The sequence below is a fragment of the Homalodisca vitripennis genome, chromosome 5, assembly GCF_021130785.1.
Source record: "Homalodisca vitripennis isolate AUS2020 chromosome 5, UT_GWSS_2.1, whole genome shotgun sequence".
Classification (NCBI taxonomy): Eukaryota; Metazoa; Arthropoda; class Insecta; order Hemiptera; family Cicadellidae; genus Homalodisca; species Homalodisca vitripennis.
In genome coordinates this window covers 169996625-170068713 of record NC_060211.1, presented here as the reverse complement: position 1 = coordinate 170068713, position 72089 = coordinate 169996625, and the positions used below count along the sequence as shown (strand labels likewise).

General features: G+C 35.4%; 4 protein-coding genes across 4 annotated transcripts; 2 read left to right on the top strand and 2 right to left on the bottom strand.

The window, feature by feature from the left end:
- The first annotated feature begins 2242 nt into the window (after positions 1-2242).
- On the top strand, positions 2243-5311 carry LOC124363709. Its single transcript, XM_046818971.1, has 3 exons — positions 2243-2348; positions 3030-3163; positions 5051-5311. Exons 1-3 carry the CDS (start codon positions 2243-2245, stop codon positions 5141-5143), a joined length of 333 nt encoding a protein of 110 aa, XP_046674927.1. The 3' UTR covers positions 5144-5311.
- Positions 5312-11547: 6236 nt separating this feature from the next.
- On the bottom strand, positions 11548-16569 carry LOC124363137 (phospholipid-transporting ATPase ABCA1-like). The gene is given in 3 exon segments (XM_046818276.1): positions 11548-14430; positions 14433-14943; positions 14945-16569. Coding segments are annotated over 3 exon segments (4590 nt in total). The 5' UTR covers positions 16301-16569; the 3' UTR covers positions 11548-11707.
- Positions 16570-21051: 4482 nt separating this feature from the next.
- On the top strand, positions 21052-22266 carry LOC124363138 (ras-related protein Rab-11A-like). The gene has a single exon (XM_046818278.1). The coding sequence runs from the start codon at positions 21259-21261 to the stop codon at positions 21895-21897; it is 639 nt and encodes a 212-aa protein (XP_046674234.1). The 5' UTR covers positions 21052-21258; the 3' UTR covers positions 21898-22266.
- A 24479-nt stretch (positions 22267-46745) lies between these two features.
- Positions 46746-71795, bottom strand: LOC124363136. The gene is made up of 3 exons (XM_046818275.1): positions 71357-71795; positions 60226-61143; positions 46746-46880 (listed from the first exon to the last, which is right to left on the bottom strand). Exons 1-2 carry the CDS (start codon positions 71523-71525, stop codon positions 60293-60295), a joined length of 1020 nt encoding a protein of 339 aa, XP_046674231.1. The 5' UTR covers positions 71526-71795; the 3' UTR covers positions 46746-46880; positions 60226-60292.
- Between the last annotated feature and the right edge of the window lie 294 nt (positions 71796-72089).

The following is a 72089-nucleotide window of genomic DNA, read 5'->3' as shown; positions in this document are numbered from 1 at the left end:
ATTTTTACCCAAAAAAAAAAAAATTTTTTTTAAAAAAAAAATTTTAAAAAAAAAATTTTTTTTTTTTTTTTCCCCCCCAAAAAAACCCCTTAAAAAAACAAAAAATTTTTTTAATTTAAACCCCAAACAAAAAAACATTTTAAAAAAAAAAAAACCCGGAAGGGGAAAGGGCTTTTTACTAAAAATTTTTTAACCCATTTTAAATTTTTTTTGCCCCTGGAACCCCAAACAAAGCCCAAAACGACCGAAAATTTAAATTTTGCCCACCAAAAATCCCAAAAACCCCTAAAAAAAAATTTCCCCAATAACTTTTTACTAAAAACTTTTCCCCAAAACCCCTTTTTAAAAAAACAAAAACCCCCCCCCCCCCCAAATTTAAATTTTTAAAACCCCCCCCCCTTTTAAAACCAAAAATTTTTAAAAATTTAAAAAACCCCCAATTTTAAAATTTTCAAGTCTTTAAAACCAAAAACAAATACCCCAAACCCCATTACCTAACCCCACCTAATCCTTTTTCCCCTTTCCCCCTTTTTTTAAAAATTTTCATAAAACCCTCAAAACAAAACCCCAAACATTTCCCCTTTTCCCCCCAAAAATAAACCCAAAAAAAATTTTTTCCCCCCCCCAAACTAAATTTCCCCAAAAAAAAACCTTTTTTAAAAACCCCCCTTTTTTAAATAAAAAAAACCCAACCCCATTAAAAATTAAAAAAACCCCCCCCTTTCCCCCAACCCAACCCCAAATTTTCCCAATACACTATCAAACCAAACTTCCCTTTAACCCCTTTACTCATTTTCCCCTTTTTAAATAGAACCCCCCCTTTTTTTAAAAAAAACTTTTAAAAAAAACACCATTTAAAACCCAAAAAAATTAAACAAACTTTAAACCCACCAATTCCCCCATTATTAAAAAAAAACCCCCCCCAAAAACCCAAATTAAAATCAAAAAAAAAACCCCCACCATAAAAACCCCCCCAAAAAAAATTAAAAAAATTTTTTAAAATTTTTATAAAAAACCCCTTCTTAAATTACAAAAACCCTTTTCCCAAATTTTAAAAATTCCCTTTTTCCCAATTTCCTTAAATTTTAAACCCCACAACCCCCCCATTCCCCCCTTAAAATTTTTTCCTTAAAAAAAACCCCAAAAAAACCTCCCCCCAATAAAAAAACCCCCCCCAAAAAAAATTTAATTCCAGATAATATTTTTTTTTCCCCAAAAAAATTTATTTTCTTTAAAAACCCCAAAAATAAAACCAAAAAAAAAAAATTTAACCCCCCTTTTTTTTTTTTTTTTTCCCCCCCAATTAAACCCCCCCCAAAAATTAACCAAAAAAAAAAAAAAAAAACCCCAATACAAAATTTTTTTTTTTTTTAAAAAATTTTTTAAAAAATAATTTTCCCCAAAAACCCCACCCCCCCCAAAACAACCATAAAAATTTTAAAAAACCCCCCAAAAACCCCCCCCCCAAAAACACCCCCCCCCAAAACCAACCTCCAAAAATAAAACCCTTTTTTTTCCCCCCCCCCTTAAAAACCCCCTTTTTCCCCCCAAAACCCCAAAAAAACCTAAAAACCCAAAATTTCCCAATTTTCCAAAAAAACCCAACCCCCCAAACCAAAAACCCCTTAAAAACAAAAAACCCCAAAACCCAAAAAAATTTTTTTTTCCACCAAAAAGGTAAAAACCCCTTTTCCCCCAAAAAAAAAACCCAAAAACCTTTCCCCTTTTTAAAGGGATTTGGCTTTGGGGTCAAAAGTTTCCCTGTAAAAAAGCCCTTACGATGGTTTGTTGGTAAGTGTTAAAAATAAGTTATCAGTTCTTTCCAGTTAAAAGAAATTCTTTCCAATTGCGTAGAAGGGGACGTTCTAGGAGCCATCTGGGTTAGGTTCCCCCCTTTTCTGAATTGCCCTTTGTTTTGTCTTGGCAGTTATGATTTTTACAACTTTCAGGACGGTAGTATGTTCAGGAATTTGTGGCGCCCGTATAAGTAGGTTACTTCTCAAATAGAGTCAATCTATAAGAGAGGTAAGTGAGTAATGGTTTGCTGCTCTTGTGTTGTGTGAATGTACATTCTCCTCTTCTTGGTATGTTTTTTGTTGACTGGGTATGGACAGTTACTACTTCTAATATGAATAGAGGGCACAACTGTTGTTAGAATATTTAAGTTTTTTAAAAGCTTCCCTTGCATGAATCTATTGGTCCTAATCCTGACATTATGCGGATTGCTTTCTTTTGCAGCACCATGGATCCTGTTAGTGTTAGTTTTCGAGGAGCTGCCCCAGATGGCTATACCATATCTCAGGTGGCTTTCAAAGACAGCGTAGTATTTGTAAAAAGGGATCCAATCTGTAACACGTCAGTCTCAAGACCATTAGGAGAATGGTTGATAACACTTAAACTGTAGTCAGCAAACAAGCATAAATCAGCACAAGTCACACTTCTAAAAACATCATTAAAATACAGCAAGAAGAGAATCGGTCCAAGTACCCATCCTTGGGGAACCCTAGAGCTTTCAACAATTTCCTGTGATTCCTGGCAAGAAATGCAGTTATCATTTCCTAATGTAGCTTCTGAATTAAATCAATAAAAACGATTCGATCATTCAAATCACAGATAAAGAGCCACTATAGCTTAAATGAAGCTCTACTGAAGATGGGCAGCAGAGCGCCAACCAGCTATCCTTTTAAGAAAAGGTTAATAATAATTATTGCATATGTGTTTTAGTTATAATATTCGCATAATTTAACTAATGTGATAATATATATTTTATATATATTTTGTTTACTTGGATGTAAAACTTTTACTGTTTTAATGTGTCAAATAACGACTGTTTATATTATCACAACACCGTACCTTATAAAAAGGTATTAAAAACGAAATAATTAATAAATAACTTTATTTCTAAATTGCACGGAATCAATTGGTTGCTTTCTATTCCCCGTGATGTATGAACTTACAACCACACAATTCAAGCCACCTTCCGGACTTTTGCGTTCGAGGCTGGAAGTCTGTAAATAATTTGTAATAAGCGTCGGATCACAAAGCCCAGAATCTGTTTCCGTTAAATTTGCAGGTGGTCCTGTTCGTGAAACAGTTACACCGAGATCCGCTTGCCGTGTCGGCTTGTGGCTTTTTTCCCATAGACCGTCAACTCATCATTTCGGTAAGTTTGTTTTGTATATTTACCTGCCTATCTAATGTGCACTGTATAATTTCAGTTCAAGGACCTTTCTAAAAATCACTACTAAAACCATTTTATCTTTTATTAAGTTCCAAAAATATTTCACTATATTTATTGGTATTCACTTAACTAATTCTTTATACATTTTTCAACATAGGAATTTTTCTAAATTTTTTTGTACATATTTTCTAACTTGGTAGTTTTCGAAGGAGCTAACTCCGAAGGTATATACCAACCTTCCACTTGAACTCACACTGGGTACAGCAATAACCGATGTGTCTCTTAAATCTGGGCAACCTTATGGATGTCCAGGAGCGGCACATCAATAACCGCAAATGTCGAGATATTGGGGTCAAGGGTAGATCGATAGGTCTAGTCTACTGCAGAAGATCACTGTTAGCGGTGACGTTGGTGTGGTCCCCTAAAGTGTTAAGGGCTGTTGCTTGCTTGGACATAAGTGTGTGGCACCCCCAACCTGCTTTGACTGTAGAGGCTGGTATATAGAGCTGGTTTAAATGTCACATGATTTTAATTCAGTTTTGTAATCTTTTTGATAATCGCATTGATATTACGGTTACCCATCAAATCAAGGTAAATATATTCGCTAACGCTCAGCCAAATCCCACTGAATGACATGAACCATCATCGAACTCGATGTCATCTTTATAACAATTATGCTTAATGCCAAATTTTTAATCTATAGGTCAGCTCGTTCACGATGTATGGTATAGAAAGACAGAGAAACGAAATTTGTCCAGTCCCTCGAGCGGTACGGTTCGCTAACGCTCAGCCAACAAATATGATATTGTGTTTTTTAAATCTGAAATAAATGAAATAATGAAATTTATTCCTTTAAAATTATGCATACAAAAACAACTTAATCGTAGGAATATAAGTTGACCACAGTATCCAGTAATTGTGGCCAACGATAATTAATTTTAGAAAATTACAATATAAACCATCAATTTGTGAGTCCAGCAACAAATTAAAAACTCGCACTCCGTGGCGCCTGTGTTAAATTGAGGAACTAAAGATTATAATATTACATTATATGACAAAAGAAAAATTACAAATTTCTTACTTTAATAACACTAATAGGTCTACATGCTTGTACCGTACATTATAAGACTCATTCCAAAGTAAATATAAAAACAACTTAAGTGAGCAGATAGTAGATTTAGAATATACATAGATGTAATTAATTTGTGACAGTTGAGTATTATTCTTATAATATGATTTTGGGATACTCTGAGTTTTTCCAAATAGTTTTTTAAAGGTTCCCCCCCAGCATTGCACACCATATTGTAACCTGGAATCAATTAGAGCAAAGTAAAGAATTCGTAATAGACTGGGTTCACAGAAATTCTTCAAATAATAAAAAGTTCTGATTGAATATTTGATTTTCTTATGTAATAATGAAATGTGATTTTGCCAATTTAAATTTTCGTCTAAGTTAATACCCAAGTACTTAAAACTAGTATTTTTTTCTATCACTTCACATTTGCAATCTTTCGACAAACAGTTCAAATTGTGCAGAGTTAACCCTGCAGGAAATTCAAAACTATTAACTAAACTAAAATTTACATATCTTGTTTTCTTAACATTAATTACCATTTTGTTCACACAACACCATGACCTTAATAGTTCTAAATCCTTATTTATATTCACCCAGATATCATAAATATTTTTCTCTGAAAAAAAAAAGCAATGTCATCTGCAAAAGCACTGTTTGACCTTGAAAGGGTAATTCAAGTAAATCGTTTATAAAAACTAAAAATAAGGTAGCCGATAGCACCGAACCTTGTGGTACACCAGCTTGGACAGTTAGTGGTGCGCTAAATTGATCTTCTATTTTTTGCATGTTTGCAGATGATAGTGTCAATGACGACCTACTACATGGTGATTATTCAACTTGGGCCAGAGCTTGGACGTCTCACTGCTAGCCTCTTCGGTCTAGAATAATCAATCGTTATCTTGCATCTGCATACAGTCTACGATAAACTGTACCAAAACCATATTCACGTAATTTTTAAAAATAATTAAAAAATTATACCAATTAAAAAGAATGGTGATGATAATAGTAATATATTGGATGTAAGTTAATGTTTGAAATCTGGACAACATTGGAGTTTAGGGTCATTTCACGTAAAATCAACATAATTTAACTAAGTATTTTACCTCACAAATTTAGATTTTTATAATGAATACTGAGACTAGAAGAAATGCCAGATTTTAAATTGTTACCTCAAACCGCATAGATCTATGTTGTGTTTTATATATAACAACAGCAACAGCAAAAAATTTAGAGAGCATAAAAATGCTGTAATGACACCTCTTCTTCCAGATCTCTTACGTCAATTAGGTGAGCTTCAAGAGTAATTACAAAAACTGTAACAACGTCTATAATGCTGAGGTAAATTGAATGAGTTGAATAAAATTGACATGGATCGACCCTTCTCTAGATGTTTAGCTTTAATATATACTCATAATACATGTTATCAAAAATAAACCAGTCTAATTAAATCAGTGTTTACATTATAATAGGATATCGTGCATTTTCTCTCTTTCTGGCCACCAAATGCTATTTCATAGGAATTAAATCACTTTGAATAAAGTATTCTTGTAATTGAGTTTGGTTACACTGATGCTAGTTAATGTTCCAAGTTATATTTGTGATGAAGCAATGAACAATGAGGAAGTTTTTAAACTGTGTAATTAGTTTTCATTTGGAATAATTTTGAACAAAAATTTTGGTGAGAGCTTTTTTAAGGTGTCATTTTTATTACAAGCAAATAAAAAAAGCAATTAGGAGTAGCATGAATTTCAATTTGTTAATACAATCCCCAATTAAAAATTATTATTGGATATAACCTTTTCATAATAAGTACATGGAGTGTGAATGGAAGAAGTGCCATGTATGTGTTCTTGTATGAAAAAACTAATTTCTATATAATTTTTATGTAATTATATTTAGAAAAAAAACAACAAACATGTCCCTCCCTGGTGTTATAACCCAGGTACATACTGTAAAGGTTTCAAATTATGTACAAATTATGTTATGAGAAAATAATGAATAATAATTATTTGTTTTAATTTTAATTTTCTAGTTAGCTAATATAGCCTGACCACTTGGTTCATTTCAGAGATCAAATCTACAATAGTAGATGACACTGAAATACATATTTTAACTTAAATTATAGCCTACAAAGTTTATAATAACATTTATAAATTGTTAGTATTATTCAATTATTAAGGAACAGCATAGTTTATTATAATTTTATTATACTTTTACCTATGAACGCCGAAGTTTTATAATATGTTTATAAACGTAAAACCAATTATTTAACCACATAGCAAATAAGTGTGATATTTATTTAATCCACTAAAGCACTTCTTATGAATTTTATTCTCAAGTTTATACTACGTAAAATGAAGCACACTTTGATTAATAATCATTTTTTTACTTATCGAAAATAAAATGTTTGGCCTGGCTTTTTGTTTCTTTCTCAATATGGGATAGGTTAGGTTGGAAGTTAAATAACAGTGATGTGTTGTATATTGAATGAATCGCTATCTTGGGAATGAAGGAGATCTAAACGATTTAAAGGGGACCCTACATGATTTTTAATATTTTTTAAACAGTACATACATTAGCGTTTGTAAGATTTTAATTACAAGAACTCTTTAAAATTCTTCCAACAGTACAGCAAATTTGATCTATAATTAACTTTACGCTATGTTGAATCCCTCAATACCCCTGTTGTATCGGTTTGTATTAATTTAAGTTTTCTGGAATACTCTCAAGTCCTTTAAAACTTAATATCCAAGTCCAAGTCGCTGTGACTGTGGGGGGGGTGGATCCCCCACATCTTTCAAGGCCTCTGCCGGTTAGGCTTTTGCCTTGTGTCTCGAGGGTCAAAGCTTTCGCTACCTGTCAGTGGGGTGAAGTGTCGTGGTGCAGTCGAAGTTGTAGTCGATGTCATCAGTCATCCATGGGAAGACGCAGTTGGGGGACCTCCTGGGCGCGAAGCTCACGGATGTGATCCCACGGTGAGGACTCTGCAGCTTCCTCAAGGCTCGATGTCAGGCCTTCTACGAAGCTCCTGATAGTAGGGACGTTGGACGAAGCCCTAACTAAGGTGTTCCTCACGAACCAGGGCGACCCAGTGGCCCGCCGGAGACACACGCTCTGGACAGCGAGCAACTGCCTCCTTGCGGTCTTGCAGGTGAGGTGGTACCATGCTGGGGCCGCATATGTGAGCACTGGTCGTATCAGAGCCGTGTAGAGCAGGACCTTCGTCCTGGTCGGTAGCTTCGTGGAGTTGAGCAGGGGGCCGATGCTGCCGAAGCCCTTCCTCGCTTGGCCACAGATCCTCTTGACGTGGGGTGTGAAGGTCAGCCTGGAGTCCAGGAGTACCCCCAGGTACTTGACTGAAGTCTTCCACGGTATGTCGTCGCCGTTGAGTGACAGGTGACGGCCGTCCACTTGTCTCCTTGTCCTCGTGAAGTTTATGGCTTCAAATGTGTCAACGTTGACCTTGATCCTCCACTTGGTCAACCAGGGCTCCAGTAGGTGCAGCTGCCGCTGGATGTAGAACCCAGCCATCCTCAGGTTGGCAGAAGTGGCCGTGAGAAGCGTATCGTCCGCGTACAGGGAGAGCTGCACTCTCGGAGCGACCGGAAAGTCGTTTGTGTACCACAGGTACAGGATCGGGCCGAGGACTGATCCCTGTGGCACACCAGATGTCACTGGGCGGGTCGTGGAGGTGGATCGGGCAACGCTGACGGAGAAGGTCCGGAGGTGGAGATAGCTGCGGAGCAGCCGGAAAATCCTGCCAGGCAATGGAGACGATGACAGCTTGAAGAGCAGTCCCTCGTGCCACACCTTGTCGAAGGCTTTGCTCACGTCTATCAGGACCGAAGTGGAGTGGTGCTTCCTTCCTACAGCTCCGGTGATGTTGTTCAGGACTCTGCGAAGCTGAAGGGTGGTGGAGTGGCCAGTGCGGAAGCCGAATTGATCTGTCCTGATAGACGTGAAGAACTCCTCAGGGAATCTCGCCAAGACGATCTTCTCCAGAATCTTGGAGAGCACAGGCAGGAGGGAGATCGGCCTGTGGTTCTCCGGGAAGAGAGGGTCCTTGCCGGGCTTGGGTATCATGATCACCTTGGCATCCTTCCAGGTCTTGGTCAACCATAAACATAGTTTTTTTTTAGCTTAAAATTGGATTATTTTCATCAACGAGTTACATGGGCATCTAGAAATACAGCGTGGAAGGCCTAGTAATGAACAATTAAATGTATTACCAATTTTGGTTTATTTATGCTTCTTCTTTAAGAGATAGACTACCTGTTTACAAGTACGAGTACATATCTAAGTATAATACTGTAATTTAACTAGGTGTACTCATTCATTAGGTGGACACTGAGTCGTACGTTATTAGGAAATCTGTAAGATAAAGTTGTCGACTTCTTCGCCAGGTAGCAGCACGAGTGTTATGATCTATTTTATCGACTGTTTACTTCAAGCTCGTGCCACCAGAGGCGCTGTTAAACTCGTTGCAGAGTTTTAGATTGTTTTTTTTTAAACTACTATGTTGACGCTTTTGGTAAATCGTTAGTTTTTGTTCTTTTACCATGCCAATGACAAACTAAATCTAGATTTGAAATTAAATTCTATCACTTTAATAGTCGTCGTACTTTAAGATAATATTAAATTAGAATAAGGTTTATTTTGAATATTCTCCAAGCTATGTTATTTTTGAACAAACTTTTCTTATCATTATCTTCATCTTATAACAACAATTCAGTATCGAGTATTAGAAGGATCAAAGAAGGACATTATCGTGCTTTACGAAATTGTTCTTTCACAGTAGCTCTCAAGTCTCACATACATCTTGTATTCGGACCCAGCGTTTTGACATCGCCGTTAGATCTGTTGTACTTTTGCTCTTTAGCTTAAACTTAAACTAAAACTTCAATTAATGTAAAAATTACATTGTATATTAGGTACTATACCGAAATCAACGAGTGAAATGAAAAGATTAAAACGCGTAAGAAAACGTGATCCAATAATATAATTGTTCTTTCTGTCTTAGAAGAAGAAGAAAAGCAGCGTGGTCCGACCACCATAATATGAGAGTTGAGGGAAGAAAGCTGCTGGAACGCTCTCCGTGCATTTCTTATTATGGGAATACATTTATGTGCATAAAAACGTTTTTTTTTTTTTAAACTACTATTATCTATAGTTTTGGAATTGTTACCATGCATTTTACAATATATTTTGAAGGTATTGTAGTACAATTATAAGTTTTAATATTATGTACATGTTAAAATATACTTTTACTTAAGACAATGTTTTTCAATCATTTTTTTTTTATTTAAAAATCTAGATTTTTATCAGGAATATATTTATGTATACTGCAAATAGTGGTCCTATTGATTCTGAACTACAGCTGCAGTACAATTTTCAGCCTCCAGTGACTACTTGGATCAAAAATAAGGGAGTATTTGTCATAAAAATGTGCTTCCCGGGAAAACACTATTAAAAGTTAAATCGTTGTAGAAAATATTGCTTTTGGAAGTGTCCTGGGCCATAGACATCATTGTTTCCTCCTTCTTTTTCATGCCTTCTTTTTCTGTTGCCTCCTTTTGATTCTTCTTTCCTGTCTGATACGAGTTCTTGCTTGCATGGTTAGACCTCGTTGATTATTTTTCAATATTGAGATTGCCGTGCCTAAAAACTGTTGCTATGCTCATTGATCCATCATCAAATTAAATTACTGAATCTTAGAGACCAAGAAATAACGTATTATAGCACAAACACTTGGTTTTAAGACCATATTACTTAACTTTCGACTTTTTTACTTTTTTGACTTTGATATTCAGACTTTCGTTCGGGTTTCTAGTATAGCCATGAAGTTACTTTTTAAGGCCACCTCTTTTCAACAGAAATACAAGGAGTTGTTTTACTACAGAGAGAAACCAAAGAAGAAATTATGAAAGAGAATAATATGAAATATTTTATGTGACAATACTACATTTCACGTAGCTGCATTGCATTCTAGCGTTTGGGTTGGCACTGAAATGCATCGTAGGCATACCTTTAAAAACTAAATCCCTAAAATAAATCGTTTAGCATTGTGTGTTATATACTGTATCATTGTTTTCAGGAAAGCGTAACAAGTTTTGCAAGTAAAAGATATTTAAAAACTTTACACTGAAGAAAACAGGATTTTCCGGACATTTGCCATTGTTAACTGATACAAAACAATCAGTAACACTAGGCATCTAATCTCTTCCTCGGGTAAACAACTAACCTAACATACAATTACAGTCTTGGTTAAAATAAACAAATCATACAAGAGCGAGTCAGGAACCTCCTGTCAGTTCTATGTGGTTGGCCGCTGAGTGCAGGCCTATTGTACCTGTATTGTATACCTGTATTCTAAAGTTCAGTTTTAATAATTAGTGTTTAGAATTGGTGTACATAGAGTAGACACACAACATGTCTATTTTGGTTCCTTACTTATGCGTGTCACAACGCTCTGGTATGTTTAGTTTATTTTAACCTAGATTGTAATTGTATGCTAGGTTAGTTATTCACCTGAGGAAGAGATCAGATTGCAGATATCGAAACGTAGTGTTACATAAACCGTGTTTCAGTGAAAATTCGATGTTAGCTTTCCGTGATTTGAATACTCCAATGTAAGCGTTCTAGGTGATGGGTCATCAACCAGTAACAATAATTTATTCAAATCAAATATGTTTATTGCATTAGGCAATGTTCACATTGTATAACAAGTTACTCAATATTATACTATCATTACTAGTTATTAGAGTCCTTACAAAGAGGACTGGCTGTACTGGTGGTGATCAGATTTACAGACCCTGAATGTAATAATATCCAAATTGACCCAAGTACGTACGTATGTTTCACTAGATACTCAAAAAATTAAAACAACCATGAATTATATTTTTTTCAAACTCTTAATTTCAAGTCGTTTAATTCTGTGAAGAGACCTTTTAATGAATGAGTAAGCATAAGCAGCGTAGAAAATCTACAAATCAAATGCCCTTACAAATAAAATTTAGTTAGCAGTATAACTTTTAATACAGTGTTATCGGTAATTAATTTAAATCCTAAATGTCAGAAACAATAAACTTTTATTGTTGCTTTCATGTTGTTAAATTCAATTTTACTTGTTAATTAGATTTTAAGTATAACTGAGGTCATTACTGAAAGGTTAACAGTATCTTAGTTAACATAATTTGAATTTTTGAGAAAATTATCTCTGTGCTCTTTTTTCTGTGTGGGTTTGTGATTACAATATGCCTAATAAATTGTGAATTTGTTTTAAATTATACAATTACAATAAAATAATAGATTTATTGGACATTCATATTTGCCGATTACAACATAACATCTATGAAAGCGTACAAATTGACAGTATCGTAACGTAGCATTACGAAAATGCATGTTGGACCGTAGCGTTCATTTTACGTGCACAGATTAAGTTTTGTTTGATTTCATCTTCGTTGGGGAGCAAAGGACATAAACAATTCCTGGAGGGATATGTTACGCACTGAGAAGTCTTCAATGATTTTGTGCTGAGACTTCAACTCTAGCAGTTTTGAAAATAGGAAAGACAGAGGAATGGAGTCGAGAATATGGTAGTTGATATACGTGGTGTGTATGTCTTTGATTATGGATTCAGGAAAGATCTTCCGGAAGTTTATCTTCAGCTGAGTCAGCAGTTCTTCATTGGGGTCGATCAGTTTGAGTAGGACCGTATAGCCTTTGCCGAACTTGTTCTTCAGATACTCCGAGGTGCCGATGCACTTCATCTCGCCGTCTCTGAGGATGGTCAAGCGCGTGCACAGCGCCTCGCACTCCTCCATGCTGTGTGACGTCATGACCAACGACTGGCCTGCTCTCTGGCGGGCTTGCACCAAGTCCCATAAGTTGCGCTTGGAAACAGGATCCACCCCTGTCGTCGGCTCGTCCAGGAATACCACCACCGGATCTCCTATCAGAGACATGGAGGTGCTCAACTTTCGCTTGGTCCCTCCGCTCAGTGCACCTGTCAGTTTCCTAGAGTGTTGTTCTATCCCCAAGACTTTCATCCACCTCTCGACTTCATCACTAACTTCGCCCCTGGGGATGCCCCGTAATTTGGCGATAAACGTTAAAGTTTCATGCACTGTCATGTCGTTCGTGAAAGCGTTTTCTTGAGGGCAATAGCCTACATTTTTCAAATACGTTTCTCTCTCTGACAACACACTGTATTCGTACATAAAAGCGTTGCCTCGATCGGGAAGAACGTCCCCGGTGAGGACTTTGAACGTTGTGGTTTTCCCTGAACCGTTCACCCCCAGAAGTCCAAAACACTCACCGGGCCTTACCAGAAAACTAACTCTGTTCACAGCCCTCGGACCACAAAGATACTTCTTTTCTATGTTTTCTACAATCAACGGTAAATCGAGTGGCCTTTCTTTGTTGTTAAGTAATTTGTTTATCGTTTCTCTTTCTGCAGAAACGTCTTCATCCTCTTCAGGTGTCGAAGATGACTTAGATTTCCTATGGAGCAATATCAAGAACATGGTTCGGAAACATCCCCAATCGATTATCAATATGATAGTTAAGTAACAAACCCAACTTAATGCTAAAATCAGAAAATGCTGCAACATCCCATCAGGCTTATCTTTGCTTGGAAAAATTAAAGCAGAACTTCTACGAGTTTCTTCGCAGTCTGTGTCGGACTCTTTGCAAGAATATTCCAAAACTAAGTCTTTAGCGATGGAATTGATGCATAACAATGCTGCAAAAGTCGGGTTAAAGCTGCATATCAACAACAAGGCGTCAGTAATGCTGGGTGAAATATTCAGGCCAGAAATCATTGGAATCACAATAATGGGAAATAACGCAAATACTAAATTAATTAAATAAAACATCAGACCACAAGTGACGGGATTCTTAAACAGAAATGAAAGGAAGTAAATAAAAAATAAACCACTGATTCCATATAGAATTAAAACAACAACGAGCAAAATTGTTAATGATGAGCTCAACAGTACATAATTATGACCGGAAAGGAGTAAAGTTAGCAAAAATACCGAAGCCCAACACAGGTAGATGAGGTAGTCAAAAACAAAATTACCAACCCAGTAGAGTAACATAGGTGTCCCTGCCATCACCATCTGATGTTTCAAACCGCTCGCCTTTTCTTCTGTTACATAACGAACGAAGAATGACATAAACATTACGAACAGTATAAAGAAAATGAAACCCCATAAAAATGGAACTATTGCAATAACATCCATCTTGTCTTCATCATCATATTTTAATTGAATTGGTTGGTTAGTTACTTCAATACTTCCCTTGCCGCCTGTGAAGTTCTGTAGTACGATGTTGCTCATCATATTAACAAGAATAGATTCCATATGAACTGATCTCTCAGGTTGGTAACGCATTGTAATATTATCCCCTATGAATGAACTGGAGAATAGTACGTGTCCAGAATACTTTCTTTCGTCTTCTTCGATCATTTTCATTAAATACTTTGTAAAGTCTGTCTCGTTCGGAAACAATTCAACTTCTCCACCTGATTGTTTTACGAAATCTGAAGCAATGTCAGCAATTCTTTCGTTGTTGCCATCATAAACAATAGGAGTAATCGTATCTTTGTACAGCTCCAAATTCAACTTCAAAGAACTTTCTGTCTCATCTGTCTCGTCCGACAGTAAATAGTGATTCATAATGTATAACAAAAGACTTGTAACTATTATTCGTATCAAAAGCGATAAAATGTTTCTACGAATAGTAACCATCCTCCTCCAAACCAACGCTTTAAACTGTTGGACATACAACTCCCAACTCTCAATAAAGACGTAGTTAGCATCCCTCGACATAATTTCTATGATCCGCAATTTTTCAGCGTTCTTACCGTCATCCTCTTCACAAGTGGATGCGACATTCAGGAACACGTCTTCCATGGTCGTGTGGGTGACAGATATTCCATTGATACCGAGGCTGGATCCGTTCCTTTCCAAGGCTTCAAACAGCCTTGGAAAATTCTCCATGTGGGATTCTGTCACAATAAAGTCAACCTGAGAAGACGAAACTACTTTTACTCTGGATAGCGTTATTTTAGATTTCACTGAGTCAATAATATAATTTGCTGGTGCTTTGGGATTTTTCAAAACATGTATGTTGTAACCTGTGCCGTATATCGTTTTTAAAAACATCGTAGTCCGTAACATACAACCCTTCCTTGATCCATAATCGCTATTCTGTCACCTAAAACGTCTGCCTCTTCCATATCGTGAGTCGTGATTATCACTGTACGCTGCCCACGGAAGCCCGCAACGACGTCCCAAATGAGAGTCCTCGTTTCCGTATCCAATCCTGAAGTTGGTTCGTCCAACACGAGGACTTTGGAGGACCCCACGAATGCAAAGGCGAGGCACAATCTTCTTTTCATCCCTCCAGATAGTTTTTTGGCAAACGAATTTTTTTTGTTCAGAATGCCAAGGTTCCCGAGTATCTCCTTGCCATTTCTTCTAGCCTCTTTTCGAGACATGCCTCTCAGGAGTCCGAAGAATACGAGATGTTCCAATACTGTTAGTTTAGGGAAGTAAATATTGTGCTGTGTGCAAAGGCTGAGGTCGTCTCTGTAACGCGATAGTTCTCTGCCGTCAAACAAGATCCTGCCGCTCGTTGGAGGAAACATGCCTGCAATGATAGACATCGTTGTCGTTTTTCCCGGCACCGTTAAACCCGAGTAGTGCCATGATTTCACCGCTGTAAATATCAAGATCCACATTGTCTACTGCGACCACTTTATTGAACCAACCGTACTCCTTTCTTAAGCCACGTATCTCAATAGCAACCTTCGCGTCTTTGGGCGGCACTTCAAAGGTTTTAGGAAAAGTTACTTTAGAACTTAACACGTTTTGAGTAGCATTTTTACTGAAATTGTTTTTCCACCACGTAACGCATGGTAAACGCAGTGTAGATGCCCCGTAAATCCCTGGCATTGCGTCATCTAAGACTGTGAGAATGAACAAGAAAAAGATAAACTCTAAAATAAATATAATGAGGGTGACACCAACTGATACACGGCTGGCGTAGTGGCCTGTACTGAACAGATCTCCCAGGGTCCAAACTTTGTCGTTATCGCTGAATGAGCCGATCGTTTGAAACGCCAAGCAAAGGTTGACCAGGGGAATCAAACAATGGAGTACTTGAACCGTACTCGAACTGGGCAAAACTTTCCAAAAAGAGACTTGACTTACGTGGACAACAAACCACAAAACCAAGCAGACAGTTAGACCTTTCAGGGGGTTCTTAAAAATACAAGTTGCTGTAAACAATATAGCCAAGGTTGTCAGTGTGTATAGAAAAAATAGACACCAAACTAACAGTGCGTTGGCTTGGACGACGACAGGTTTCAGAACAGCCAATATTACCGTCATGCCCACTGTCACAGGTATGTGCACCATCAGAGTGTATATGAACCAATTCCCCCATATCATCCATCTAGAAACTCCCATGACACGCAAGTAGTCCTTGATGCCGCTTGACTTTTCTTCAACAACGTTTGTTACAACAGACGATACAAGGAATACGTATGCAAACATCAACATGTAGTACAAAAATACGAAAGATGATTGGGACAATTTTTCAGGTTCAGGTAAAGGACCGAACTGTCTCTGTCCGCTCTGCTCTCTCAAGCCGGCACTGTGTAGCAGTTCTTTGTCGAGATAAATTTGCGTGTTCAGAAACGAAGATACAATGTACTGAGAAAACATTTCGAGAACGCTGAGGTACGGTTCGTCCCGAGTTGGCATTTCGTGATTCACCGTTCTCAGTTTGTACCTGTAGGTTTGTGTTGCTGTATTTATGTCCGTAAACACAATGCCTATTGCTGTCGGAGGCTTTTCATTCTGACCATTCGGGGAGCCACTCTTTTTCTCTGCAGTCAAGTCGGTCAGCCACAGTTCAAGATCTTCTTCACTTTCAGTAGCTTTAACGAATGTATCTGGTGAAGGGTAAATGCTATATAAAGAATTAAATGTTCTTACTTTAGATCTGTCAAGTGACTCTTTAAGTCTTGCCATTATTCTATTAGTCTCGATTATATCAGGGGTGTAAGCGATGTACTCTGCTCTGAATCTGGTTTTGAAAATGTCTGTAGTAGGTAGCAAATTCTCGACCTTATTGCGCTCTTCTCTTATAGTTTGGCCATGCAACAATGACAATATATAATATAACAGAAAGACAACACCTAGTGGACACAAGAGTTCGAAAACAGTTGAACAAAAGTTTCTCGTTCTCAACACCACGCATTTCCACACCAAAACGTTCACTTTTTGAAGAAGGGAAACCATTGTAAATAGTCACTCGAAAATATATTTGTAAACATTATGCTTAAAACTACGGTGTCGAAATAATAACAGCTGGAAAGGCATTGATGTAGTGTGTTAGTATTGGACGTAAACTAACGGTCACTTGCATTTACACCTATTATATAATAAAATGTATGATTTTATTTTCGGGAATTGTGTATTTCATTATTTTGCGCAACAAAAGATTCCACATAAAGTGCTTCGTAAGTGAGATGGGAATTAAGTTTTTGACGTGACAACGTCTTAAATTAGGTTGCGGCTCGGAGTCACTCATGAAAAAGTGTAACGCCCGGTAACGTTACGATGCCCGTCCAGTGGGTCCGCCGCACGGGATCCGCACGGGATAAAGCAGATAACTGTGGGTCCGCCGCACGGGATAAAGCAGATAACTATGTTTATTCGTGAAAATGTGGAGTGCTTAGATTCGTCATTTACAACAACTACAACAATAAAGGTAAATAATTGTACACTGATATTTCATTATCGTAAACTATGATTGATTGATTAATTGTTAGATTGACACAAAAGTTGAGAAACTGAGTTTATAGGTTATGTCATACTATTGACAAATGTTGATAGTGTTAAGTAAATTATTAGTTTAAATCACTCTGCAATCAATCAGTAATTCAGTCGATTGAGAAGAAACAGCGCGTATTGCTAGTCAAACATTTAAAATAACAAATTATAACCTCTAACCTGTCATAACAGTGCGACCAAACGAACTAAACCGACCATTCACCACGCCCGGAGAATTTAACTGTGTTTAGCAAGAATTTCAAATTCCAATTTTAGTAAATGTTTTATTCAACTTTACCATTTACAATAACAAATTTTAATTAATTTCAAATTATGTACAATGTTTTAGTAAACAAAATATATTTCTATAGATAAAATTTGTGCAATTCTTATTTTCATTCAATTCCTTGTTCCTATTGTGCAATTTAATAATATTCATATCAATAAATATTCTACCGAGAAAAAGACGTTGTCACGTAAAATCTTCGCCCGTAAAACCGACTTTACAGGCAACCATAATTTTTTTCACTTCAAGGTTTCCATCAGTAGTTAGGTTTTTTTGAGTTACCGAAAAACAGCATAACCTTTAAAGAACATCACCGCACCGCATACATGAGCCAAAGGATCTACACTCGCGGCCCGGCCACCCACCCTATCACAAATATAATAGATGCGTTATAAACTGTTGTCTGAAAGTGACTAATACTGCAACAATTCAAATCCTTTCTTCTCTTGGATGACATTAACCAATTACAAAATTCCTCTTTTCCCAAGTAACTGCATCATTGTCATTGCGACCGTTTCGCCAATACAACAAATGCGTTGTATATTTGTTGTCTGAAAGTGACTAATACTGCAACAATTCAAATCCTTTCTTCTCTTGGATGAGATTAACCATTTACAAAATTCCTCTTTTCCCAAGTAACTGCATCATTGTCATTGCGACCGTTTCGCCAATACAACAGATGCGTTGTATATCTGTTGTCTGAAAGTGACTAATACTGCAACAATTCAAATCCTTTCTTCTCTTGGATGACATTAACCATTTACAAAATTCCTCTTTTCCCAAGTAACTGCATCATTGTCATTGCGACCGTTTCGCCAATACAACAGATGCGTTGTAAATATGTTGGCTGAAAGTGACTAATACTGCAACAATTTGAATTCTTCTGTTTTATTATATTATCTATTTACAAGGAACTGCATCAACGTTTCTGTGATTTCTTAAGTAAATTAATATAGTTTAATATTATAATTTTGTTTTTATTTTCTATAGTTGTTGTTTTATTATTCTAACTTGTATGTCCGTGTTCTTTAAATAAGTGAAAACCGTTACCACAGTCCTATTACAGGTTCTAATTTACTGCGGATTTATGGAAAAACACCAAAAACTTAGATTTAATCTACGGTTTAATTGTGGCTCAACATAAGACTAATTTGAAAACCTCTCTGGGCAAAAAACGTTTTATATTTCGTTAAAAATTGGCTATACCACAAGGCAATAACACTGGTTCTACTACTATGCAAACCTATACAGTAATCGCCGTGATATAATACAAGTTTTTAATTAAAAACTGAGAAGGACTTTTGAGATAACAGTATATAAAACATTATTTCAAGGGGGGGTTTACTTACGGGGTGGTTTAGGAAGTATAACATACACTCCAAACATATAGGCTCAAGAATACTCCCAGTTGAACGTTTTGAGTTTTAATGCCTCATAAATGTGTACTCGAGCTTAAAACAAAGTACTGGATGCAATTTTATTGTGTCTTTAAAAAATTTTGGGGATGGGGGGCTTGAACCTCCTGGGCACCCTCTTTGTATACCCCCTTTCTACAAAGTTTGGAAAAGGACAGATATAATAAATATATTCCTAATTACAATAATGTCATTACCCCTTAACCCCTCCTAAATGTTGCCAGAGCATTCAAAGTTTATTGTAATGATCGGTTTCTTTTACATCTTCAGATGTCATTTCAGATCATTTAAGAAACCGAAGGTAGTAAAATCGATGTCCGAGGGCGCGTACCACATTTCACACGTCTACCGCTGTTAAGTTATTGACATTGTAACACATTCATAGTTGTAAAAACTGTCAATGGCGGTGTTGTTACAGAACTGTGTAAATCCCAAAACAATCCATATGAAGAAGGATGGCACATGCATTCATTCATTCATTCAGCACAGTGACAAATAAATATTATTCTAGGATTTGTTGAAATAGCTCTTTACTTAGCTGCCCGTTCTCGTCATTCATTGTATTGGAAATACTTCACAGGCTCCTTTCAGTTTACAGAAGATACACAGAGCGCAGCACCTGACGGACGAAAGTTAGTTCCAGTGTTTCCCACCAGGTTGCAGCACCTCACAGCTTGACGCTACTGAAATACCCTATTTTACTAACTTACTAAATTCGGAGGTAGGTAGGACCGTCCAGATTATCAATATTTTTGTATTAACATTATGAGCGCAGCTCTGGCAAGTAGTAAAAAGAATTTTTAGTAAAGGGGAATTTATTTGAAATAATCCAGTATATGATAAAAAAACATTCATATGTCTTCCTTAAATCAGAAAATATTCTATTCTAGTCTTAATTTACGTTGGACAACAAAATGTTTATAAAAATACATTTGTATGGATATAATTACACTTTCAGCTATCATATAACTGTATCTTATGAAATGTAATTTCTATTAACAATACTTTAAGTTGACATATATTTACTTTCTTGTGTGAGTGCGTTTAAAATATATGCTCAATATAGCCAACTGTTCGTATATACATTGGGATTATATATATTTTTTCATGCTTAAGTATGACATCCTGTCAACTCCGAGTTAAGTTTTGATAATGGATGTTTATTTCGTGAAAACGCATTTATGATTCCTACAACATCCTAACAGAACTTCTTTACAACGTTTTAGGTAAAATCCGAACTATCGAGGTTCGACACTTTACTGGGACACTCCCAAATATCTCAACTTATGTTGTGTTTTCCTATTATACCTCGATGAGGACATCAATAAAAATACATCACCACCCGTGAGTTTATTTAGGTTTAGTTATTTCCGTTTTTATTGAAAGAAAAAAATGTTAATTTTATTAATGATTTTAATGGAAGATTAACTTGGTAATATTATGGAGTGTAAAAATTTGTACTTAACGAAACTTTGTAGATCATTGCCACAATTAAGAAGCCATAACGGTGATGTAATTATAAAATTAATAGAATTAGTTAAATATTTGACTATTTAGAGTATAGATCTTGCATCAATATGGGGACTGTGTGACAGAAATGATTTTCAATGAAGCAACTCCTTTATTTTGTATTCCAACGACATCAGCTAATTAAATACAACAATAATATAATGTGAAATAATTTTAAAAAATGAACAAAATATGTCAAACAATATTAACAATACTCATGCAATATACAATGACAATACAACATACAAAGCAATCATTTAAACAGCAACAAAAAATAACAACTGATAAATATTAATAAATTTACAACAAATCACAATCTCTATTTGGTTTACACGTAGAGAGCGTTATTCTACTAAATATTGTTTATAGTTGTAACGCATTTAAATCTTCTATGTAATTACGCAATTTGTATTAATTTAATTACAATTTTGTGTGAATATTTATTATGTTTGAGTTAATTTAATGCAACTTGCTTATTACTTTTATACAATACATTTATAACCTCTGTTTCTTTCGTATGCCGCTAGAAAGCGCTTTACTGCAACGTTTAAAGTGGCAACAGATTTAAGATTATAAAACAATACATTCTCATATCATGGCCTGTCGTAAAAAACATATACAGTACCATGTAGTTATAATAGGAATACAACTAAAGTTTGTCACAACGCATTTTGTTTCTATTTCCAAATGATTCTCTGTGAAAGTATTGTTTGAATAACATCATGGTAACATCAACAGCTGATGATGATATTGACATGTTTTTAGCAATGTATTTGGTTCTGTTTTTCTCTCATTGTTTTGTTTATAAAAATTGTTATTACCTTTGATACACAAAAAGGACGTGAAGGTACATTAGTGATAGTGGAATTTACAAACACAACACTGTTAATTTACAGTTGATCAGGTTTTGTTCATCTTTGTGTTCTCCGCGAGAAGTTTGCAGTATGGCGACCCGTGACGAGGAGCACGATTACCTGTTCAAGATTGTGCTGATCGGGGACTCCGGAGTGGGCAAGAGCAACCTCCTGTCGAGGTTCACGAGGAACGAGTTCACCTTGGAGTCCAAGTCTACCATCGGGGTGGAGTTCGCGACCAGGAGTATCCAGGTGGACGGGAAGACGCTGAAGGCGCAGATCTGGGACACCGCGGGGCAGGAGAGGTACCGGGCCATCACCTCCGCGTACTACCGGGGGGCCGTGGGGGCGCTCCTGGTGTACGACATCGCCAAGCACCTGACCTACGACAACGTGGAGCGGTGGTTGCAGGAACTGCGGGACCACGCGGACCACAACATCGTCATCATGTTGGTGGGGAACAAGAGGGATCTGCGCCACCTTCGGGCAGTGCCGACAGAGGAGGCTCGGGGCTTCGCGGAGCGCAACGGTCTCTCCTTCGTGGAGACTTCGGCCTTGGACTCCACCAACGTGGAGTTGGCCTTCCACAACACCCTCTTGGCCATCTACCACATGGTGACCCAGAGGCAGGTCAGGGACTCGCCGCACGAGGAGAACATCACGTCCGCCAAACTACAAGCTATAAGAGTGGAACCCACGGCCGGCACGCGTAAGGCTTGCTGTCAGTAGACCACCCTGAGACACTGGCAGTCACAGTCAACAGACGCTTCACTTCCAGAACGTGCTGCTGCAAGTGATAGTCTTGTAAGTAGCTTACGCAATTTGTCGTTTGCGTCATCACAAGTTTATTGTGTTTTTAGTGGCATTTTGCGTGGTTATACAAAGAACTCCGCTTTAATAGCGAAGATTTACGCTTCGGACTGAAACTTCCTAAAGGACATACATGGAAAGGCATTCACTAGATGTGCAAATCCCAAAGTTGACAGGATAGTGAGTATTTCAAATTAAGTTTATTAGAATTTAAATTACTGCAATGTTTAGTATAAAATTAATGTATTAGTTTACCAAACTAATAAAGTAAGTTATTTAATTTAATTAAAAGTTCTCGAATGTTAATTATTTCTAATTCATTAACCTTTTTGAAATCCATTGAGACGATTTAAGACAACATAGAGTAAACTAGGGTTTACATATATAAAAATCCAATGGAATTCCGATACGTTATTGAATTATTTCCAATGATTAATTTTGTAAATGTTCGATTTAGGAGCACAACAATCGGATAAAGTAGGTAGATTCGACAAATGAAATATTAATTCTCATGTGATCTAACACGACTCAATATTCAAAAATGCCAATGAATTTTATATCAATAGTAAGCATTATAGAACACTTTTTCTCTAGCATAAAGTAGAGTTAGGAGTTTGAAAATCGACAAATAGAAACAAAATTTTATTCCACGAACTTAGTTGATTTTATAAAATAATATTTTGTACTGAATATCTTCGGTATTAATTGATACCATGATGACATTTCAAGATACAAGAACTTTGTTTATATCAAAAATATTGTAAGCATTATAGAACACTTTTTTTCTCTAGCTTCATAAATTACTGAGTTATAGAGTTTTGAAAAGTTTGAACGACAGACTTAGAAACAAGATGGTATTCCAACGAACGAACTTAGTTGAGATATTTATAAGAATAATTGTTGTTATGCTGAAATCTTCGGTATTAATTGATACCATGATGACATTTGCAAATAGGCTAATTTTGTATGCAACATCTACCTCAAAACAACTTATAAATCTAGTTTTAAGAGATATGTAGCAATAGATTAAATAACACCCCTTTATTGGCAATAGATAATAAGTTGCCTGCTTGAAATGAGACAGTTCAATGCGAATGTTGAGTTTAGCTCCAGTTTACCTTTCTCTTACGTGCAGCATCTAAATCTGATGTCGCAGACTTGACTCCTGAAATCTGGAGTTTTTTCGTAACTAATGAATAATAAGATAAGATGAACTGCATCGATTTGACATCAGATACACAAAATAGACTACAAAATATAGTGTAATATAGGTGAAAATGTATTTCTCATTGTCACATCAGGTGTACAGTTGAGTGCCATTGCCTAACTTACACGATCCCAAAGCACGGTGGAGCAACCGAGTCTTCCACCGTCAATCAATCCACCCTTGCCACTATAGCTACGTTATGTGTACACAGTTTAATAGTATTTTGTAGGATACTGGAGATTGTTAAAGATGTTTTATACATTAATACCATGGATAGGTAACTTGGAAAAACGTAATATAAGATAACTCTAAATCTTCACTCATTACTCCATCACAGGCTAATGAGACACACCAACTCTTGAAGTCCCCAGCACAATCGTAGGGTTTTAAGCACTGTTTGTGCTTATTATAAAATATGAAACCTAAAATGATACACAAGTGAGTCAGTGAAGATATTCGATCCACATTTAACGTCCCAGTTAAGTTTAAGTTGTTCAGTACATTTGCTACCACTTCATTATTGTTAAGGACCCTATAGCTCCTTCTTAAAGCTGTGTTGTTGTCTCTGCTGATAACCCTTGAATTTTCAAAGAAAAGAGACTTAAAACTTGGTGCATAGGTCCAAGGAAAAACTCTGTTGACTTTGGTTCGGAATGCCAAAAGCAAAGGTGCAAGTAACTTAGTGCAGTGAAGACTTAAAACTTAGTATTAAGTACATCTAGATTAAAGTCTAGGGCAGTGTTTCTCAAACCTTTTGGACTTTAGGATCCCTTTAGGTTGGTTCAAGGTTGTACCTCTCAGTTCACCTCCATAGAGTCGGTGAAGAATAAACAATAGAAATTTACTTATACATATTATTGTTAATTGGCCATCGTAAAATCTCAAGTAGAAACATATTTTTGATAAATATGAGAAATGACATAGCAATATCTTTTGGTTACGCTTTTAATAGAAAATGTACCGGTAATTAAATATAAATGTAGGTATATTAATGTTAATGGTAATTAAATAATTCGATGTGACACCATAAAGTAGTCCAGCGTGAATTCAATATTTTTTTAACATTTAATTTTTTTTTAATTTTCACACGATCACTGAGCTTAACCCCGGCGCCCAAGGCAGGATTTCGAGGCGTCCCAGGGCGACGCAGCGCTCATTTTGAGAACACTGGTCTGGGGACTGGTATCAAAAGGGTTAAGGTACAAGTTATTGTTTTTCTAAGATTAAAGTTTTCGTAGAAGAACACATTTTAAATCGAGCGCTAGAAACAAAATTAATAGTTTTATCACCATCAGACAGCTATATAGATACTGAACGCTGTAACTTTCCACCGAATCGTGAAATGGTGGAGTTAATTGGTGGAATGTCTGTTTATAGTTGGTTGACGGCTGTTTAACTTTTATTTACTTATCTAATGATTTGTGTTTTAAGTTGGAAATTTTTTAAATTTTATTATCAGGCCCAAATAAAAACAACTGGTGATAAAAAATATTAAAACGTTACATTATTTACAAGAGCTATATCTTCAGAGAATGACAGTTCTTCTTTATTTATCGCTTAAGAAAATAAAATTTTTTAATTAATCATTATTTGGCTTGTTATTAGATTTTTAATAAATTAAAAACATGTCACTCGCCTAAGCTGTAAGACATGTACGTACTTACTATATAAATTTGACATTTTTTCTTCAACAGTTTTTATTTGGTCCTGATTATGTATTGTCCAAATGTCCCTCTTTATATGCATATAATTTCACGTGGAAAAAATTAAAAATTCCACTCTTTCATATTTTTACTTGTTTGATGATTGTCTGAGGGTTTATTATTCAAAACAACATATCGTCCAATTACGAAACATTTTGACCGTTTAAGTATTACAAAAATGAGGCACCTTTTAATGGAAAACAAATTTGTCCAATTTTTGGATACAATAACCAATAAATTACACCAAGTGACGTAATTTTACAATTAAAATAATTTAATTCCTAATATAAAGTAAATATTTATTAAAGGCAATAAATTAGCTATTAAAAAAGTATAAACAATATTTAAAGCCTTTAAGCATGTTTGCGAAGCAACTACAATTTCCTTTAAAGAAGAAGTTAGCCTCCACACAAATTGTGCATTTTTTAGTCGGATTCTTTGGTTGTCTGTTAGTCTTATGGAACTCTTGGACAAACATTTCCTTGTTTTAACATTTCACCAATTTTTTTATATGTAGTGCCTTGTGATGTCTCTTTTTAAAAGTGTGTCATCGTTTTGATCACGTTAAAACACTAACTTTTGGGAGTGTTTACAAAATTTGGAAATAGGTTATCTAAATATTACCATTTTACATAAACTATTTATGTTGACATCCAAAAGCACAGTAAAGACACAACATAGAAGTCTCACTAGAATACTGCACACAGCGCTATCCAACGGCAACCCTACGAACTAACATTAGCAGGATGTGGCGATTCGCTAGCGAACTCTGTTGACTGGTTCTTGTTTTCAGTACGTCAGCTATTTGTATTTTCTTTGTCCAATAGATTAGATTAAATCTTAAATTATAATAAGTAATATAAAAGGTAGTAGTGCTACACATTACGTGTCTTCATTGGGTTGCGTGCAAAACGTATTAGCTCATTTTACTGTCGAAATGTACGTGCAGAAGTAAAGACATTTTTAAATCCGTCTGAATCAGAAAAATATTATTTACGGCCTACTGAGTGATAGGTTTCACTGACGCTCAGCCATGGACATTGCACCATCAAAGAACTCATTGTTGTTTATTTAGAAAAGAAGTTTTCGTATAATAAGAATTCAAATTGTACAATAAAGTCCTTTCTCACAATATTTTCCTACATGATAAATTCCGTTGAGCTAGTGCGGTATTACAACGCAAGAGTGCGTTGCAATTCAGGTAAATAAAACCTGCATGTGTTATTATTCCACATGCTAAAACTACTTATGTTCTTATGATACTGAAAACAATTTGATTTATACATTGATTTAACCTGCTATTTTCTCTATTTTTTATACAGACAGAAAGAAATTAAATTTCTCCATCCCCTGTGAGTTATAACCTTCGTAACGATCAGCCAATTAATACAAATTCTGAATCAAAGAGTGGACTGTACAATCATCTAATTTTAGTTTATACAAATGTTAGCATGGGCTGCTGGAGAGTCTTTTCTCCCCTCTCGTTCCTTAACTATGAATCGTTCATGAGTCGGTCTTCGACGGAGTCGTTCCTTTTAGAGCCCGACCACAATCGGGCGGTTGTTCTTCCCGTTCTTTAAAGCTTGTAGAATGTGAGTAATTATCCACAAGGTGTGGGGTCCCCTTTGACCCTCATCAAGTGTTTTTCGATTTTCCCCGTGCATTTTTTCATCCTCCGTGACAGTGCGCAGCGTTTCGGGAGGAGGTAATGACGTTCCTGAATTGTTCGTGCTGTGCGACAAACGAAGACAACTTACATTGAGTTTGGCATAATATTTCAACCCTCCCCCATATGCGTAACTCCCCCCCCACCTCTTGGCCACAAAATGTTTTTTAGTTTCAAAATCATTTAATAAAAATTTGGGTGTTCACTTCAAGTTCAGTCTTAAAATCATAAAATTACTGAAAATATTCATTGTTTCTTCACAATCCGGGTTAGTTAAATTTAGTTTTGCTATCTCCTACAAATTATTCTTTAATTTTTATCACTGTCCCTATGAGCCCTGTTTTAACATAACAGGCTCAGAGGACAATGACATAGGGTTCAGAGGGTTTGTCTGTGTGGCTTTTAACATAAGCTCTTATGATGATTAAACACAACATAATACTTTAAAAATACTGTTTTTAAAAAAAAAACTAATAAATTAAGTCTTATTAGTAAATGAAAATAAATCTATCACCTTAAAGTAAAATCAAATTGATATACTTTCCAGGCTACGTTGTTTCTCACAAAACGTCGTCGATACACAAAACGTCGAGCACTGATCTTACATCTTTATATCAATCATTATAAGAATATTATATAGATATATATATATAGTAATCGAATATATATATTATATATATATATATATGTCAGTTATGTAAACAAAACTATATATCCTTATTATTTTGAAAGACAGAACACTTACTTTCTTGGAATGGAAGAATAAATAATAAGATATGTGTAGATCCCGATTTTTTTAAATAATTTTTTAATCAAACTTCGCTTTCGTGCTATGTACATCACTTGACTCTATCAATGCCAACCTAACTTTTGAAAACCAAAACCGTACTTCTTTCTTTCAAATTTAATTATTACTGGTCGATATGAAATATTAACTGGTGTTACAAAATCAGAAATTAAAAGTGTCAGAAATTTCTTTCTCAGGTAAATGAATAATATAATTAATTCATAAAATAGGAAAATTGCTTGAAATTTTTTTATCATTAAAATCAAAAATATATTTATTTCCTCAGAAAAGGTACAACATAAATTACGTTAATGCAATAGTTAATGTAACATAACTATATATCTTTTGCGACATATATCCCAAAACTCTATGTATTTAAAACGCTAAGTATTGAGTTAGAGTAGGCTATTAGTCTATGACGTATTATTATAATGTTCATTATCGCTTTTATTCAGGAAAAATGAGGTGAAATAGTATATTTTTTAGTTTTTCCAGTTCATGTAACGATTCTTATAGTAATGATACATTATGTTATGCTCAAACTTTTCATCATGTCGTCCTTTCTTTTTTCATATTTTCTTAGAGGGAATATTTCCCGCCTTACTGAGAAATGGGAAGTAGATATTATTTCAATATAGATATCTCTTAGGAATATAACAAACTAAACTGTTTTCTTTTATAACTTATTCATGGTAAAACCTTGACGGGCTTGTCAACTTTAAACTCTCTAATTGTTTTCTAAACTATTTGCTTTCTTCCTTTTTAACCAAACTCTCTCTATACAGATCTCACCACAAAAAGTAGTAAGGTTAATCAGTGAATTTGAAAATGACAAGGATGAATCAAACACACATACATTTATTAAATCACCAACACTACCAATACATTGGGACATACACGGTCTTAAATTTATCATCCTTAAATAACTAAAATGTGATAAATAAATACAGTCTGGGACTTTCTAAACCTAAGTCGTTGTAAAAAATATTTAAAACTAAGCTAACACAGAAGGTCATGTATAGGCTAGTGTAGTCTACAAGGAAGGGTTGGCTATAATGTACATAAACTCCCCCGCTCGCCTCAGGACATATAAGGAACATTTCCACCTATATTCATTATCTCCACGGACTCCATTGTTCAGACGCCTTCTGTAAAAGAAAAATAAATTTCAGTTAGAATGGTGTAAACATATTTGTCGCATGCTTCTTAGAATAATCATTACAGACCAAAACATCACCCAACTTGTTAAGGATAAAAGTGGTTTTGAACACCAAATTGGTTGACCATATCCAAAGACGAGGTTCTAAATCCAACTCATATCTAAATATGAGGATTTTTACTAATTATTCAAGTTCAAGTTGCGAAAATATAAACACAACAATATCGTCGTTATTTTTATCAGATTGCGGTATTCAGCTAATCGGAGTTGTCACGTTTGTCTGACAAAAATATTATTGTTAGCTTTAATCTGTGTTAAGTGCATGTTCATTGTATTATATGTTGTATTTATTTAATTTCTACTGTTATTTGTTAAATGTTATATATTATATTTTAATTTATTAGCACAATTTATTTATGTTCGCTCTTATCAATCTTATAATTTCGTTAGCTAGTTGATTGCTTGTTCCTGTTGCACAAAGAGTTTTTATACATATTTTTTTCCTTTTACGTAATTATTTATTATTCTACTTTTGTTGTTGTCTACCTATACTTTAGTTATTTTTTATTGTTTTTTAAGTAAAATACAATTTATCTAAATCAATTTTCTGAGTTGTCTCCATACTTGAATAATTATTGTTGTTTGTTTATCTTTATTTTTATTTTTTGTTATGTTTTGGATATTTATAACTTGTTATATCTTTGAATACTTATTATTTATTATCAAATTTTGTATGATACCTATTTTGTTACTTTATGTAGTTCTTTCATCTGATTGTATTAATTTTATTTTCCGCTGTATTCTACTATCTATGCTTGTCTTTGTAAATTAGACAACGGCTGCTGCCGTTGGAAAAATAAAATAAAATAAATATTGATATTTCATATATGTTATAGTGTAATTAGTGATATTCACTCAAACATATGTTACTATGTGTCTTTGAAGGGGACAAATACATGTTATTAAACATATATAAACCTGTTTTAAGAACTACGGTTTATACGTAAGGAGTATTAAAAATATTCCTAATTGCTTTAAATCAAAGCTGCTTCCAAAAAAGGACATCTATTGTCATCCAAGGACAGTACGAAAAGCCTTATAAATAACCAAGAAAAAAATAACAGACAAGATAGTGTTAAATTGTCGAAAAGCTGGTAGCTAAATGACACAGAAGCCACATTGCTCACTGTTGGTCGTTGATCGGTCAAGCTTCAGCCAATCACGGAAAAGCTCCGCCCCTTTTTACTTACCTGTACAGATGGCTGCGTATTATTGGCAGTTTCGGTTCAACATATGTTGAATGAGAACTGCTCTCCACAACAGGGCCGAAATATCAATAATTTAATTTAGTAAGCAATGTTTCGTCGTGGTGAACTGGAAAACTTATTTGATGTTAATTATAACGCCGGATCTTACCAAGAAGTAAAATGTGTTATTTTTAAACTGCCGATATTATAAGTTATATTTACTATCTTAAAGTATATAATAATTATTAATTACCACGTAGTTAAATACATTTTAGATGCTCTTGTTGGATATACTTCTAGCTAGTGTAAAATCAATCACGCCAATAATAATTAACAACACAAAAATTAAAAATTACATTATTGCATAATTTAATTATAAATGAATAAGAATTTAAACTAGTTTTAAAAGTTATTATATTATTGGCCACTTTTAATTATTCGCACCATACTGTTTGTATTGTTAACGTTCACGTGTTCAATTGTACACAAAGGAAGAAAGATCTCCTGTATATAAGACGTGTTGTGGCTGGGGGGGAGGAGGGGGAGAAGATTGTGAGCCCTCGTTTGTAAAAACACATTAGTGAGTCGCCCAGTGTACAACCATCTCTAGACTTATCTCTAGATTTTTTTAAAGAATTCTCGGGCAATGTTTCGACGCTAAGTAGGTGATTTGAGAGCCTGCTCCATCTGATCAAGAAATAACTGGTTAAATTTTAAATTATGGTAAATAGTTTTCTCGCGTTATGATAATACACATTTGTATGCATGAATTGATATAAAGGAAAATACTATAAAAATATATATTTTAGAGATAATTTCTTTTATATTCTTATATGTTTCGGCGATTACTATTAGAGAATTTACATCAAATTTTTGAAAATAAATAAACAGTAAACAACAAACTAAACCGGTACTAAGTTATAAGTAAATACTATTTCAACTTTCCTTTTTACGAGTTCGATCTGTGTAATTTCTGTAAAAATGGTTTTTTGATGCTTCTTATTAATTTCCATCGTTTTTAATGATTTATTCACATTCATATAAATATTTAGTTGTTCTTTTTAATTAGGTTTCATAATACATTCATTTTTATTAAATTATTAATTTTATTCAATTATATAACTCCAGTTTTCTTTCTGTGGCCATGACTGGATGGAACGCGTAAAAACTATTAAACAAAACAATTACTCTAATGAATGCTTTTTGTATTATTACTTTATTTTAATACTAACAATAACACTAACACTAACCAGTGAATTCATTGTTTCCAAATTAATAATAAATTTTTATTTTATGTTAATGTTCAAATATAAGTCTATTTGTGTCTCGACCCTACTGAAATTAAAAATAATTAGAAATACTCATTAAAGTCTTCAATTTTTTTAGAGGCATATCTTTGTTTTGTTTGTATGCTGTTCATAACCTTCGGCCAATAATCCGAGTGTGAGTTTCTTTTAATGAACGAGGTTGTAAGAATTAATTATGTATTATGTACTAGGGAACACGTAACTTGTAAAAGCTATTAGCACTTTAGAACTTTCTAGATCATACAAAGACTGAATGTGATAAAATTTTAAAAAATGTCGTAAAAAAGATAAATGTTACCTGAACCCTTGACTTCTACCTTTGGTAATCACCACAGCTTTTGTTTTTGTTTTCCAACTGTTCTCTTAAAATTGACACTCTACTGATCATTAAGAATCTCCTGTTAAAATCGAAAGACAACGTGCCTCACTTTACCCTCCCTCTTAGCTCTCGTGGTCTATTCTTGTACGTATCAACTAGCTTCCAACAACATTATTAAACATAACAAGCAAATTGAATACGAAATCCCTTTAGTCCCTAAGACTTGTCCTTACACTCCATACTGTATGTAGTGACCCAGTCGGACTTAGCTATCCTCAAGTTTTTATAGCTCGATTTTTAATTTTTTCCAATGTCATACTAAATAAATCAAACCACAATATTTCTTATAAAATTTTCAAAAATATTAACTCTTGACGTGGCGTACTTACTGCAACGGACAAGTCGTACAATCGTACCATTGCATTATTGTCGGATAAAAAGAGTTGGAAACATTGTACCATCGTTTCTGTTGAAAGTCAGGATTGCCAACATTGTTGTATTTTGAAAAAATGTATACCAATATGTAAGTCAAAAGTTTATTAAAATCGTAAGTTCATATTTTGTGGTTATTTATCAAGGATATTAACGGAGGAAAAAGACTACACAATGGTAAATACGTTGACTCGATTGGTCAGTCTAGCAAATAGGATTTACGCTGTTTTTTTTTTTTTTTTTTTCAATTAAATTTTGAAATTCCACTATCGTATAACACATGAGGCGATATGTAGATTCCAGAATGGATTGCAGGCCTGTTTCACCCATCCCTTTATTCTCTGAGCACCGATCTTGTCGTGGCGAATATTTTACACCTATCTAGATCAATGCTATAAGAAAGATTTGAAACTGCACCTAATTCTCTAGGTATATATAGCTATAAAGAGTGAGGCAAACGGTCGGATATTCTATGAAAGTCGAGCGGAGCATGAAATCATAATTACGTCGGTATGGGGTGTCTGTAAAACATCTTTATATTTGTGGGAGGTATGTTCTTTTGAAATATGACAGGCTGTAATAAATAAAGATATCTTAAAACATATTTTACATTCGCATTCCCGAGAATAACGCAGTTCAAAATTATGTGCCACAATGTTTCGTATCCCATTATAAATAATCTAACCAAATCCAAGATGGCGGTTTTGAATATTACCTCCGTTATCACCATAACTTCTAAAAGTTGAGTTCCCATCTAGAGATACCCTACCGAACGCCATTATGTTTGTTTGTTCCATTAATCTTGTATAGTGGTATATCCAGGATTTTGTTTTGCCTTGTAATCATTTATCTTTTTAACTAATTAATTTATTTGTTACTTGTAATCTAACTTGAAGGAAACAGCATTTTCCGGACTTTCGCCATCGTTCAGGGGTACAAAAAATCAGTAACGCTACGTTTCGAGATCTGCAATCTGATCTCTTCTTCAGGTAAATAACTAACCTAACACATAATTACAAACTAGGTTTAAATAAACAAAATATCATACTAGAGCGTTGTGACACGCGTAAGTTACGAATCACAATCGCATGTATGTTTTAAAGTTAGTGAAGTTGACACACAACATGGTGGTAATTATGTGTTAGGTTAGCTATTTACCTGAAGAAGAGATCAGATTGCAGATCTCGAAACGTAGTGTTAAAGTAAAGTAAAGATGTCTTATGTTACCAGGCGAAGTTAGGGCTAAGAAGCCCTCTCTAACACTTAACCTGGGGACCAACGGCTTAAAGGTGACTTCCGAACCACCACCAATGGCCGGGCAGGCGGGCTGCTTCCAAGGACAGGATCGCTCAGCGGTCACCCATCCAAGCAGCAGCCACGCTCGACGTTGCTTGATCCGGTTAGTGTTACTGATTGTTTTGTTTGTATCACTGCACGATGGCAATTATCCGGCAAAATCCTGTTTCCTTCACAATCCGTCCATTGTCAAAAACAAACTTCAAACAAAGAAGTAATCTAACTTGTAATCTAACATTTTTAAGAAGTTCTTACCTAACGCAGTTGATCAGCGACACGCACAAGACTTGACGACCATGCCAGGGTAGCTCTTGAGGACGATGCTGGAGTCCGAGTCCATGTAGAGGACGGTGATGGCGGACATCTTGTGGGGCACACAGGACGGTGCAGGTACCTGCGGGAAAAGTCCCAAGGAATGCACAAAGCTCTGGACAGCGGCATGGTTGGATGGATTCGTGGCCTGGAACACAAAATACTGGAATATACTGAAGTCGGTAATATAGGCCGATAAGGTTGGTAATATACGCTGAAAAGCACAATTCAACATAAAACCCTTAGAATGTGGAGCTCAAACAAAGAGTGAGTGAAAGGTTAATTCTTATCTTCTACCAAAATATGTATATTGTATTAGCTCCAAATGCATAACAATGATTAAAGTTTCACTACCAAAAAGATATAACAATATCGGCGATTTATCCTAGCCGGCATTGAAATAAACTTCGATACATTCCGGTGGAAGGAACATGAAATCAATTCCTATTCCACTTCCTGCACCAAATGGCATAAAATATTACAAGTTAATTCTAGAGGAGGTCTAAAGTTGAAATTGTTGAAGTCAACAGAAAATTGTTGGGATAGTTTTCAATTTCCAAGTATTTGGATTCACCTGGATTTTGCTCTGCGATAATTGGCACTTTGGTAAAGTTATAAATTTAACGAAGATAACAAAAATTGTAGGAATGGTTTTCAGTTTCTGTGGATTTCTCTTTGTATGGATCCACTTAAACTCTGGTAAGATTGATCTCTTGGTTAAGTTTAAATTATTAAAACAGAAATGGTAGGAATGGTTTCCGAATATCATACATTTGGACTTTGAATAGATCTACCTGAAATTTGTCTCAAAGGCTACAAAATTAAGAGACCTTTGGAATAGTTGGAGAGTTGAACAATCAGTTGTGCTTTGAGAATTTGTTGTAACATAATGTGTGATTATATTCTTAAATGCATTGCAAATAAAAGCCAAATTGGTCTAGACTGAACTACCATCATGCTTTAAATTCAATTACCAATACATACTTGAGGTTCAATGTCCATTTCCTGAAGGCAGCATGAAACAAAACATTGTCCGTGTTCATTATACAATTGACTCAGATAATAATTATTTTGCATGCAATGCATTATATGTTGCAACATTACAACTAAATTATTTGTCCGTTGTTTGTATATATTTGTTGAACTCATTGCGCTCTCCAATCTGTTCTCAATTGCGTTCCGTAATAAGCTCTTACAACACTATTTGATATCAGAATCAAACCCTTCACACAAATAATAACAAAACCATTTCGATATAGGAGGCTGTTCTTTAAGGGGATAAGACGATGTAACGCCATACTGTGTAATGGAATAACGTGTAATAAATTACATGTTGTAATTGATTTAAAAAGAAAAAAGTTCAATAATAATAACATTCACACTTGTGTGATGTCTTTTGTTTTCAATTACCCACATCAGTGAAATCAGAAAGGTTACAATAATAATATAAACAATTTTGTTCTTAAATAAAAACACGTGTCATTAAAATACAAGGAGATAAAACCAGAATAGTTTGTCTATGTATATGTAAGAAATAAAATTAATATTTCATCAGATAAAAAACAGTAACGGTGGATTTTGGATTTGGCCCAGGTCCATTATTTACTGAATTATTGACAGAATTTCTTACTTATAAAAATTGTTTCATAAATATCAAGGAATTTTTATGTTTGATTTCTTATATTTTGGGTTTGAAAAAGTGTCCAGTTTCAAGTTTGTGTTTTGCCATGCTCGATACTTTTTTCTTTTTGATAAATACGCTCTATGTGTCTTAAGTCACTTTTTTACTTTCTTTTTTATTTCGCCCAATACATCCATGTGTTTAGTGTTAATGTATAAAACTGGTAAACTGTAATAAAACTGTAAGACTATTCTTTTTGGATCATGAATAATTAGTTAATCGTAGATAACGAATATTTAGTTATGTTATGGATGACTAAAATTAGTTATATTGTGGATGACGAATAATTGTTAGTTATATTGTCGACGACAAACAATTAGTTATATTCTGGATGACAATTATTTAGTTATATTGTGGATGACGAAAATTAGTTATGTTTTGGATGATAAATAATTAGTTATATTGTGTGTGGATGACGAATAATTAGTTAATTGTGGATGAGAATAATTAGTTATATTTTGGATGACGAATAATGAGTTACATTTTGGATGACGAATAATTAGTTATATTGTGGATGACAAATAATTAGTTATATGTTGGATGACGAATAATTAGTTATATTGTGGATGACAAATAATTAGTTAATTATGGATGCCGAATATTTAGTTATATTGTGGATGACAAATAATTAGTTAATTATGGATGCCGAATATTTAGTTATATTGTGGATGACAAATAATTAGTTATATCGTGGACGACAAATAATTCGTTTATTGTGGTCAAAGAATTACAATAGTTGTAATCTGCAGTGTAAGTTCTACACAGAACACTTATGTATTATGACACTATCATAACACGTATGTGCATGTGTGCGTGTGCGTGTGCATGTTTGAGGCGTGTCCAAGCTTAAAATTACAGAGAATGAGTCACAGCAGACCATCTGTCACGCTCAGGAGAGGAGTGGAGAGGTGAAAGAGATTCCTGTGAAAGAACGCATCAGGAGCCGATAAAGGTGACGCGTTAATTGCGGAAGAGAAGAGCGATGACAGCCCAGGAAAGACAAAGGCTGGTCCCAGGTAGAGAGGAAGTATAGGGGCAGGACCACCCCTGAGTGTGCGGGTAGGGTGGAACTGCTGACCACTCCTTCCTCGACAGTCTGGTACAGGCATTTCGGTACAATCAATATGAGGATAAATATGACAACTGATCAGTAACGGTCAAGGTTATAGAAATCAGTTATAGTGTAGGGGCAGACAGATAATTTGCACTAAATAAACACTCAATAGCGTTTTATACAGTGTGAACCAGACCATCTGGGCCACTGATTGTAGCGGTATAACATATAGACACTCCGTTTTAACAGTAACCCTTTTAAGAAGGAAGGGTTAACGATGTAGAACTTTTTCTAGCTTAATATAATAAAACCTGGCCTGCCGTCACGCTCATAGATATAGTTGATATGTTCGATTTTATTTTTTTATTTACGACAATACACCGTGTTACTACCCTATTACAGTTGTGAAGTCTTTATCTGCGTTGTTACGTTCCCAATTAATATTTATGCAAAACATAGTAAAGTCTACGAAATTTGCATTTAGAAACACTGACGATTTTCGAAACACCGATGTGGTTTTAATCCACGGTCATACTTGTTGGTATTTTGTCTTGTAATCAGGTGAGAAATCACTTTAGTGATGAAAAATGTTCTTTTCAACAGTGCATTGTACATTTTATTACTAGTAATCATATTTTGTACATAAAACACTCTAAGTCACAAAAACGTCATTTTCAGTAATAAAGATAAAATTAATCAGTAAATTCATGAACACTGAAATATTATTGAACTATAAATAGATAATATTAACTTATTTGATCTAAACATATACATGCATACATATATATAATTATATATATATATATATATGTATATACTAAATGTATATATATATATATATATATATATATATATATGTATATATATATATATATATATATATATATATATATACACACACACACGAAGTAGATATTTTACTTCAAATGCTACAGACTTGTCTAAACGTTTTGGAGAAAACAAAAACTGTTAAAACTCTCAGTTCGTTTTTTTTTACCGGAAAGTGCCTTTAAAACAAACTGTGCAGAACGTATAATTTTCGGTATAGGCTATTCACAATCCATATACATGTTAATCTACGTGTATACCATAGCCATCGCAAGTCACAGATTGATATATACTTATAATACAGTGATAACCAAAAAGAGTGCTGGTGATAACATAATAGGACTCTCTGAGAGTCTGAGATCAATTATATACTAAAGGTCATGCAATACACAAGGTTTCTGAGGTATCTCAGACTAACCAACCACTGGTGTTATCGGTTATCAGTTGGATTGTTTTATGTCAGTCATTTATCTTTGAGAAAACTTACCTGAAGCCAGAAAGAATTGTCTATACATTATTTTATAACAGTACGAGAATTTATATACATCCAAAAAAGGAATTTTGAACTTTTTTGTGATCAGTCCCAAGGAAGTAGCTGAATGTAAGTGTGTTTTTTTTTGCAATATATGTGTGAGTTATATCTTCAGAGAATCACATGTTTGTAATTAATGTATATCTACGACATATCATATCACGAACTTAATTTCTGTAAATTATATGTTACTTGAGGAAATTTAGTCTTTATACAAGTAAAAAAACGTGTAAAGAGAGAAATTTCATTTTAAATGTCATGTTTAGTTTTCGATTTTTATAAAATTTTATTTATAATGTTCAAGCAAATTATGTTTGTTAATAAAATATTACTTTAAGAAAAATTCTATTTTTAATACGATACACTGAAATCGTATCACTCCATTTTTAATAATAACTCTTGTATAATTTTCATATCCTTATCTTCAAAAATTGAGTTTGATTACAAGTTATCATAAGATACTACATTTAATGTCCACTACTATTAGTGGACAGATCCGATTTGTCATTGTCTTGTCTTCTGGAAGAGCGTCTTTAAGGCTATAACTAAAACAGTTTAAACGTGTTATAACTTATTCTAGCCGAACACTGAATATTCTATCTTAAAGTAGAACTGTCTGTAACAAGGGGCAAAGCACACTCATACTCTTTGTACGATTTTAAGAAATGCCCATCAACTTACTCTTCCTGGATTTAAGCAAGCCCATCCCTTTTGAATGAGGATAAAATTAAAACGTTTAGTGTACACCAACTAAACTTTTCAAAATACCACTAGCATAGGAAACGTCCCTCTTCAGAAAAAAATATACATATACTTAGTTATTTATAAAAAGCTCTATACTGGTTAAATCTGTGGGAGGGTATCGTTTTGACAAGAAACTTCCTGGTAAAGCAGAAAAAATAGCATTCAAAATTGGAGTCACTAAGGATCTGAGCTTAACCCAACATGAACCTAAATCTCTTTATCTACCAACCATCATTTGGAAATTGTGCGAATCAACAGAAAAACAAATCCTTCAATTGCCAAGTCCAGTAGACCGATCCATTGACAAAATAAAAGACCAATACGAGGTACAGATAAGGCTAATACACCACGGGTGAATTGCTTCATTGACGATAAGCCAGACAATTCATTAGTTCTTATCTGGTTGGTTGCCAACTGTGATTGGCACACCGCGCCGGTATATCAGGACAAGTCGTGTTTACCAATCAGAACACAAGCCGAACTATGGTTGTTACAGGCTTTTATACACATCCTGCAAACTGGCACACCGCGCCGGTATATCAGGACAAGTCGTGTTTACCAATCAGAACACAAGCCGAACTATGGTTGTTACAGGCTTTTATACGCATATACTCCTGCAAACTGGCACACGCGCTATATCAGGACAAGTCAGTAACACACAAGACAAGGTCGTGTTTAGTTGGTTGTTACAGGCTTTTTATACACATCCTGCAAACTGGCACACCGCGCCGGTATATCAGGACAAGTCGTGTTTACCAATCAGAACACAAGCCTAGCTACGGTTGTTACAGGCTTTTATACACATCCTGCAAACTGGCACACCGCGCCGGTATATCAGGACAAGTCGTGTTTACCAATCAGAACACAAGCCGAACTATGGTTGTTACAGGCTTTTATACACATCCTGCAAACTGGCACACCGCGCCGCTATATCAGGACAAGTCGTGTTTACCAATCAGAACACAAGCCGAACTATGGTTGTTACAGGCTTTTAATACACATCCTGCAAACTGGCACACCGCGCCGCTATATCAGGACAAGTCGTGTTTACCAATCAGAACACAAGCCAAACTATGGTTGTTACAGGCTTTTATACACATCCTGCAAACTGGCACACCGCGCCGCTATATCAGGACAAGTCGTGTTTACCAATCAGAACACAAGCCTAGCTACGGTTGTTACAGGCTTTTATACACATCCTGCAAACTGGCACACCGCGCCGGTATATCAGGACAAGTCGTGTTTACCAATCAGAACACAAGCCGAACTATGGTTGTTACAGGCTTTTATACACATCCTGCAAACTGGCACACCGCGCCGGTATATCAGGACAAGTCGTGTTTACCAATCAGAACACAAGCCAAACTATGGTTGTTACAGGCTTTTATACACATCCTGCAAACTGGCACACCGCGCCGGTATATCAGGACAAGTCGTGTTTACCAATCAGAACACAAGCCGAACTATGGTTGTTACAGGCTTTTATACACATCCTGCAAACTGGCACACCGCGCCGGTATATCAGGACAAGTCGTGTTTACCAATCAGAACACAAGCCGAACTATGGTTGTTACAGGCTTTTATACACATCCTGCAAACTGGCACACCGCGCCGGTATATCAGGACAAGTCGTGTTTACCAATCAGAACACAAGCCGAACTATGGTTGTTACAGGCTTTTATACACATCCTGCAAACTGGCACACCGCGCCGGTATATCAGGACAAGTCGTGTTTACCAATCAGAACACAAGCCGAACTATGGTTGTTACAGGCTTTTATACACATCCTGCAAACTGGCACACCGCGCCGGTATATCAGGACAAGTCGTGTTTACCAATCAGAACACAAGCCGAACTATGGTTGTTACAGGCTTTTATACACATCCTGCAAACTGGCACACCGCGCCGGTATATCAGGACAAGTCGTGTTTACCAATCAGAACACAAGCCGAACTATGGTTGTTACAGGCTTTTATACACATCCTGCAAACTGGCACACCGCGCCGGTATATCAGGACAAGTCGTGTTTACCAATCAGAACACAAGCCGAACTATGGTTGTTACAGGCTTTTATACACATCCTGCAAACTGGCACACCGCGCCGGTATATCAGGACAAGTCGTGTTTACCAATCAGAACACAAGCCGAACTATGGTTGTTACAGGCTTTTATACACATCCTGCAAACTGGCACACCGCGCCGGTATATCAGGACAAGTCGTGTTTACCAATCAGAACACAAGCCGAACTATGGTTGTTACAGGCTTTTATACACATCCTGCAAACTGGCACACAGCGCCGGTATATCAGGACAAGTCGTGTTTACCAATCAGAACACAAGCCGAACTATGGTTGTTACAGGCTTTTATACACATCCTGCAAACTGGCACACCGCGCCGCTATATCAGGACAAGTCTTGTTTACCAATCAGAACACAAGCCGAACTATGGTTGTTACAGGCTTTTATACACATCCTGCAAACTGGCACACCGCGCCGGTATATCAGGACAAGTCCGTGTTTACCAATCAGAACACAAGCCGAACTATGGTTGTTACAGGCTTTTATACACATCCTGCAAACTGGCACACCGCGCCGCTATATCAGGACAAGTCGTGTTTACCAATCAGAACACAAGCCGAACTATGGTTGTTACAGGCTTTTATACACATCCTGCAAACTGGCACACCGCGCCGCTATATCAGGACAAGTCGTGTTTACCAATCAGAACACAAGCCGAACTATGGTTGTTACAGGCTTTTATACACATCCTGCAAACTGGCACACCGCGCCGGTATATCAGGACAAGTCGTGTTTACCAATCAGAACACAAGCCGAACTATGGTTGTTACAGGCTTTTATACACATCCTGCAAACTGGCACACCGCGCCGGTATATCAGGACAAGCCGTGTTTACCAATCAGAACACCAACTGAACTAAGGTTGTTAGATTATGGCCATGTATAAAAGTCCTTCCATCACGTGTGTTACTATATCACATGATAAGATGTTAGATTGTTCTCAATTATTTACAAATTTTTGTATTCTGCATTTTTCCTTGTCACCACCGTGGTTGCCGATTAAACCGTTGTGAAATATTAGCAACAACCCTTTAGTTTCAACCTTTTGATCTAATAAATCAATATAGGTTTTCTATAAACCAATATAGTACAAATTTTTAATTTCTAGGATCTTTCTCTTTCAAGAATTATCTTGTGGACGGGTACACAACGGTACGATGTTAATGACCTAACGGGCAACCCCACCAGGGCATCTTTGTTAAAATTGCCATGGTATAAAGCATTTGCTTCGCCAAACACTTTGACGGAATAAAGGTTCGTTTGTTCCAAAGAATGATGTGTTTGTCGTGCAGGGATGTGTCGGGAAATATAACGATAAAGGGGGAGGAGAGAGTGGACAGATGGACTGAACACATTAGAGCCGGTACTTGAGAGAAGTGCTGCACAATCGACACGGGCCTGAGCGGAGTTCCGTGGTAGGGCTTGCTCTCACGCACTCACTGGTAAACACAAACAGAACCTCCTCTACTCGGGCTTAGCTGTTATCTGGAGACACAAGAGGGCAGGGTTAGGGCACACGGGTCTATGTCACGCACCACTGCTGCGACCGATTCGGATTCACTGATTTCATTTCCATTTTCGCCACAGTGAAGTGCGCAATTTAGTCTAGACTGGGGTGACTTTGTTTGCCAACTTTTATCGATCGATAGTACCTCTATGGGGTGACTTCATTGAAACCTTTTCACCTTGAAAGTCACGGCTAAAAGTCATGCACATGTGGATATCTCCTGCCAGAACTACATTATTCATAACTGACTGTGGTGGGGAGGGTTGATTCAACGTGAATGTTTAGCTCCAGTTGAAAAACGGTTGAAAACTCGGTTGCTCCTTCGTGCCTAGAGATTGAGTCAGACACATCGTAGTGCACTCAATTGTGCACCTGAGGAGACAAAGGGAATACCTCTTTGCCCAGACCACACTATATTTTCTAGTCTAGGTGTTTCAGATGTCAATACTATGTACATATTTTGAGCTTCTTCGCCGCCGACTTTCTTTTGGCTATCTTCAGACGGAGTTAAATCTGTAAGAACATTAGATTCCAGACGCTGCATTAGGAAGGTTAACTGGATCTAAACTCAACATTCACAATATAGACTCGAAGATTGCTATAATTTTGAATGTCAGCCTGAAATATCGGTTTAACGATTCCCAACCAAGATATTTTTAAAGAATGACAGGATTTGAAGTCAGTAACTCACCTACTCTTGTGCGAGCGAATCACTTGACACTGTGCAGTGACATTCTTTGTGCTCAATCTTACCAATATGGACTTACAGAGGTTTTTGTTGTTTTTCCGTACAATTTGTTCTGTTGTGAAACTTAACACAGGCGAGATCATCGCTACAGTTAGAAGGAAAGGGTACGTTCCAACCCTTGAAACCTAGTGATTTATATTTGTACCACATAAGGATAGCAAATATTCGAAAACATGTTACCCTTTAAAGTTATCCATCGTCTACAACAAACTTTAAACAAGGAAAGCTATTTCACTCCAGCCATGAAAGTTGTTACTTAACACCCAGATTATTTCATTGTTCCAAACTAACTGATCAAATACCTTCTGCCTTTGAGTTTCAGTTTGAAAAAACTAATATTTTGGTAACAATTTTATTGTCAGTGGTGTTGATTGCTTACATTCCAATAATATAAATGGAAAATGTAGGATGATAGGAAATTAAAGGTATGATATGAAGGACACTGGCATACCCGAATTAATCGTGTAAATGTTCCCTACGATTCACTGCTTACGTTAAATCGTTAGAATTTCAATAAATTTCTCATCATATGGTTGTTAAGAATTCATTACAATTTATACAGGCATTTAAAATTATAAGACTTATAAAATTAAAATCCGTAACCTAACATTTACATTTTATACCACTACTAAATTACTTTGCCTCTTATTTGACACATTGAGGGATCTATGAAAGTGTGAACTTACATCTAAGTAATCAATTTGAGGTGTTATGGTATTTAAACGTCTTTAAGAGTCAATAATAATAAAATAACAAATTATACTTGAAAGAATTGTGACAGAAATCGCATTCAACATTTTTTCTGTGTAAAAAATAACCCATACAACGTACATTGTCTTAGGAAATTTAAACTTACTCTTTGATGTAACAAATAATGAACATGAATGTCTCAAGTGGCAAGTATTACGTTGCGAGATCTGCAATCTGATCCCTCCCTCAGGTAGATAACTAACCTAACACAGACTTATAGCCTATACGAGGTTAAAGTGAACAAGTCATATAAGTCCTTTGTGACACTTAAAAGTCAGGAATCATAGTAAACGTAGGATTTCAGACATAAGCCTTGGTTATATGTTATAAAAAGTTATGTTATACTTTGTTGTAATATACCACTATGGCAAGTGTTTGAAATCATATTATCCTTTCAAACCTTCCATCGTCAACATGTTGTGTTTCAATTACATGCACAATATTTATTAAACATACGCTTAATACAACTGCCAAGTATTATAGATTGAACTAAAGCAGACAAGGTCAGCTCGCAACGACCAACCAGTGACAACTGGCCAGTGGCCAATGACAAATCGACAGCAGATACAAGATGGCAGCAAACCGCTAAAATAGCAGCCCCAGATCTACCATGAGAATTTATATGTTACTTGGGCAAATAAGTGGTGACTATGCTAAATCAAAATGTGTACTTAACTTCATAAGAAGGCCGACGACACTGCTCTGCTGTAGACAGCTGACTCGCACATGAGAGTAATTGTTTACCAATACTTGATGAAGCAAGTGCTGTTCTATCAACACAGTCCTCAACAGTACTCTTTATATTGGCAACAACACGTCGTGTTGCTAACTACTCCGACAGTCGCTTAAAGTAGTTTTTGTTACTTAGGTTGTTATATGTAGACCCTTATATTTAATTTCAAAAATTGGTAAAAAATTCTCTATCTACAGAGATTATTTATACAACCGATTTTATGCTTTGTAAGTATGATTTCTTTTCGATTTAACGTGTTTTATAATTAAACCTTTACATGGAATCTAAGTACCCAAATTCCATCTGGATTTCCGATCTGCCAGAAAATACTTCATATGTTCGAGGTAGAACAGTTACCAATCAATGGACTGTACCATATAACCGATTTGCATTCAAGAAATATCTAACTCACATAAACTTTGAGTACTAATGTAATATTGAATTTTAATGACCAATCAGGTGATAATAAATTGGGTAGTGGATTGAGAATCATTGCATGAGTAATAAAATGTGTTTTAGAAATCAGCTGTTTTAAAATTTAAAAAAATCTCTAATAAGCTTAACATTGGAATTTTGTCCGGGGCAGAACAATTTATTTAAAAATGTAATAAAGAGTTTTGAATTGCCAAATATGTATGGACAATAATTGTTTTAGATACGGCACCTTAAAACGCCGTAAAAATCTAGAGATTATGTTATTAATAATAACCAAATATGTGGATTATGTGCTTGTACATAATATCTACACAATTAACAATTTCATACAATTTTACTGTAAGAATAAATGAGCTGTAGCTTTCAAATTATGGTCCTGATGGGGCAATATTCAAGACCATCGTTAGAATACATGATTTACTTCTAGTTAAAAAAAAAAACTCAAATAACACGTAAGTCTCGTGTTATTTTAATTGGGTTTGTTTAAGAATTGTCCAATGAAATATTAATCAGCGTAACGAAACAATACGATCCCTAATTGAATAACATAATAACCATAATAACCTCCCTAATCTTAACCATAACGTGTATTAAACTAAATGAGGGTTGGAGGTAACAAAAATACGCTTCCTCACAATAGTGAGAGAACAATCAGTTGAGTCTACAATACAGAAGATAACCACCTCGGGTTTATCAGAGAGAACGGGGCTCTTATCGCCTTGACTCAAATATCGGTTATCGGTGCAGTTTCAACACAGATGCGGCTTCTGTGTAGATCTAGAGCTGTACACAGCACAAGAGCGGTCCTGTGTCTGTCTCTTGTACACAGTCTGGGGGCGGGCGGCGCCGAATTTGATGTTGGCCCGGTCGTTATTAAATACGCAGAGAAATCGTTTAGAGTAACGTAATCGATTTCATAAACAATCGAAGTATTTTCCTGCAGACAGAACAGTGGCCAAGAAGGTTTCACCACTCTCTACGAGGAATTGCAAGCATTTAAAATGGGAAATTTAAATAGCTATTTTCTAATCAGACAAAAACATTCTCAATATGTGGAATTTTCACAGAATTTACGTGAGTTACAGCTTCAGGGAGTGACGTATTTTTATTTATTTTTTTGTAATTATTGCAATTAATTATTTGCAAAATAATAAAACACGTCACTCCTTCCAGTCATACGTCATGCACATACTGTAAAAAGTTCCTAACCTTAGCGACAACGATTTTTCTTTTGGTCTCAGATAACTCAGGATTCTGCTTCAAATACCTCCCACTCTTCGTAGAATACTAAACAAATTGTCTGTTTTCAAATATGAAACATTGGAAAAAAAAATATTCCAACCGGAAACCAATTACAACCCTTACGATCTTAAGTGGCTTTGGTTGGAGATGAGCTAGTAGGAAGTTCCAATCTCAGAGGAACTTACAAGAAATATTTCAGAGGAATCCTTAAGGACACGATAAGTTTACATTGGCTCCATCAGTGTCACTTGAGTTAATGTACATGCAATGACAATATTTAAAGGAAATTCAAAGGAATTTTAAACTATAGAGGTTCGTCAAAACCAGTTAAGGCTGTAGTAAAACGATCCCGAGATGAGTATTAATTATATATTTACAACTAACCACACCCCATAATTGAAAAACAAGGGCATGAAATGTTTGGGGTTCAATATAAATACCAGCAGCTGGTTCTTAAGGTCTTAAATGGTTTTGGTGAAGATGAGCTGAGACAAATTCCAGAGAGGACTCTTTAAGGACCTGATAAGATTACATTGGCTCTAATGGAATCCCTTCCTCATTCCTCGTCGCTTAATTTAGACACAATGAGAACTTAGAAGGTAAAATAGTTGTTGTAAGATATTTTTACAACGGATCATTAATTCCATAAAATGAATACGTTTTTCTGAGGAAATTCATTAAGGATAAAAGACGACAAGAAATTCCTTGCTTTTTCTCCCCTTGTAACGTTAGAAGCTCTCAGAAATCCAAGCATGCTCGAGTGTGAGCTGAAGTTTGCACCAAATGTAGCTCGGTGTAAAACATTACGATTTGATTCGTCTGACAAGGCCGTGCTGACAGATGTGACAACCCCTGAGTGTTGTCGCTCAGCTATCAATTAGCGATGATGACCGCCCCACACGTCCCATTAGCGGCTGTCAGTGCTGACAAGTCGGGGCGTGAAGGGGTGAGGGGGAGGGTGTCAAAGATTTACCTTGGTCAGCGGGTAGCACGATCCGGAGCAGTAATTGGCGTCGAACGTCTGAGGAGATATGATCCAGTCAGACCACCCGATCTCGGAGAAGTCCAACGTCAGCTTCCGCACTGCGCATGCGCCAACTTCGGCGGCAGCTCCTGTTATCGAAGTTTCACTTCTCTGTGGACATAAACAAATGTGTCAGCTGAGAAAATTCTAAACAGTCTACTTAGAGTTGCGATCAAGATAAATATTTTATTTCTTAGTTACTGCTACGTTTTATCTTCCCCGAAGATAGAAAAATGGAACTCATCCACAACAGCCCCATAAGACCAATGTTAAAAATCATGCGACCTTATTTTAAGACGTAGAATTTATGGGAATTGTCTAATTTTAAAGATATAATCAATAAGCATCTGATTGCTTTTTAGTTATTTCTCTATATTATTGTTATTTAGAACAACCCAAACTTTTTTGTACTTCTCATTTAAATATTTAAAAAGTATAAACTTTACAGGACAAACTAAAAATAGAGTTTGGATGCCTATTAGTATTATCTTCAAAAAAACATCTCCATAATCTTACGACTTAAAAGATGGTCGTAAAAGTACGTTAGGTTTAACATTATTATGAGAAAACTCAAGCCATATTAATATTAGCACCATAAGACCAATGTTAAAAGTCGGGCGACCTTATTTTAAGACGTACAATTATTTGATGTGTCCCTTTTAAAGATATGCAGTAATTAATAAAAATCTAATCGCTTTTTAGTTATTTTACTATATTATTGTTATATAGAAGAATAATTCAAACGTTTTTTGTACTCCTCATTTAAATATTTAAAAAATATAAACTTTACACACCAAAAATGAAATTAATCTTACGACTTAAAAGAAGGTTGTACGAGTAAAAGTACGTGAGGTTTAACATTGTTCTTATGGAGAAAACTCAAGGTCGTTTCGGTACGTATACTAAACGTACTATAGAAAATTAAATTATTGTTATATACGAGTTTTTAATTTCACATACCACTCATTTAGTTTCATTCTTTAAGTAGTATTTTGTTTCAAAATATGTCAATTTCTTAATTTCTGATCTAACTAAATAATGTACAAATTTCATATTCTATCTTCAGCCGTTTCTCCAATTGCTTGGTTACATAATTGCCCCCAATTACTATTTTTAATGTCTATTATTTTCTGTGGAGTGATAATTTCGTTTTTATTACTTTAAATAACGGTTTTAAGGGGTTGTGAGGTTGGAATTTAATAACATTACGGTAGCTAAAGAGCAATCACATTACCTTTATTTAACAATAAGCCACGAAACGCTTAACCCAATGACAATAAAAGTTTTTCGTTTATGTGTAAGTTTCTTAAAACAGTTACACTTATCCTGTCAACCGAAATTCCAATCGCATCGAAACTGGTGTTACTGTCATACCTTCGTTTTATAAAAAAAGTTAGACAGTCATGAATTAGTGAATTGGTACAGAACGTGATTGAATCAAGCCAATTTTAAGATATACAGATACAGAATATCCAGAAACAACTAACAATCGACATAACAACATTTGTAACAGAATTTACCTGAACCCCCCAAACATCCCCCCCCCTAAACTACTGAATTGCTAAGTGATAGCGTGAGTTAGTACGACACTATTTGGGTTTTCTCTTTCAGTCCAGAACCATAGAGCATTGTGTAGACTCACAAACCGAGTTTTTGGTGTAATTGATGTAGAATTTTCCATAAATTGATCGACGTGCTACTTGTATGAAAGTGACTTAAGAAGAGTGCATCAAAAGGGTTAAAAATATTATGTTGCGATGTTTTATCAGATCATATTTTTCTTACATTGTAACACTTAAAACCAACCGTCCGATACTTAGATAAATGTTAAAACAGCATCAACTAGACGAAGCTGAACTGAAGCTAAACTCAATATTCACATATCATTTATATGTCTAAGGGCCTATCAAGCTAGGAGAAATATGATGCCAGAAAAAATACCATTCTATATTTTTAACCCTTTAGATACCCTTCCATTTTGACCTCCATCAAAACTAAAGTGGCTTACGATTAATTAATTTCTTTTTATGGAAAAGTGCCTTTATTTTCTTTTAGCTAACCGAATGAATAATTGTTTTTACTAACCGGATGAATATTTTTTTTCTAATCCGATGAGTCATTTTCTTTTGGCTAACCGAATGAATAGTTTTCTTTTGGTTAACCGGATGAATAATTTGTTTGGCTAACCGGATGAATAATTTCTTTCGGCTAACTGAATAATAGTTTTCTTTTGGCTAACCGAATGAATACTTTTATTTAGTCCACTGCTGCAGTAGCATTTAACAATAATGTCTCAGTCAGCTGTGCATGGTGAAGGTACAAATAATGGTGTATTGCTATAGATAGCTGCCCAGCTATTTGTATATATATACACGAATATTCTAATAAAAGACTGAACTTGGACGAACAGTTAAATATATTAGATTTACTTAAAGGATTCTTATAAGTATTCTAATATCTCAAAGTGCTTAGTTCTCTGTATAAATGTATGTATGTGTTTTTACATTAGTGATTGTTAAAGATCCTTAAAACAATAAAGTTGGGATTTAAAAATATACTACACCTATAATCAGTAATCTACTACTGTAAAAAAACAATAACTTTTTCTGAACAAATTTCAAAATTCCATCGTAATAAAAACTTTTTATACATTTCTTCAAAACTCCACCCTTTTTAAAACTTCCTAAGAAAGCTAATTTAAATCACTAAATTTTATGATGAAAACAACATACTTTATTTACTAACATTCACTACAAATAAGGGAAGTTGTGACATTTGTCTTAAGCCAATTCCGTATTAAAGTATCAGTTACTACATTTAAATATGTGAATTGCCCTCTAATATTACGAAACATTTTGTATTTTGCACTAAACATCGATGACCACAAGATAGTTTACTAATTTCCAAATTAAATGGATGAGTCATTAGTGATAGACATAGATTTTCAGTTAGAAATTATAAAAATAGTAGTAACTTCTATAAGAAAACCAGGCAACAATGTTAGGAGCTGATCACGTCTACACTGACAAATCTACCAAGGCTGCAAGCCATCAATAGCTATGCTATAGTCAAACGCACCACCAACACTACTGGTAGGGGAAGGAAAGCCCTACCAATCGATGATTCACAGGCCGCCCAAACACCAATAAAATGCACACAAAAGATTTGCATAAACGGAAAAGCCATTTGGCACCCACAGCACACATATATCTTCCCAAGAGTGCATGCTGTCATCGGAGGATTTACTCTTTGTCCTGACAATTTGCCTCTTATTACTCTTTGTATACTTCAACAGAAGCGTGTTGTATTTGTTTACTATTAAACTTCTAATACGCATTTACAAATTAATTGTACCGTTATTTAGGTGTTTTTGACGTGACAACGTCTTAAATTAGGTTGCGGCTCGGAGTCACTCATGAAAAAGTGTAACGCCCGGTAACGTTACGATGCCCGTCCAGTGGGTCCGCCGCACGGGATCCGCACGGGATAAAGCAGATAACTGTGGGTCCGCCGCACGGGATAAAGCAGATAACTATGTTTATTCGTGAAAATGTGGAGTGCTTAGATTCGTCATTTACAACAACTACAACAATAAAGGTAAATAATTGTACACTGATATTTCATTATCGTAAACTATGATTGATTGATTAATTGTTAGATTGACACAAAAGTTGAGAAACTGAGTTTATAGGTTATGTCATACTATTGATAAATGTTGATAGTGTTAAGTAAATTATTAGTTTAAATCACTCTGCAATCAATCGTAATTCAGTCGATTGAGAAGAAACAGCGCGTATTGCTAGTCAAACATTTAAAATAACAAATTATAACCTCTAACCTGTCATAACAGTGCGACCAAACAAACGAACTAAACCGACCAATCACCACGCGCGGAGTTAGAATTTAACTGTGTTTAGCAAGAATTTCAAATTCCAATTTTAGTAAATGTTTTATTCAACTTTACCATTTACACCAACAAATTTTAATTAATTTCAAATTATGTACAATGTTTTAGTAAACAAAATATATTTCTATAGTTAAAATTTGTGCAATTCTTATTTTCATTCAATTCCTTGTTCCTATTGTGCAATTAAATAATATTCATATCAATAAATATTCTACCGAGAAAAAGACGTTGTCACGTAAAATCTTCGCCCGTAAAACCGACTTTACAGGCAACCATAATTTTTTTTTAAATATTTAAATGCTCAATGTTATGTATAATTTACCCAGTAAATATTTCACAGGTATTTGTGGGTTTATCCTTAAAACATATTTTAGGATAAAGATTCAATCAGTTTCACGTACGAAATTTGGAGAGTCAACCAATTGAATTGAACTTAACAACTATGGATAAAAATGGTTAAATATTATTTGTATGGTTTTTACTAAAAAGAGTGCATAATTGTAGAAAAATTAATAAAGGTTTAGTCGTTATTATTTACTTCAATTTATTAAATGTTCTAGTTTCTGCATGAATATTCAATTATTTTTATATCTAATTACAATTAATTTTTAATAAACATGATGCTATGTTTAATATATATTTTTATAAGGTAATCATTGAGTTCTTTTATATAAAACAATATAATTCAAAGTAATTCGATCTCGGAAGACAATGGATCGTGTGAGTTAGTAAAAGGAAAAGTCACTGAGGACAATTTTTTATATAATACATATTTTTGCAACTCTGTTACTCGTTACTGGTTAATATAAGTTACATCCGATGGAACAAAATTCTTGGCGGATTAAAAACCTAATTGGCACGCGTGTTAATTTTTTTCTCTCGTGAACTTGGTAGCTGCCGTTCCTGCTGCCGAGCAACATCTCGTGAGCCATATCTGCGAGTTCAACCGAGTCTTTTCAACTTCGATTTTTATACTTCTAGTCTGCTAATCTTCACTTTTTCCGACTACAGCTGCAATGTCGAGCCAAGATGCTGACGCCCGCGCTCGTGAGTCGACATCAACGTGAAGGGAAGTCAATTTTACAGTTTTAAATAATTATTAAGTTCGTTTGCAAAATTCCCATCAAACATTGGAACCATTAGGCCCACACCCATGGTATCATCTAGTTCTTCATCACTCTATTTGGCAGCAACGTGGCAATACATTATTTTATTTTTACTCGTAACAACTAGAAGTAGTGCTTTTATGTTTATTTGCCACAATTAAACATATAAGTAAACTTTGAAAATCGAGTATCGGTATCCAACCCTATGTGTTTCTTCCATTCGGTACACATAATTGTTTAACGCCAACAAATATTAATAAATTTGTCTTCAAGTTGCATTTACTAACTTTATCCTTACGCACATTTAATTTCTTATAATTTACTGGTTTTTAATCTGGAATCTACATTACAGTGTAGGTTGAGAGCCAACTTGAATCGTATCAAAGCAAACTGTCTAGTTTTTTTTTTTTTTTCACCGATAGATCAATTTCTTCTAAAAATGAAATGATCGTCAACCGCGAAGTTTTTGTTTGAGTTTGAAATGGGAGGGTGTCAGAAGGGTTAAAAATATCAAGCGATAACTTTTTCTCGCGTCATATTTTCCGCAGCCTGATGCACTTCAGATCGTCAGCCACATAAATAATCACCGTCAGGCAACAAGATAAATAGGCCGAAAGTCGACACGTTCAGTCAAGTACTTGGTCTGTGTACGGTTGGCTGAAGCTGATATAATATTTATTTACGTGCGTGAAGATTGGTTTCAAGGGTGTCAAGCTATGAAACATGTGGTCTCGGAAATATCGTCCCATGTTTCTAGCCCTTTGACTATCCTCTTATCTCGACTACTACTAACAATGGTGTGCCTGAAGATTGATTTCTTGCTGTGCAGAAATTCCTTTATTGATTTCTAGAAAAATTAGGATGTGTGCTTATACAATGAAAATTGGCTCTTTAATCCTGAGCCGTTAGGTTAGTTTAGTGTTTATGAACTAACTTTTCATCATCACATTTACCAGAAACCTAGATTTTCTAAGGTTTTTTTCATTTTAAACCTGGAGATCGAAAGAGACGAAGAGACTTTTTGAAAATACTATTATTATGTTGCTTAAATGTTGTGAACTTGAAAGGAAAGTACGATGTCGGACATTTGGCATCGCTGTATGTTACGGAAAACTACAACACAACGTTTCGAGGATTGAAATCTACCCTCTTCTTCAGTTGTCAACACCCCTAATGCATGAGTCACCAAATGGCGAATCTCGACCGCCAACCTATTTTGTGCGAACCTTGTGTTACCAATTCAAAATATTTTACATATGTACGCAGCTTGAGTACGTTATTTCATTTTTCCCGCGATTTGTCTTTCCTACTATCGCATCGTCGATTCGCTAACGGATCGGCGCGGAGCGCAAGATCGTCAGACGTCGCGGTGGGTACAATTGGTGCGGGGCGGCGCGGCGCGGTATGTTAGTACGTACCAAAAGAAATTATAAGATAAAACACAAATCATTTGCGACAATTTTCCACTTGACAGTATATCAAAGAGTTTATTTCCAAGCTACATATCTTCGACTAAAACCATGAGTCGTCCAACGACTGAGCAGGAGAAATGTGGTGAGGCTTCTTAACGTATTTCTTAGACTCTTTCTAAGCATATGAAACCATTCACCGATGCTGACATAGTCTACGAATGCATGCTCGAGGCAGGTAATGTTTTGTTTGATAGCAAAAAATATGTTGAAACTATTTGGCGGATTCCGTTATCTACGAGTATTCTTTCAAGAAACACACTAAAGAAACTTGGCTGAAGAAAATCATTGTGACGTGAAAGGGCAGTTAAATAATTCCGACTATTATACCTTGGCTATGGATAAATCACGTAACATTACTGATAAAGCACAATTAGTTACATTTGTACGTTTTTTTTGCATAAAATAAGAGAAACTATGTTGACTAAAATGTTGAGGCGCTGTTGGTGATTTTGCCGTTAATAGGAAGTACCCTGGGAGAAGACATGATCAAGGCAATAATGGAGTATTTCGTTAAATGTGAGTTAGGTTGAAAAAAGATTTTATGAGTAACTACTGACGGTGCACCAGCAATGGTTGGGTCCAAAAAAAGTTCACCTATTGAAAACCAATGTAAAATTTAATAAAAATTTTATTTCCTACCGCTGCATCATTCATCAAACAGTTCTTTGCTACTAACTATTCTTGAGAGAATAATGGAAGAATTGATAAAATAATACACTTTCTTCGTGCAAAATAAGCACTGAAATATCGCGAATTGAAAATATTTCTTGACAAAGTAGACGCTCAATATCGAAGTAGACGATCTGTTGTTGTATAATAATGTGAGAATGCTAAGCAAAGGATGCGTTTACAATGATCCTTCACCATTTTAGAAGACTTGAAAGCATTTCTTTTCAACATTGATCAGACATCAACCAACACCGATAATCAAAATGTCACTTCCATTGCTTTCTTATCATATATTTTTAGACACATCAATGCTCTGAACCTTAAACTTCAAGGCAAAGAAATGCTTGTATGGGAGCTCCTGTCAGGAGTAAAAAGCTTTTGGCGCACACTAGATCTTCTCAACATCGATATTAAAAATGAACGCCTGCACTTCCGTAATTAAAAATAAACCAGCAATGACAACGACCTTGACGTCGGTTAATACAACACGTTCATTCAGGATCTTAAATAGGAATTTGAAAACAGATTCACAGATTTTAAGAAAATTGGGAATTTATTCGATATCCCCAGTAACATTAACTCTCTGGACCATGCTGATGAATGGAGCAATGGAGCTGCAAATATTTGGAGCACCAAAAACAGGAAGTTCTTTGTCAAGATTTTTGGATAAAATTTGTTTGTGCTAATAAATATCCAAAATTTAAAAAAATAACATCTTTCTTGGCTTGGGTCAAAATATCCTTGTGAAGCAGCGTTTTCTAAGATTAACTTCATTAAAAATAAATTCCGGAACAGACTTCAAGAACAATGAATATCTTCAAGATCTAATGACAATAGCTTTCACAAAATTTAGTCCAAACTTCAAACGGATAGTTCAAGGCAAAAATATCATTTTTCTAAATAATATTTGTCAAAAAACAAAGGTACATCCTTTATTTATAACGTTTATTTATTATTTAATAAACTAATGTTCCGAAACCCATTTGTTTTTTAATCGTTGATATTGTATCTACACATATTTATTATTTCAATTGTTAAGTCCATAAGGGGTATTTTCCTTGCGGACCAAGGCGGTCATGTTGTTTTAAAAATAGGACCCCTAATGAAAGTAATTGGTGATCCCTACCTACATAAAAATCTTTTAAACAGAATATTGCAGCATGTGCAACTCTTGTGATAAACCTATTTGAAAGTTGTCGTATTATTATTTTTTATATATAAATTCGCCAGATTACGTATCAGTCGACACGACTGGCCTGCCATCAGCAACTGGTCATCTGCCTCTGCACGCTGCGGAATGGCCAAATACTCGGCTGCCGAAGCTGCATCCGTTTCCCTGATTGTGACAATTACTCGCCTTGTCAAGTGGGGGAGGGTCGGGGGGGGGGAGTTGACAGCAAAAGTCAATCTGCCACACGACACACTGTTATGAGGCCTCGTTATCAACCCCATTAACCGTTCCATTAGAGCTTACTTCGCTCGCTTCCCGTAAAACACTTTTATCCTCCCCGACACTAAAAAGTAATTACACCAGAACCACGCTGGCCACTTAAACGGTGGCTGCGAAGTACCAGGTGTTTTAAAAGCCATCAAAAATTACGCTTCTTATAAATTCGTTATGGTATTTTCCGAAGGCACCGAAGTAACAAATTTAAAATGATGAACGTAATGTAACGTGCCTTAAAAGCGTTTTAACTGAATACTAATCATCTTTATTATACCGAACTTTTGTTCCCAACTGATATACTTTCTAAAGTTTTACTCCGCTTATGTTTTGAAATCTAGTAAAATGCATTTTTAACTTTTAGGGTACTAATGGTTAGATTACTTGATCATTGGGATTAAAACTGGAAATCCCTAAAAATAATTTGTGCGTGTGTTTCGATATCTCAATCAGTTTGGAATATATCCAGGCGTATCAGGACTTAATTTACACTCTGTATTTATATTATGTTTCTATTGAATAGACTTTGAAAATAACATTATACAAGATAGTAGTTGCGATTTAAAATTTAAAACGTTACCCCCTTCTACTTTGTACTCTCCAAAAACCTCGAAATATTAATTTAATATGTATGGCAAAGGTTGTATATTGATACCTCAACCCGTTTGGAATATATCCAGGCGTATCAGAACTTAATTTACACCTTTAAAGTAAATGTATTGTTTGCCAATAACTTTTGCTAGGATCGTCGTAGAGATGTTTTATTCATGCCATTGTGTTTATTTTAAATTTACCTTTCAAATTATACGTTACAAAATAGGGGTTGGTTGCAATTTGAAAATTTAAAGTGACCCTCCTCTACCAACATTTGAAAAAGGGGAAAATATATCTACCCTCCAAAAAGTCCAAAATGTATTTTAATAAGTATGGTGAAGGTTCTACATCGATATCTCAATCCGTTTGGAATATACCCAGGCGTATCAGGACTTACTTTACACCCTGCATATATAGGCAACGTCGTTGTTGATAACGGTAAATGTCCCTCAATAAGGTTGAATTGAGAAAGCATTTAACTATAGATTTGAAGTTTGTATATATTACTATTACTAAGCACCATTCCTTCTCTTTCTCTCTGTTTTTCACAGAATATCTCTAGAACTAATTGAGTCACGAACTTCAAAATTGGTATGTAACTTCATATTTTCTATTTAGACATAACCGAAATGGTCATGATGCATGCCCCTCTATGGAACGTGGCTGAGCGTTATCGTACCATAACTGTCCGAAAATTATCTCGAGAAAGAATTTATCTACAAACTTGATATTTAGCATGCAATTTCAGCGTGGTCTGCGTACTCTTAGATGGTTTATACGTAACATTTTCTGTAAAGGAATTAATACTTTCACTTCTCGCAGAGCCAGTAGTCAAATTATTTCTGCAAATGGTTTCAAAGATTTTTCTGAAGTGATTGATAAAAAGTGCCTCATTTTTAATCCGCACATACATAACACCTCCTATTTTTAGACAGAAATTTGCAAGTCTTCTCACTACTCCCCACACAACTATTTACCCATTTTAATTACAAACATTCCTAATAAAAAATTGTATACGCGTATATTTCCAACTGAAATGCTCATAAAATAAATCACTCTGTACGGAGTGTTTACCGCACACATGACTTACAATTCATAATTCTTGTCTATTGTTACTTGCCTGTTATAAATGTTTGTTCAGTGCCCGGAGTCCAGTAAAACAGTGGAAGTGATGTTTAGAGCCTGTTATAATTAGCAGTTTATGTTAAAACAACAGGAGCAGCGGTATAAACACAGGATATAAACGGAGCGGGCGCGCCCTCCTTGAGAGCCATTGTCACTCATGGCTCTACTCAAGGCTTTGGCGATGCGGATACAACAATCGGATTTGTTCATACTGAATCGGTTGTTCGTCAATCGATCTTAAAATTTATCTTTTTCCATTGTCACTCATGGCTCCACTCAAGGCTTTGGCGATGCGGATACAACAATCGGATTTGTTCGTATTGAATCGGTTTTTCATCAATCGATCTTTAAATTTATCTTTTTTAAGCCAAATTGTCGAAAATCTTAACACTTCCTGAATAAAAAAATATTTAACGGAAATAAAAAAATTATTAATTTTGAAACAATCTCCCCTTTTATAAGGGTCATACTTTTCCATGTAACCGTAACCTATTAAGTTACACAATCGATTCTGATGCATAATACGGATATAGTGGGAAGGGTCAATTCATTCGAATATTGAGTTGAGCTCCATTTCATCTTCTGCTTAGTGCAGCGTCTGAGATTTGACACTGTCACAGACTTGACTCCTGAAATCTGGAGTCCACTTTCGTTCGTAGGAAAAAAAGAATCCCAAAGCCCTTCCCACGACTGAATCAACCCTTAGCTGTGTTATGTGTAGAAAATTCGATTGCTCCAATGTGTTTAGACATCGTGTCAGTCAATATCGTAATGCACTCAATTTTGCACCTGATGATTATCTAGATTACACTCTAGATGACTGCTGGGTAACTAGACAGAGCTATTTTGTAGTCCAAGTGTCTCTGGTGTTGTAAAGATGCAACACGATAACAACTATAATCATCGTGTTGCCGAGACTGTGTTTTAAATACTGGAATCATAGCAAGGTACTCATTTACAGGAAGCTTTAAATGGAGGACTCACATACATTTTAATGACAATTAAAAATATGAATTTATACTTTTAAATTTTGCCGCCATTTTCCAAAACGTTTACTTTTGGAACATTTTCTATTTAACTTACTCGTTTAGGAGCTACTTAAATTATAAAAATGACACGTTTATACATGTTTAAGGATAATTTCTAAGGGCAATTTCAAAAGTTATAAAAAAAGGTTGTGACGTTATTTTTAATTAAACTATTACTATCGTGCCTAGCATTGGTAACAAAATGTGAGTGTAATTCACAAAATTTCCAAAATGAGAACACAAATTTAATACTTTTAAAATGTGACCACGATTAACAACCATGTCAGGTCGTATCGGGGACGATTTTATATTTTAGGAATAGTTCCAGATAAAGCATTTAAACTTTAAACATCATCAATGATCTATAATTTAATAAAAATTCCCCTATTGTCAGATAAATCCGACCTCAAACGGTTCGTGAAAAACCCCGCCTTATATTGTTTCTTATATCCAGTGTTGACTGACGGGATATTACTATTACAACTAATTAAAAGAAAATGACAACAACACTATTTTCAATAAGCTTACATTTATAACTTTAAACCGCTGACTTATAAGTTCAGGTAATTTATTAATTACACTCATGTTTTATTACTGATCCTGGAAACGGTAGTAACAGTTGACAGTAACTTTTTTTATAAAGTTTTATATTAACCTCAAAATTGTTCTTAATATTGTCCTTTTTAATGACTTTAGCAGTTAGCAGTTCCCAAACGAGTAGGCCTAAATTAAATAGAAAATTTCCAAAATAAAAACATTTTAAAACCTTGTTTTATACCCGAAACTGCAAGGAAACTTAAAAATATAAGAACATATTGGAAAATATATATATATATATATATATATATATATATATATATATATATATATATATATTGTAGGCCGACAGTGAGAGATCCGGGTTCGAGACCCGGCGGAGCAAGTACTTTTTGTGGTTCAACGGTTATTGAAATTAAATTAGGCTATTGCCACTTATATAAATTTTATGAATGTAAATAAAAGTATTTTGAAAGATATTTGGTTCTAGGATAATATGTCAGTTTGGTTAATTAAACACATATGTGACAGAAATGGCCAAATACAAAAATAATGTCTTCGTAAAAAATAAGGATTATGTGGTGTAGTGGTAGCGCACTCACCCGGCAAGTGATAAATCCCGGTGGAGCAAGTACGTTTTGTGATTCAATCTTTATTGAAATTAAATTAGGCTATTGCCACTTACATAAATTTAATGACAGATTTTGCAATTTGTAAGCTTATAATCAGGGATTATTTTACACTTTCACGTCTATTTACTTAACTAAGGTGACGTTGTTTTGTATCCCCACGTTATGTTACATCTTTCACTTTCCACAGAACGTAATGAAAGGTTAAGCTTATGTAGTTGAAGCTAACATTCAGCAGGCAGCAATAGTTGGTGGTATCGGACCATAAATAATGCCCTAACGACTGTCTCCTGAGTTTAATCTACTGTGAGACTCAAATATTACGGCACTTTGTCCATTCATATCCCGAATTCAATCTACTTGAAAACAGACATGTACTATACGGTTCGAGCGTTAACGAGTAATAAAATATTTACGACATTACAGACATGGAAAGTAAACCATAGAGGTGTTTTGCCGATTATGTTTACTAATAACGCTTGTTTCATCAGCTTGTGTGTGTGTTTGTTTGTCTGTATGTGTTCACAATAACATGATCTGGTTCATATATCTCTCGTTTTCACCAATTATGTGCAATCTTTATTAAAGAATTCGTGATTCAAGTTAGATGCATTCGTGAAAATACCAATAAAATATTGCGAAATGATAAGTTTAGCTGCAGTTCACCTTTCTCTTACGTGCAGCATCTGAAATCTGATGCTGTTGTAGACTTGACTCCTGAACTCTGGAGTCATGTTTGTCTGAAGGGATCAGATATCTGAGTCATGACTTCAGGAGTCAAGTCTGCAACAGCCTCAGATTTCAGATGCTGCACGTAAGAGGAAGGTGAACTGCAGCTAAACTCAACATTCTTATTGAATCAACTCTTCTCGCCATAGCTGCGTTATGTGAATAAAATATTATTACATTATATTGAAATGATCATCAGAATTGGATAACACTTACTTGATTTTCACTTTGCCAAGCTTCGATAAAGGAGGAGCTAGCCTTCATGCCTGTCTTTTTGCCTTTTTTACGCTTGCTTTTCTTCCCTTTCTTGAATTTCCTCTTGTTGCTCTCGATGTGCTGAACTGGGCCGGTCTTCGATCCCATCACGGATGTCGGCAAGGTCTTTGCCGACTTGATTATCCAAGGCGTTATCGTCATCGTCAGGCAGTTGGTTGTCCATTATTGACCTCATTTTACGGATCAACGCGCTAGTGGTGAACTTGTTCTCTTCGACATTTTCACCGTACGTAGGTAGAGTTTGGAGGGTATTTACTCTCTTTGTGTTGTTCCTTGTGAACATGTGCGCCTTCCTGGCTTCATCAAGCAGGGGGATGACTTGGAGATCGTTGCTTTGGTCTTCCCCCAGGAAGAGGGCGGCGTGGGGGCCTTGTCGCAACTTCTGCACCATCGCGTGGGTGTGCATCGGCGGCTTGGGGGCAAGCTGACTCCCGTCCTCCGACACCATGTTCTCCTCGCTGTCCTCAGCAAATACCACTAGGAAGGCGTGTGGAGTGTCGGGGACTCCCCGTAGGAAGTGGGACGGAGGGATCTGCTTCCCGGAAGGGGACTCGAACCTCACCGCTAAGATCCTCCTGGAGACCTTCGGGTCCAGTAGTAGCTCCTTGAGTGCCGCGGTGATGTCCACCGAGGCCCATGCACTCCTCTGGACCATGGACACCGGCACAGAGGCGAGAGGCACCAGCCGTGTAGGGGTGACCTGGTACAGCCTCACCCTGAAAGGGGGTGCCAGCAATCGCTTGTGGGTGTGCCGCTGGTGTAGTTTCCGCCTGTTCAGCTGCAGCTGAGCGAGCCTTACTTCTTCAGTCTCCTGTACACAGCTCACGTTGAACAACAAGTCCTTACTGCCAACCGACCCTGAAACATTCACAAAATATGTCTAGAACTTACTAGTCATGATATTGATCTAAACAAAGAATTCAATTTAGTACAATAGTATCAACAATACCCATAACAGTCCAAAGTAGATCTATAATTTCTTAAGTCATCCCATTTTTAAACATAAATATAATAAAACAATATAATTTATGGCATAAAATCAACCAAATATAAATTGTGGACAAGGTATTTTTGACGTCAACACACCTAGCTACTAGAGGTGCGATGAGTAAAAGAGGTAATGAGGAAATGCGTAAATAGATTAGCATCAAATGTGCATGACTTTAAAACAACTTTATTCAACAGCTCAAACTTTGGTGCAGTATTAATCATCAACAAGCTGCCCAATTGGATAAAGAATGCCGTAACAACCAAGGTGCTCAAAACTCGTCCGAAACGCTTTTTAACTGCGCAAGCTTTTTATATTGTTACTGATTTTTTGGCATTTGACTGGGAGATCGCCCAATCAGGAAATTGACTTCAGCGATGTAGGTGGAAAGTTGGCAAATAGATGAAAGTTTCATGAATGTTGAATTGTATGTTTGAATGTGATCCTGATGTGGTGAGAATGTACCAAACTTTAGCTCTGGTACCTTCTTTCTATACATGTGGTTGCTATACATGTGTATCATGTCTCTGTAATAAACATTGATTGATTGATTGATAGTCACTCTAAATATTGCCATAAGTTTCACAACCTGAAGCGAGACATAAATATCGTGATTAATTGCCTGTGATAAATCAATCTCCAATATACCTATTTAAAACATTATCGCCAGACATTAGTTGCCCTGATGGATTTGTTTGTAGCCTTCTCAACTTTATAAATCTATATTTGTAATCACAAAAATACTGCCTTCCCTCACTGTGTACAGTTTCTTCACTCACCTCACCGTGTACAGCCCAGACAAACGAGCAAGGTGAAAAAATCGTTCTTTTTAGCCCTAAATAGCTTCTACATTTTTATTTCATCGTGTAAACTTCTATTATAAATGTATATTTTATAATGAGAGTAAGGAACCAATGAGTGTAGTAGAATGCTAGATACCATCTTTCAACTAGCTGAAAGAAAGAGAAGGGGTCCGAAGCTCGTGCCTTATCACACCCCAGATACCGTCCACTCTACTGAAGGGCCTACTCTAGTCTACTGGGGTCGTTTAACAGATTAACAGCTACGCCATGCCATCCATGTCCCTCAGCCGCTCGACGCTGTTTCACTCATTCAGTATCTGAACATTTGAAAGAAGTTAAAACTGTTCCAGAGGAAAACAAAGGCTTTTACTCAATACATCAAGAAGCTTTAGTGAGTAACGTAATTGAGCACAAAATGGGTACTAGGCCTATATTGACTGAAACAAAAAACCTAGGACAAAAAACTATTATTTTGTGAAATGTATATTTGCTGTTCTGTAAATTTTAATTTTGCTTTTATTAAACTCATTTTATTTATGTAACTCTAACTGTAATGCAAAATTCAGAAATTCTAGATAGTAGACACATTTTGTTAACGCTTGAGAAACACAAACTAAAGAGAAGAAAATTTATTATTACGGACACATCCGTTTTGAAATAAATCGATCCGAAAAAATACTTAGATTAATTTAACAAGAGGTTTTAATATTAATAGCTCAAGGAATTACCCCCGTTTATAACTATTTACTTTTTGTAATGCACATTTCCATCCTTGCCGTTTTATTGCTCTATTTTTGTAGAAATTATAGCTAATAAACATAAATATATTATTAATGTATGGCATACACTAGCAGACTCGGATGTTATTTTATTGTGGTGACTCTTTGGAGCTTTAAATATTTGAACAGGTTAAAAGGGTATAAATATTCGATTCCATTTGTGTAACCCACATTGTCTTTTTAACAATATTTTACCTGAATAATTTTACAGACCAGTAATAAGCATTGTAAATTGCTTCGAAACATGTAAAATAACAGAGGCTAAATTATGGTACTTCAGATTCAATCTGTGTATCCTCCTACTGATTAGTTCAGTGTTTTAGAAACACATAAATAATTTAAACTGAGAGCGGATAGTAGATACAATCCATTACTGTATTATAACTGTTCTATGAGAACCTCCAAGTATCATATAATATTCCTGTGGTATAAAACACTTCCTACAAATAATATTTCTTCTTACAAACAACACCCAACGTACGATTAGGCATCTTTAAATGTGTTTTAGCCCTTCGCAACTTTTACTGAGCTTAAACATGAATTTGCAAGGAATGAATTATCTAAGTGGTGACGATGGTTTTTTGGCATACTCAAATTTCCACTAACATTTTTTGGAAAAATTCATGAACTCGTACTTCACAGCAGTCTTGATAGTATTAGTTACACCAAAGATATATTTAAATGCTGTAAATTGAGCGCTCGAACTGCCCCGTGTGGATTGAGAGGTCAGGTAGTAAATATTTGAAAGGTAACAACCAAAGTTACGTGGCGCAGATCTAGCGGCTGAACTCAGAACTAACTGAAATGATCCTTCGGACCTAGCACACCTTGTCTGTATGACAGATTTATCTCCTGTGTAACTATTACAAGTGATCAATAGCAGCATTCAGTTGCCAATGGCGTAGTGTAGCGGGTACAGCGGTTATCGTAAGATAACCAGATCAAGCAATGTCGAGCGTGGCTGGTGCTTGGATGGGTGACCGCTGAGCGATCCTGTCCTTGCAAGCAGCCCGCCTGCTTGGCCATTAATGGTGGTTCGGAAGTCACATTTATAAAAATCGGTGGTCCCATACGTTAAGAGCGTTATTTTCGGCTCGTAAAACATGAAATTCTTTACCTTTTTGCTGTAGTTTAAAATTGTTGAAATAATTGCTCCGAACCTATTACCTATTGTTTAATCAACAATACTGACCTACCAGTATCACCCTTGCTATGCAATAATGATCTTCTAATTTGATTGTGTTCACAATGATCAGAACTGCGTCGTGAAGCTTGACAATACCTGTCCGGCCATTGTTGGTGGTTCGGAAGTCACCTTTAAAAGGTCGTTGTTCCAACACGTTTAGAGTAGAGAGAGCTCTTAGTACTAATTTCAGCTCGTAGAATAAGGAATCCTTTATCTTTTTACTGTAGTTGAATTGTTGAAATATTGGCTCCAAACAATATTGACCTACCAGTATCACCCGTAATGATCTTCCAAATTCCAATTTGATGGTGCTCACAATGATCAGAACTGAGCTGTGAAGCTTGACAATGCCATGGTTACTATCGCTTCAAATCTGCCAAACTCCTGACCCTCGCCGCCGGGTGGCAGTATTAGGATTCCACAGAGCGGCGCATTTCGCGGTGAATCACTTCAATTGAAGATCCGCTAGCATTCTTCCGAGAAGATTGCTTCCTGCGATGACACCGGTGGTGCGGTGACACGGGCGGAGTAGCGGGCGTAATTATAAATCGCAGGTAAGAGAGGAGAATTGCTCCTTGTCGGTATAACACCGGGCGGCCCTGTAATCATGGGGGAGGTCTAGGCTAATATAGCAGGATATACAGCGGTGAGGAAACCAGTTCTGAGCATCCTCACAGGTGCCTCTCGAGCACCGCGGTGATGGATAGGACATTTCTATCCAGCTCAAGCTAGGAGCCGAGAGCTACTTCCAGCTATTTAAGCACACATCCTTATTATCTTGAAATCTATAAAAGGATTTCTCATAGGAAGGAGATCGATCGTCAGCCTCCCTAATTTTGGCGTTTTACGAACTTAAAACCTACCTTAACAGGCATAAATAATTAAGGAAACAGGATTTTTCCATCATTAACAAGGGAATCATTAACACTACGTTTCGAAATCTGCAATCTGATCTCTTCCTCAGGTGAATACCTAACCTAACACATTACTAAAATGTAAGTAAAAATAATGATTATGATCAGGCAATGTAATGTTACTTATTGTTTTATATAACATTACGGAGCGATGGCAAGTGTCCGGAAAATCCCATTTCCTTCACAATCCGATCATTGTCAAAAACAAACTTCAAAGAAAGACCATAAATAATTGTAATTTCACCATCAGACAACTATAAAAAATGAAAGTCACGTGTATTATCCAATTATTTGGTATTTGTGTGGATATTTTACGATGATTTAAAACTCATTTACACGTCTGAAAATTGCTTTTTCGTGTGTCAAGTAAAATATTATCTGAGAAAATTTATTGTTTCATATTTTTATGTATTCAATATGCTCCCATTTTGGATCCCCCCTCCAACCACTAAAACTAAATGATGTTTTTGTATAAAATACCCTGGAAATGTATTAACATTTTCCCTTATGACAGATTAGTGTTTACTAAAAGTCTTGATCTGTCTAGAAATGTATCTTAGACAGATCATAATAAAACTACCTGTACAGGGCTTAATTCTCAAATACTGTAATTTAAATAAGATTGTCTTGAGTGCTATACACATCAATGTAAAAATCATCTGACCATTTTAGGGCTGGTCTTTGTACGTTCACAAAAAGTTTACAACCGTAAGGAAAGTTAGAACTGGTGTACCTTTCTTTATTAATCTGGTGGTCTATTAAACAAAACAGTTTATTAATTGTTTTAAAAATATTAATAACCATATGGTTGGTTTTTATTCAACAAAACAAATTAAAAACTAGACAGAATATATCAATACACATATATTGTACTGGAACAACACCGCCTTAGTATCAAGTGCAGAAATTTTGTTTTTAGAAATTATTTACAGAATTGGACTTGAAGTTTAAGAACCTTAAGACTCTTTAAGCCCCCTCCCCACTATCGCTATTTTCTATGAAATACGGAATTTATAGACGCTTACTTGTCGTAATTAAATAATAAGGAATGGAATAAATAGCGAATGCGAAATTAATATTATTCAGATTATTCCCTTCTAAAAATGTACTCTATTTAGGTTTCTTGCACTATCTGTATTAATATTTGTAGAACAATGTGTACTTACATATTCTGTTTACAATGATTTCATTTACACTCTAAAATATTTTTTTTATTTTGAGCCATATTAGAGTAGTTGCCAGAAAATAAGTTTAAATTTCCTTGAGACGTTCAAATATACTTGCGAGAATTGAGATCATTTCACGCACTATGAAGTTCTCAATCATTTCATTTAATAATGATAGAATTCGTTGTGTATTTCATCATAGAAAGTTGTATACCATGAAGTGTCCCATATATTGTTAATTTATTCTTAACTTTAAGGCCTCCCCGACTCTGTACAAGTCCACAATAACATCTCCCCTATCTGTAAAACAATTTTACAAATACAAAGAGGAATAATATCAAAGTAAGGGATATTCAATATGGTCGCTAATATCACCATAGTGGTGGAAATACCGTGGAAGTTAGATATCATTTATGTCATGAATACAACGAGATTTCTGGCACCAGTAACGATGATTTTGAGGTGGTGAAAAAAATTATATATGATAGCAGTAAAATCCTGAAAATGCTTTGGCATTGGTATCCCGTAAATTGGCCAAATTCTATTGCCTGCTCACAAAACAAACTTTTTCAATGATACCTACCACTGAAATAGTAATTTAAAGCAATAAACTTGTCATTGTGGTCATTTGAACAATTTTGGATGGTTTTTCTATTTTCCGAACGTTCTAACACTAATATCTCTGCCTACGAAGGGGCTGCCCTGCACTAAAAAATTATACATGGAGATAATGCCTATCACAAATAGAATAAAATCAGTACAATTCTGAAGAGAACAATGTAATGTTAAAAATTATGTTTAAAAATATATAAATAGTGTATATTTATATTATATCCTTTTATATTTCTGTAGAAAAATATTTTAGATTGAGAGCGGCAGCTACTGAAATTTGAAACGTAAATTCTGAGTACGGGGATCCATTTTTATCCCCAATATATCTTAAAAAAGCAAAAAATACAAGGATAATCAGTTAGTTTTTACCAAACTATGTATAACTCGTCACAATAAATATTTTTAGCAAAACATCATCTTTAAGTGGTCGTATATAAGTAAACTGAAGAATCTCAAAGAAATAAAAAAAACACTATGTTGAGAAAACTCCATTTGAATTTGAGACAACAATTAGAGACGAAAAGTGTTCTTATCAATACTGATAATCTACCAACGATCACCCTCTTCTTGCGTCATTCGTTATTTTTAAAATAAGGTAAAAATAATAACCACACGTCATTTTCTTCATTTTTTGTAGGGGGGAAGGAAGAAACATAGTCGTGCTTAGAGAGGAAATATTAACAGCACTATTGACAATATGGGGTGACCTCTGAAGAATTAACAGCAGTATTGTCAATATAAACTTGCTCATATTGTACGTGTAGGCTGTTAACAGCTGAACAGCTGAAATTAACAGAATTACACCGCGCCCTTGTACAATCCTCTGGGTAGGCTCAGGTGCGCCCTTCTCGCCCTTAATGTTCGACCACCGCTTTCCCAATAATGGCCTCGTAATTCAGCACTTTTATTGGACGTTTTGGGGAATATTTAATCTTAATGTCCCAAGGCTGAAGTAATCACAGATTACGATATACCCGTCGCCTTTACTGCAGTACTAAGATGTTTTATATCACTCCATTATATTACCTTTGATATGAATTAATGATATTCGGTAATGAACACGTAAATAAACTATTAATACTATCTCTAGGCCACTCTGGCTTGCGGGGTGTGCTTGTTGCCTCGGTCTTCGACCTCGGTTCTTGCAACCTTTTTACCTAACGTAACCAATACACTTTCCTGTGTAAATAATCTGAAAATCTTCGTTTAACTTTTGTTGTTATTGACGATGGAAGGTTTGAAAGGATAACAGGGTACGGACATTTGCCAGCGTTTTGTGTTAAACAATGTATACCACTACGTTTCGAGGATTGGAATCTACTGATTGAATTTCTTGCAACTGACGAAGATGGTAGATTGCAATCCTAGAAACGTAGTGGTATGCATTTTGAAACATACGATTTACAACGAATAATAGTCATATCACCATCAGACACATATGTAAACAGGCTGAAGTCATCATTTTATGGATGTAGGGATAATATATCGATCTCCGTATACAGTCTGTATGTATATGGTTAGCTGGATATAATATAAAATTTATTTTCGGGCCAGATGGTTGGTTTTAAGAGTCTTAATCAAAATAAAAATATATAAAATTATAATTTTATATTTTTAACCCTTTCGATACACTACCATTTCGACCTCCACCAAGACTAGCGTGACTGACGATTAATTCCATTCTTAGGGGGAAACAATGCAAATTGACTCTCAGCTCCTTGACAGAGTTAAAGTCAAAATTCTTTATTTCGTTCCTTAATACATAGTTGAAACAGTAATCGTCAATAAATATGTTTAATTTAACACTGAAATAGATTTAAATAATAGGACTAAAACATTGAAATTTATTTTCAATTAAACTTAAAATAGATTATTTATAAACGAGGTATAGATAAAATCTTATGAGTTAAAATATTAAAATATGAACTCCACATCAAAGTTTTAAAATTTCTGAATTGTTTAAAAAGGATTTCTTTGCAGCCAATCAAGGATCCTGTTTTCAAACTTTGTTAAAGAAGTGTACCTGACTAAACGTGTATTTTTTTAATCGAATTGTATTTATCTGGTGAGATGATCAATGTTAGCCAATCTATGTTAGGGTATATCTAATTTGAATCTATTGCGTGTTAAGTAATTATGAATGTCATTCCTGCTTGAAACAATATGAATGTTCTGTTGTGAATATGAATTGACTATTGAGCGTTGAATTAAATCAAATAGAAAACTTTTGCAGAATTTGTATCAAACGGAAAAACTCTAAAAAAATCTAAGTTTTTCCTACTGTTAGGGTTCAGAAATATATAGATAAATATAAACGAAAATTGCAAAGCGTTATGGAAGAATTGAACTTTGTTAAAAATGTATCTGATTGTGCATTCATAGAGCCACAACGCTATTGATACAGATCAATGTCGTTGAGAGCTGTCACTGCATTTTTGTTGATTTTTATTTCATCCTTCTGGTACCTTGATCGTATAATACGTCACGTAACGCAGATTATGTTGTAAATGTTGATAAGTTTTCAAAATGTGGTCATACACACTGATGTTCCTCTTAATGTTTTCAACATCAATCAAAAACTGTTATAATTAATTTATGTTTACAATTAAGTGCTATATTCAGCAGGTTCTGACGTTCATCTCATAGAAATTAAGAAGAATTTCATTAGGAAATTTGTCTAAAGATCTCCTTTTATTTTGTATAATGAAAGGTGAGTCAACTAATTATTTTATTTTACAATTTCCTCTTCCAATAAATTAATAATGTGAATCTGGAATACCTAGTTTTATTAATACAATAAATGAAGTATTCAAAGATCGATAATCTGTTTTGTTTAAAGCAGCTTAAATATGTAAAAACAATTTTTCTTATATGTTCACTCATATGAAAAATGGAAAGTCATTTCAAAAATCTATCATTTATTTATGTATTTATTTTTTTATACACTAAGACGATAATTTTCGTCAGTGACTCGCAAGAGAAAGGTTGGGAGTAAGGGTAATAACTTGCTTATCTTTTAACCCTCATAAATCAAAATTTCAACGAGAATCCACTACAGTCAGCGTATAGTTAATGTTCACCTTCCCTGGTTTCTTTTAGCTACGTAAGTTTTTTTTATTATTGAATATTTTGTGTACTTACGGCTTATTGTGACATATTCGATTAAGAATTGTTTCTTTGCCTTTGCGGAGAGAACTAATGTGTATTTTTTGGCATTGAATCGGGAATCACATGAAAATTTAATTAATTAGCAGTGGACAATTAGTATAGCAGAGAAAAGATTAAAAAGTATGGTTAAATAATCTTTTAGTGTTATAGTTTCAAATATTTTAATAACAAAGAAAACTGTCTCTAGTATTTCTGACTTTTGCGAGTCATAGTGTTTTGGTACGGTTTATTTACTTTACTTTGTTTGTGTTTGAACCCTTCGCTTGTGTCGAAAGTTATTTTCACACCTAAGAAAGAGGTCGGATTCCAGACTTGGACACTTTTTGTAACTTTTAACAATGGTTACTACCTGTTACAACTTTCTGACCCTTTAGTATATTCAATCTTTTCAGCAAATTAGTATTCTCTGCTTGGTATGCTTGATGGTTTTAATAGTCACCAGGTTTTAATACAAAAGACATTTTTATTTCTTTTACAATTTAATTTATATTATTAATAATAAATTAAATAGTGGAAGAAATTAAAATGTCATTTATATTAAAAGAATTATTATGTTAAACATAAATGAAGAATTTACTGTTTTTCTAGGCAAACATTGCATTTTGGCGAACAAGTTACATAATCATACTTCATCACTAGAAAGCAAATCTTTACCACAACCAACTAAATTTACTAATTCACTTTGCCGGTTTTGGAATATGGTGAAGGTGAAAGATGCCGCAAGAACTTAATCACCACCCAACACCTTCATATTTGCCTCGGTTAGTTCACAGTTTCAGATGGTGCAATCCGTTTTTATGTGTGTTAAATTTGTCGTTATTTCAGAGTCAGAATCTGATAAATTCCGTGAAGACTGATAACATCGAATATTGTTTTTTTAACATTCACGAGGAAATTATAAGTGTTTAAACCAATAACTTTAAAGAACATTTTAACAAGCCCTAAGGATAAATTCTTACATTATGAGTTATCATCACCCTAGAGGATGGTTTAATGCGTTATGGCTTTAAAACGTTAAAATTTTGAATGAACTTAAGAAAACCCAACGTTTTAAAACAATGTTCACTTGAGGAATTTACATTTTAATAAACAATAATATGCCATTTCCTTGTTTATTTTTTATGTACATGGTGTACAGTTTTCAAACAATGTTCACTATAGGAAACTACATTTGAATTAACAATATTAATCCTATTTCCTTCAGTTAATTTTTATACGCATGGTGTACAATTGCATATTCTTATCTCTAGCCATTATTCTATAGCCCTAATTACTAGATATCCCCCAGTACTAATTGAATGCCAACAATTTCTTTCGAAAGGAGTAAGGTTTTCTTGTGTTTCTCGTCCTTAAGAAAGGAGTCTAAGAGAGCTTGTACAAAAAGAGTGTTATCAAAAATTCCGGCACAAATGACCAAGTTTTTTTGTCGTATTCCAATATCTCTGACTGACTCACCAAGTGTGGGGGCCGACATCGGCAGGATGTTGCGGATGGTGGTGGCGACGCTGTCACTGGGCTGCCTGCTGGTGGAAGTATACTGCCGGTAGAGTTCCAGCATGTGCCTGGGAGCGAAGGGTCTGGTGGTAGATCCTCTGGCGCCAGAAGGCGGCTGGATATGCAGCATCTCCTGGAACAGCTCTCTGGCGGCGGCCTCCTTGGTGGACGCCACGTCCCCCCAGGCGCTCGCTCCCCCACGTCCCTAGCACTGTCAACACCACACAAGACACGATTCCTCTCATCTCGTCAGCTTCAGCTCACATACTGGCGCGCCCCTGACTGCTCCGGCCGACTGCGGGGAGACTACTGCCTGCCGCCGTGGCGCGCGCTGGGTGTGGGGCGCGATCTCCGCGTCACAGATATCCTTCCCGAGAAAACCACTTTGCACTGATACCACCGGTTGATAAACCCCGCTTCGTGAGAACCACTAATGGTGTACGTACATTGACCAAATAATATTATTACACGTTATTTTGTTAGATATCTTGCAGATACGTTATCTGGCACAGTCACCGTGAAGGTATGTCTGTTACGCAACTGAAACTATTTCAAATTAAATTTCTACTTATAGCTCAATGAGTTGTGTCTATAAAAATCTCATATAATTGTTTGTCTGCCTCTGTTATCAGTACTGACAATGCATAAATTTAGTCCATCCTCAGAATTATAACTGCAGGTAACTTTGTATTGT

Bases quoted from the DNA above. Each gene is read 5' to 3' on its own strand.
- LOC124363709 (XM_046818971.1), top strand. From the start codon at position 2,243: ATGGATCCTGTTAGTGTTAGTTTTCGAGGAGCTGCCCCAGATGGCTAT. The intron at 2,349-3,029 runs GTAACACGTCAG...ATTTGTAATAAG, and splicing joins TGTAAAAAGGGATCCAATCT to CGTCGGATCACAAAGCCCAG. The intron at 3,164-5,050 runs GTAAGTTTGTTT...GCATGTTTGCAG, and splicing joins ACCGTCAACTCATCATTTCG to ATGATAGTGTCAATGACGAC.
- LOC124363138 (XM_046818278.1), top strand. From the start codon at position 21,259: ATGGCGACCCGTGACGAGGAGCACGATTACCTGTTCAAGATTGTGCTG.
- LOC124363136 (XM_046818275.1), bottom strand. From the start codon at position 71,525: ATGCTGCATATCCAGCCGCCTTCTGGCGCCAGAGGATCTACCACCAGA. The intron at 61,144-71,356 runs GTGAGTCAGTCA...TGAATGTTTCAG, and splicing joins GATGTCGGCCCCCACACTTG to GGTCGGTTGGCAGTAAGGAC.